Below are 72,089 nucleotides of genomic sequence, written 5' to 3' on the forward strand. Positions count from 1 at the left end.
GAAGTCCATAGTGATCCGCTCCCACTTCCATTCAGGTACCTCCGGCTGTTGTAGAAGACCGGAGGGTTTCTGGTATTCGACCTTGACCTTGGCGCAAGTAAGGCATTTACCTACGAAGGTAGCAATCTCTGCCTTCATGTTAGGCTACCAGTATAGCTTTTTAAGATCCAGATACATCTTATCTGAACCTGGGTGGACAGAATAACGAGTGTTGTGTGCCTCGGTCATGACCAAGTCTCTGAAGCCACCGTGTTTCGGTGTCCAGATCCGATCCATGAGGTATAAGGCTCCGCCACCCTTGACTTCTAAATTCTTATCCATCCCTCTTAGGGTTTCACACGCCACATTTTCAGGTTTCAAAGCGTCGAGCTGAGCCTCCTTAATTTGTGTGGACAAGTGTGAATGGATAGTTAGAGTCAAAGATTTGACTCTACGACCAGAGTATTCTTTCCGACTTAGGGCGTCGGCTACTATGTTCGCTTTACCTGGATGATAACGAATTTCACATTCGTAATCACTGAGTAGCTCGACCCACCGTCGTTGTCTCATGTTGAGCTCCTTCTGGTCGAATATATGTTGTAGGCTTTTTTGATCTGTAAAGATAGTACTTTTTGTACCATAAAGGTAGTGTCTCCAGATCTTCAGAGAAAACACAACTGCTCCTAGCTCAAGATCGTGGGTGGTGTAGTTGACCTCGTGTGTCTTTAGCTGTCTCGAAGCATAGGCGATGACCTTACCTCGTTGCATCAGAACACAACCGAGCCCTTGATTTGAAGCATCGCAACAGACAACGAAGTCTTCTAACCCTTCGGGGAGGGATAGTATTGGTGCGGTGCACAAGGCTCGCTTGAGCGTTTGGAACGCTCTCTCTTGGTTCTGTTCCCAGTCAAAGGCCACGCCCTTCTGGGTCAGTGTTGTAAGAGGTTTCGCAATGCGGGAGAAGTTCTGAATGAACCTGTGATAGTAGCCAGCGAGACCTAGAAATTGACGAATTTCTGTAGGTGTCTTCGGTGCAGACCAGTTCTCAATGGCCTTGATTTTGGAAGGGTCCACGTGAATTCCCTCTTCACTAACTACGTGGCCTAAGAATTCAACTCTTCGAATCCAAAATTCGCACTTGGAGAACTTCGCATAGAGTTTCTCCGATCGTAATGTTTCTAGGACTTGACGAAGATATTGACTATGTTCCTCCTTACTACGAGAGTAGATGAGTATGTCATCGATGAAGACGATGAAGAACTGATCCAAGTAAGGACGACACACCCTATTCATTAAATCCATGAATACCGCGGGTGTGTTAGTTAATCCGAATGGCATCACTATGAATTCGTAGTGCCCATAACGAGTTCGGAAGGCTGTCTTGGGAACATCCTCCTCTAACACTCGTAGTTGGTGGTACCCGGATCGTAGATCTATCTTCGAGAAGTAGTTGGCTCCTTGAAGTTGATCAAATAAATCGTCAATGCGGGGCAAGGGATAAAGATTTTTAATGGTAAGCTTGTTGAGTTCCCTGTAGTCGATGCACATACGAAACAATTCGTCTTTCTTCTTGACGAACAAGACCGGTGCTCCCCATGGGGAGAAGCTTGGCCTAATGAATCCCTTCTAGAGAAGTTCGTTAAGCTGACTGGAAAGTTCCTGCATCTCCGCTGGTGCCAGACGATATGGAGATTTGGCTACTGGAGTAGCCCCTGGCACTAAGTAGATTCTGAACTCGACTTGGCGTTGTGGTGGTAATACTGGAAGTTCTTCTGGAAAGATGTCAAGAAAGTCACGTACTTCTGGGATGTCCTGAATATCTTTCACTTCTTGACTCGTATCGACGATGTGTGCGAGGAATGCATGATATTCCTTTCGCAAGCACTTCTGAGCTTGTATGCACGAAATGATGCGAAGGTTCGTACTAGGTTTGTCGCCATAGATAACTAGGGTTTCGCTGTTAGGAAGGTTAAGACGAACTGCTTTTTCAAAGCACAAGATGTCGGCGCGATGAAGACTCAACCAATCCATGCCGATAATGACGTCGAAACTTTTAATTGGGATAGGCATGAGGTCTATCTTGAAAGTATGGCCATCTAAAGTTAGAGTACAACCTACGTATGTGCAGTTAGTACTTTCCGTTTTCCCGTTTGCCATTTCTACAGTGAATGATTTATCTAGTGCACGTGGTTTTTTTTTAAGCAGGTGTGCAAATTTCTGGTTTACAAAACTTTTCTCCGCTCCACTGTCGAAAAGTATGCAAGCATATGTGTTATCGAGGAGAAACATACCAGTAACTATTGTAGGATCAGCTACGGCTTCCTCGTGGCCTATGGCCATAACTCTTCCTACTCCGCCAGCTATCCCTGCCTTAAGGCAGTTCCTCTTGTAGTGGCCTACTTCGCCACAACCGTAGCAAGCTTGGCCCACACCGGCGTTAGGAACTTGAGCGGTCGGCCTTGCTGGAGTCTTGCAGAAACGGGCAGTATGCCCCCTTCTTTTGCAGTTAGTACACTGCATTTCCCGACAAGGTCCGTTGTGGTGGAAGGTGCATTTGTTGCACTTCGGAAGATTACCAACATAAGGCTTCGCTGGTAAGGGATTAGCAGGGACAACAGGAGTTATCGTGGCAGCATTGATTGTAACTAGTTTTTGTCTCTTTGAGGATTCTTGCGAAGTCCCGCTTTTCCTCTTGTTCCACCCCTTTTTCTTGTTGTTGTTGTATTTTCCCTTTTGTTGCTCGGGTGTAGAAATAGTTGGGTTCTGGTAGTTTCCGTGATCTATAAGAGATTGTGCCAGCTCTTTAGCGTTGTCATAAGTAACATTCCTTGATGCTAACACACTTTTTAGGGCTAGAAACACTTACAAAGTTGAAGATCTTGAAGAAAAGTCGGATGATACTTGAGAGAGAAATGGGTTTTGGATCTTGAAAATGTGAAAAGTGGTAAATAATGACTAAGTGTCATACTTATACCCCCTTTTAGGGTTTACGGCCGTAAACACCTTTGTTTAGGCCGTAAAATCCAAACTCTTGGAGTTTTGGGACATTATTGTTGCACAATAAACCCTAGGGCATCCTCTCTCCTGTTATCTCCTGAAGTACTAATCTTAAAACACTCAAACTTATTCCAAAAAGCTTGAAAGTTAGCAGAAACAGTTCTGACTTCTATTGAATTGAATGGTTGTACAGAATAGAAATTTCGGGTTGTCACAAAAACTAACCCTTTCGGAACGTCTAAGAGGTAATGACTCGTCAATCGGTTCAACCAGAGTTTCCTCCTCGGGTTGAGCGCCAGTGTTAGAGGTTCCTTCATCGCTCGACTCTTGAAGCTCTTCAAGATCGATTTGCCTCCCACTGTCTCCTTGGCTTATGAGTTCTCGCTCTCGGAAAATCCCTCTCCTCGCAATGAAGACAACATTGTCACTCGGTCTATAGAAGAGATATCCAAAGGATTTTTGTGGGTAGCCAATGAAAATACATCGTCTTATGAAGGAGCCTTCCCAAACCTTGATATGTGCCAACGAAGGAGCCTTCCCTATCCACATCTCGTGAGGTGTTTTGGCAACCTTCTTCGTAAGTACTAAGTTAAGGATATGGGCGGCAGTCTCTAAGGCATACCCCCAGAATGAGATAGGTAGTGAAGCACGACTCATCATGGAACGAACCATGTCTAGCAAGGTTCGATTACGCCTCTCAGCTACACCATTTAATTTTGGTGTCCTAGGTGGCGTCAATTGTGAAACTATTCCACATTCCTTGAGGTAGTCGTGGAACTCAAGACTTAGGTACTCTCCACCTCGATCAGATCGAAGCATCTTGATTTTCCTGCCCAACTGATTCTCCACTTCTTGTTTAAACTCTTTGAACTTTTCAAAGGTTTCTGACTTGTGCTTGATTAAGTAGATATACCCATATCTGCTATAATCATCTGTGAAAGTCACATAGAAGCGATTCGCATCCCTCGTGGTGGATCTAAAGGGTCCACATACATCTGTATGTATGAGATCCAATAAACCCTCACCCCTTGCACAAGTGCCAGTGAAGGGTGACTTGGTCATCTTTCCAAGTAAACAAGACTCGCACACGTCATCGTCCCTAACGTCGAATGACTCCAAGACTCCATCCTTTTGGAGTTGGACTATGTGTTTCTTGTTGACATGTCCTAGACGATAATGCCACAAGCATGCTTTATCCATACTATTGGAAGAATCCACACACAACACATAATTTCCTAAATTGTCTACAACCATCACAGTTTCATATATTCCATTACAAGGCAATGCTTCAAAATATAAAACATTATAAAAATAAGCGTAAATAGAACCCTTTTCATTATGAAATGAATATCTAAAACCTTGTTTATATAAACCATGAAATGAAATGATGTTTCTAGCCATATCTGGCGAATAGCAACAATTATTCAAATTTATATCTAAACCATTACTAAGCACTAAGGAATAAACTCCAATCTTGGTCACAGGCGACGATCTTCTGTTTCCCATGATCAGATTCATCCTTCCACGCTCCACATCCCTATTTCCTTTTAGTCCCTGCAAATAAGAACATATGTGAAAACGACATCATGTATCAAGAACCCAAGAAGTAGCATGTGATAAACTATTAGATTTAATTGTGTAAATACCTGCGAAAGATGGCTTGATCTTTCCATCCTTGATGGCTTGCAGATATTCTGGGCAACTTCTCTTCCAATGCCCTATCTTGTGGCAGTGGTGGCACTCTGCCTCCTTAGGGTTATAGTTGGGTTTAGCATAACCAACTTTGGTTCCACTAGAAGAGGTGCCATCTTGGAACTTTCCCTTGTGGTGGCCCCTTGAAGAGGCCTTCCTCTTCTTACCCTTCCCTTGCCCTATTGCCAAGACAGGGGCAGCAGCTGGAGTAGGAGGTGATGCAACAAATTTATCCTTGAGGTTGCTCTCAGCAGTCCTTAACAAGCCCTGAAGCTTGCTCAAGGAGACCTCTTCCTTATTCATGTGGTAGGTCATGCAGAACTGGCTATAGCAGGAAGGCAATGAGTGAAGGATAATGTTAATTTCCAGCTCTTCATCGAAGTTCACATTCAACTTCAGCAGGCGATCAACATATCTCTGCATCTTTTGTAGATGGGCAGTAAGGGACTCTCCATTGCCCATTTTGGTAGTGATCATCGAAGTGATGATCTCATACCTCTCTTGACTAGCGCTCTGGTGGTAGCGTTCCAGCAGATCCTGATGAATCTCATAGGGGTACTTGTCCTCATAGGACTTTTGAAGTTCAGCAGTCATAGTCGCGAGCATGATGCAATGGACTTTCGTGGCATCACGCTCGTGGGCCTCGTAGGCCGCGATCTCATCGACATTAGCAGTTTCGATATCAATCTCCTTTAGCTTCTCGTCGAGGACATATTCTTTATCCTCGTAGCGAGTGACCATGCGAATGTTGTGGATCTAATTACTGAAATTGGTCCCATCGAAGATCACTTTCCCACACAAGTTCATGAGTGAGAATGAACCATAGGAGTTTGACCCAGAAGCGTTGTTGTTTGCGTTCGACATCTGAAAAGGAAAAAGAACAAAGTCGATTCACTAATTCTCCACCACGAAAAACGAAAAAGAAATTAGTTCTTAAATGTATTGAAAACTCCTAGATCTTTTGAGATACATTGAACCTTTCAATGACATGTTTAAATCTCAATATGCCCCTCTCGTTTGTGACTGGGATGCCTAGGATCACAAAGTGGGTGTGAATAACCATGCAAATGTACATGGTTTCCTTATTGTTACAGTCACCTATTCGATGTGCTGGTTAACCACACACGCTCCATCGAACTATGAAAATCAATAAGTCACCCTTTGCTACCATTGCTTAGAACCCAATTAATGTGCCGGTTAACCACACGCGCTCCATTAATTCTTAGCAAGGGCACAAAGTGTAATTTCATGGAATTGCATCAATTCACTTTTGCCTAAAGTAACTAAGATTGGGAATTTTATGAAAACGTTCTAGTTACTTTATATAGACTCATTATACTTTTAATGAGAAAAGGTTTGCCCGATCCTACCCGTTCGGCAAACGACCCTCCACCAATCAAGGAAGCGGTGGGTGAGAATGGACACCCATTAAACGACCATTTTATAGGCCATAACCTTATACCCCCCCCCCCTTATAGATCGGCTTCGTGAATGAGGCCTACTAACGGTAAGACTAGCATTTAAGTTATACGTATATATATTAATCTTATAATACTATAAGTATAAGGTCGAATTTTAAAACCTGTAAAATTATAAGGTTTGAAATTTAAATGGTTCAAATTAAAACTTTTAATCACAAAACTTAAATTTCAAAACTTGAGGACAAGTTTTGAAATTTTCAAAACATAAAGGATCAAATAAAAAATAATATAAATTAACTAATTAATTTAGTGGTTATCTAAATTTGACCTAGTCAATATTACTTGCAAGACAATCTACCAATTAATTCAAATAATCAGTTATTATCACATAAGGAAATTATTATTTAACTAAATGGTAATTATCTTTTGTTTTGTCAAGGATATAGTCAAATATATCATAAAATTCGGATTTTATTGACCCAAAACGATTAAGGCAAGTATCCTCAAGCAAAAAAGAAAGAAATCCCGAAAATCACTCTGACAGACGCTTGGACTCGCCGAGTACCATCATGGACTCGCCGAGTAGCATGAACTCATCGAGTCCACAATGGGACTCGCCGAGTCTGTCAGTCAGGGACACAAAAAAACGATTTTTCATGGCAAGAACAATCAAACAATGCATCAATTCAATAGAAATCAATCTAAGCTCTAATACCACTGATGGTTTTGAGCCATAAGAACTTTCCTATGTGCACAAGCAAACCCTAATGCTTGGATCTAGGTTTCTCTAATTGAACATGCAATGTATCCAAGGCTTACAATCCTAGATCTAGAGAATACAATTGAAACATAACACATGAAATCATATCTACGTGAATACCTTAAGTTGCTTGCTTGGATCTTCATGTTCTTGGAGCTTAGAGTCACAATTGTCACTCCTCTAATGGCTTACAAACACCAACTAGCAAGAGGTTGATTTGGAGAGAGAGGAGAGGTGTAGAAATCGGCTCTAGGTTTCCCAAGGAAGCAAGGTGTTCGATTTCTCCAACCCATAGGGTCTATTTATACTATGAGCTACTAGGGTTACCTCCTTAACCCTAATTGAATAACTTTGGCCTTAAGCAATCCAAGGATCCTTCTAGAGTAAGGCTTGGACGAATTCAAGGAGCCCGTACTCCTTAATTTCGGCCACCCTATATCCCATAAGGATCCATAGCCTAAAAACTCAACTATTACAGATTTGACAATTTAAGCCCCTTTATTTAATTAACCTCTTTTTGTCACCAAAATTAATTCCTAATTAATTTATGACTAATATTAATTAAATAATATTATTATTCCTTTAATATATTATTTTCATAATATATTAATATAATAATATCTCTTCTCTCTTCATAAATCACCCTGTCAAGTTGCTATGGTGAAGGCAACCCAAAATGACCATGCACAACCGGGTCAAGTACTTACCAAATATAGTTACGGGCTTAGACACTAATCCAACATTTTGATGCGGAAGCCACCTAGTACGCTAGGCGTACGAGACGGTACATTGGGCGTACTAGTCCCAAAGTGTAAACCCTAATTAAGGGTGTGTCCTTATATAAAGGACATGATGACCTCAATTCTCGTCCCTTGAGCTTGTCCATTGAGCTTGTGTGTCCATTCGAGAGCTTGTGTGTCCATTTGTGTGTTATTAAGTGTTCTTGTGGTTTCTTTGGAGTAAAGAAGGAGCTTTGAAGAGGAAGGAGTATGAGTCCAGGCTTTGGATCTGAGCTTATCTATGGTTGGAGCTTCAGTTATAGGTATAAAGCTCAAAGCTTTCTCATCCTTTTTGATTTGTGCTTTATGTGGTCCCTTTAAGGGTTTTTCGTCCCAAAGCTTGAAGCTTTATGAGTTATTGAAACTCCAGAGCCTAATATTTGTCCCTTTGAGTGTTTTAATGGAGTGGTTTTATAAAAATGGAATCTTGGACGTCAAAACCACCCCATGCATGAGATATTAGCATTCTTGAGAATAGAGAGTGAGAGTTTTGGTGTTTGTAACTTTTTCAGCCATGCAAAGGCTTAAAGTCACAGACTTTATGGAGTATGAGCCTATAGGGAGTCCATATCTAAGATTTGAGCTAAGGTCTTAACGGATTAAGACCAAATGAGAAGGAAGAGCAAAATTGGGGCGTACGCTAAGCATAAATCCCAGTACGCGCAACGTAGGGTCAAGAATCCCCGATGCATGCATGGCGAAGGAGTACGCCCAACATAGAGGGCTTGTATGCACGGCGTACGCGCTGCCGTTGACTTTTAGGGTTTGGTCAATTTGAGGACTATTAAGGCCATGGAAGGTTAAAATGGTCTTTTATCCTTCTGTGAGTTTGTAGAAGGATTTAGTCTAGCTTCTTTGAGAGTTATTATTAATTTGAGATAATTGTCGTATGTGTTACGCGGAGGCTAGACTGGTGATCTGAGTTCGAGGTTATCCGATTTCTTACGAGTTGAGTCTTCTCACTATACTTACCTAGAGTGGTAACTTTGTGTGTGACCAGAGGGTCTTTTGTGTTTATATTGAGTATTGTGATATCCTACATTATGTCCTTGTGATTTATGTTGTGTATTATTCTGAGCTGACTGAGTTAGGACCGGAGGGTCCACCCGAGTTGTGGGACCGGAGGGTTCCACTAAGACACATTGACCGGAGGGTCTTATTTGAGTATAGCCATTAGAGGCTAATGAGTTATGTGTGGTATTCTGGGGAACTCACTAAGCTCCGTGTTTACCGTGTTATGTGTTATGTGTTTCAGGTACTTCTCAGGATCAGGGAAAGCCGCCGACTTGATTGTACACACGAGGCGGAGTTACATTCTGAGGATCCTGGATTGTGTATAAAACATTTTCTGAATATGTGTTTTTGAAAACATTATCATTTAGGGGTTTTCTGAACTATGTTATGAGAATTACGTGATTTTAAAATTGAAAATTTACGGTGTTACAAGTTGGTATCAGAGCCTTGGTTTGAGGGATTCGGATATACCTTCGGGTGTGTCGGGAATCAAACTGAGGATTTGAGAAAAAATTTCAAAGAAAAGATTTTTTCTAAAAACGAGCAAGAGTTTTAAGAGAAAATGAGTTTGAGCAGTGTGTACAATCAGCCAGAGCCCAAACGGTGATTTCCCAAAATACCTTCACTTATTTGTGCTATGAGATATTTATGAGATGTTAGGGATGAATGCTAAAGGATAGGCTCGATATTTCATATTTAGGGCTAGAGTTGCCAGATTTATGATGCCCTAGCCTAGGAATTGATGCTATTTGTTGTCGCCTTGAGTATGTGCTGAGTAGGAGTACCTAGCAGGAATCACTTAAAAAGAGTTCTGAGTCAAGGGTTAATCTAGGAGAGAGATATCTAGATAAGTATATAAGGAGTCTACTAAGAGAGTAGTCTAATATCCATGAGAGATAGGGTACTTGTGAATTGGAATCCTAGGAGGAGGACTTGGGGTGACTACAAGTTGGTGTGGAAGATAGTATTGGTCCCGTACTACTAAAAACACCGGATCTGTATGCGGCCCTAGTAAGAATCCTTAGGGTACTAAGGAGCATGTAGGGGCGGGAATCGAGTGTGAGTATGCTCGAGCGAGTCTCTGATGATTTTTGTGTTGTGTTTCAGAGACATCATGGTGGGTACACACCACAACCCCGAGAGCAGTAGTGCTGGTGACGAAGAGATCCGCAGGATAATCCACGAGGAGGTGGCCACATCTATTCGAGAGGAGATACCGGAGATGTTTGGGTCAATTAAGACCACATTGATTGACACATTCGATGAGCACCATGCTGCTCTTACTGAGGCTGCTGCTGCCGCAGCCACCGCAGCCCTAGCTGCTTCGAGACCACAGGGGGGTGACTCGTTGTTCTTCCGCGAGTTCAGCAACACGAAGCCACCCGAGTTTGATGGGACATAAGATCCGATTGGTGCTATTAGATGGATCTCCGAAATTAAGGGGTATTTTTACACTTGTTCATGCCCAGATCACCTGAGAGTCCGATTCGCACGGAACCAGCTTCTCTTGGGAACGAAGGACTGGTGGAAGTTTGTGACTGCCAGCTTTACTCCTACACATCATGCTGCAGTGATATGGGAGAGGTTCACACAGTTGTTCCGAGACGAGTATGTTCCCCAGGTGGAGAGGGAACGGTTGGCCCAAGAGTTTCTGTCTCTCAAGTAGAATACATAAACTGTCACTGAGATTTCGAGGATGTTCCATGAGAGGGCGCCCTTTTTCCCTGAGCACGTTTCTACCGAGCAGGCACGTGTGAGATGATATCTGAGCATACTGAGGATGGATATACGCGAGTTCGTGGCGAACTCGTCATACCGGATATTGGCTGAGCTTCAGACCAATGCTAGGCGGAGTGAGATCGAGCTTGAGTTGCAGGCCAGGGAGGAGGGAGAGTCCTAGGGGAGAGACCGGAGACCTGTACAGTCGTAGCCGGTGACGAAGCGGGCTAAGCCCGCTGATGCGAGAATTGGGGCCGGAAGGGCCACACTTGTAGCAAGTGCGACAAGAGTCACGAGGGATCTTGTCGGGCGGGGATTTGCTACAAATGTGGCAAAGAGGGCCACATGGCGAAGGATTGCCCCAAGGGGTTTGCAGTTTGCTTTCACTGCAACCAGACCGACCATCGGAAGGCCGAGTGCCCGTAGCTTGTTCAAGGATCAGCCCAGTGTTCTAATCCTACCACTTTGCGTGCTACTGATAGTCGGCTGGCGAAGGCCGAGGTTCCGAGGGCTCGTGCGAGATCTTTTCAGCTGACAGCGGAGGAGGTCTGCGCTGTATCTGATGTGGTGGCTGGTACATATTTCCTTATTTATTTTATTTTGAGATTTTTTGTGCTTATTATGTGTTGTATTTAGGTACTTTTCTTGTGAGTTTTGTACTTTCTTTGGTGTTATTTGTCTCGAGTGTGAGTCGATCCTTCGTCTCTTTAGCTTTTAGTCGTCACATCAGTATCCGACGTGAGGCATTGAGTCGACCTCTGAGGGTTTCTATTGCCGACGAGCATGCGGTTTTCGCTACTGATGTATTCTGAGGATGTGTGTTAGATATTTTTGGTGTCGAGTTCCCGATAGATCTGGTGCCGATAGCGATGGGTGATGTTTGTGTTATCCTGGGCATGGATTGGTTGAGCCGTTTTGGAGTTGAGATCGAATGCGAGGGTTAGTTGGTGAATATACGAGACCCTAGTGGGGAGTTCTTACAGTATATGGCGAGGGTACCAGATCTGAATTATCCTTCTGCTCTGCTGCCAGGGCGAGGCATAGTTTACAGCAGGGTTGTATGGTTTTCTTGGCGTACGTGATGGATACGCGGGTCGTTTCAGAGATGTCGAGTTCTATATCCGAGTTTCCGATAGTGTGCGATTTCCCAGATGTTTTTCCCGAGGAGTTTTCAGGTGTGCCTCCCGAGAGGCAGGCGCAGTTCCGGATGGATTTGGTTCCAGGTGCGGCGCCTATTGCCAAGGCACCTTATCGCCTTGCGCTGCCAGAGATGCAGGAGTTATCCTCACAGCTCCAGGAGCTACTGGGGAAGGGGTTCATCAGAACGAGTAGCTCACCGTGGGGAGCTCCGATCCTTTTTGTCAAGAAAAAGGATGGTTCACACCGGATGTTCATTGATTACTGAGAGTTGAACAAACTGACGGTCAAGAACCGTTATCCACTTCCGAGGATCGACGATTTATTTGATCGGTTGCAGGGAGCATCTTGTTTTTCCAAGATTGATTTGAGGTCTGGATATCATCAGATGAGAGTTTGCGAAGAGGATATCCAGAAGACGGCCTTCAGAACTCGTTATGGGCATTACGAGTTTATGGTGATGCCTTTTTGGCTCACCAACGCACCAACGGCGTTCATGGATCTCATGAACCGGGTGTGCACGCCCTTGTTGGATCAATCAGTGATCGTGTTCATCGATAACATTCTAGTGTACTTGAGGTCCAGAGAGCAGCACGAGGAGCATCTGCGAGAGATTCTTGGAGTATTGAGGGCTGAGAGGCTTTATGACAAATTCTCCAAGTGTGATTTTTGGTTACGAGAGGTCCAGTTCTTGGGGCATCTTGTTAATTAGAATGGGATATTGGTCGACCCAGCCAAGATTGAGACAGTTATGAGATGGGAGGTGTAACACTAGTCAAAATAGGTCAATAGACAATCACATGTGATTATACCAATCATGTAATGTGATTTTGTTAAACTAGTAATTTGATAAGAGTGATATGTAGTTCATGATAAATTCTAATATATATATGAACTTTCTTTATGATACAACTCAAAGTATACGTCCATACGATTCCAAAAATATAGAGAATGTCTGAATCTGACATCGCATGAAGAAGTTATGATAAACCGAACACTATAAATCTCTATAATAAGAGGAATTTAAAGTAGACTTAGAATTAGTTATTAGAGTCTAAAACAGAGTTGTAGTACTTGTAAATACCTACGCGTGCATATAAAGAACGTCAAAAATGAAGTTCGTATGTGAAAGTTACGACCTTCTGAAGATCCAGCTGTCAGAAACCCTAATCTGACTGAGTTCACGACGTGAGCACAGAACTCACGACGTGAGGAGTTATTTATCCACATCTAGGGGTCTAGAAGGTGTGTGACGAGGCTGCGAGGGGATAAGGTCCAAACTCACGACGTGAGCAAAGATATCCCATGAAGTGATGAGTCAAATGGCCACCTTCCGAAGCTAGGGAAGCAAATGGCAAGTCTACGGGGATAAGATCCTAAGTTACGACGTGGGCCTTATAAAACCCACGACGTGGGGGTCCAAAGTCCCTATTATAAATAGCAGGTCCGACTTCAGCCATTCTTACACCTAAACTTCTTTCTCCTCTCTCCTTTGCTGAGGCCATCTTGCATCACGAGCCCCGACGACCTTGTACGCTGACCATTTGTACTTAGATTACATAAAATCACGCCTCTAGGGTGAGTTTCACGGCCCCACTTTCTAATATTTCGGGACAAAACGCATGCTAAATATTATATATACGTTATTATTATGTCTATATGATAGTATATAGTTATATTAGCCGGTTATAGTTGTTCTAAACATAATATTTTGAATATATACAACTATTATCAACCTGTCGGCATGTTAATTTACTAATGTAGATCTTGAGTTATACTTAGGATTCTATATATATATATATATATATATATATATATATATATATATATATATATATATATTGTGTGCGATATTGTTCCGAAGTTATATTCGGAAGTTCTATATGTTAAGTTATAAAGTATGTTGCTATTATTGGGTTTATGTCAAGATAAAACTTGGTATGTTATATGTTGTTATTATTAGTTTTATGTCAAGATAAAACTTAGTATGTTATATATTGTTATTAATAGTTTTATGTCAAGATAAAACTAGGAACGTTATATGTTGTTATTACTGGTTTTAGGTCAAGATAAAACCTGGTTTTACTTCAAGATATAGTTGTTATACAGCCTCAATGTTATGAAGTTAGGAGTAATGTTTAAAAGCATAGTCTAGTAACTTAGCGTTTTAGACATGAAAATGCTTTTGTTGTTAGAGCTATAGGAAGCCGTCGAAGTCTACATGAGTAATTGTATTGATCAACTAAGATTGGGGATCTTAGCAGAAATCCTCTGAACTGTAACCGTTAATCCCGTGTGAGAAAGGAAGTCGAGTATAATTAGTATACGGGTTGACCACCCCACTTGTGACTGTTAGCTACAGTCAACCAAAAGTGAGTGATGAACTATCCTTTTACTTGTTATTGTTCCGGCGTCGATGAAGCGTACAATGTTGTTCTCATGGTAAATCATGAGTGTGTTTGTTTCTCATGGTAAATCATGAGTGTGTTTTATCAGAGGTATTATGTCATAGCAGCGGTTACAGGCTCATGGTAGCAAATTGTTAGAAGCATTATACTTTGTCGTATACAAGTATTAATGTTAAGTATAATTTTCCCCCTACTTATACCTTAGGTTTAAGGAATGTTTAGGTATAACACTTAATTGATAAGTAAACTATTATACCTAATATACCTACTAAATGTTGGAGAGTCAAAATGATACTTTCAAACTATACTTTTGAACGTGGAAAAATGTATTATTTTAGGGACTCAAAACCTGTGGACTCACCAACTTTATGTTGACGTATTTTAAAATGTATGTGTTTTTAGGAACTTGAAAAGCAGGTATGTATTCGAACAGAAGAAGTTTTACTATTACCTTTCTGTTCATTAAGAACTATGCCATTGTCGGATATTATGTAATAGGTTCTAGAAAAACAGTTATGTAACTTTCAATTCTCAATAAAGGTATGTATTTTCTTAGTACTGTTCAATGTATGTTATATAACTGTGATACGAAGAATGACGTTACACTACCCGGTGTTTCTGCCGATGGCTGGGGGTGTGACAGAAATTGGTATCAGAGCTATTAACTATAGTGAACTAGTACTTTCTTAGGAAAGCACGACAATAGTTTAGGGCTTACTCTATTAGGTTTAGGTATATCCCTTAGCCTACAATAAAAAGTATTATTAATTATTCTACTGAAGGACTACTTACGGGAGCGGTGTCAAGGATAGACATGTCGATTTGGGTTGTTGGATTCCAGAACAGCTATATGCTAAAATGATCCTGCCCTTTCGACTATCCTGACTGGCCGGAGCCTTATCAGTTAGACCTGAAGTAACAAGCAATAGTTAAAACGTGAATACAATAAATAAGAATATAGAGTCATATATAAAGACTCAGACCCGCGATGAGAATACACCTTAATACCCGGAATGTTTTTGATCTCATGGATTTAGATCAAATATTCCAACTAAAGTTTATATGTGTGTATATCCTATCACAATTAGGTGTAGGTGCGCAACTACATTTTATTATAATCAGATCATATGAAATATTTAATTTGGGAGTAATATTTGATAGACTAAAACTCTTGGTGATCCAAAACGTATAGGAATTCGACATGGCACATTCACGAAAATGGATAATCATCGAGGATACGGATGAAGAAGAGGAAGTTTCATTCCCCATGATGGTAGGCGATCCTTACTACCCTATAAATCCAACCACCTTTCATCCAATACCTTCTGACGATGGAGCACCTTTACCCTCCAACGAATGGGAAGAGAGTGAACCAATGGAAGAAAGCGAATCCATGGAGGAGACAGAGTCGGTGGCATCATCTTTACCACCACTGAACACTCTTTACCGTAAAGTTCCAGGAGGAGTAAAAATGAAACACACGATATGTAAATCCATACCGATATGGCAAAAGATTAAGAAGAGTCAGAAGGCGACATCTTCAGGAAGTCATAGAGTTCAAGATGAACCTGCACGGATCGCACAAACCGTTGATAGGTGGGTAGCGGAAGAAAGAGCTGCTAAGATGTATGAGACTGGTCAATCATCTCGACCACATCTCCCACATTCTTCTGAAGATAACACTTTATCTCAATTGTTTGAGAAAAGTGTGAAAATTGAAGATAAGATGGAAATTGTAGAAGGAAGGGCTACTCATCTCTCTGGAAGAGTACGAAGGCTAGAAGAACAAAGGACGCGAGATTAGGAATCGGTGATGGATGTCCATCATCGTATAAATTTCGCCTATAACGACATGATTACTCACGATGCAAGGATCACAGAGTTAGAACTCTACAATCAAACCTCAAGAAATGAAGAACGCACGGGAAGTCTTGAGCAGAGAACTCAAGCACTTGAGGAGCAAGTGGTTAATGTCACTGACGTGCTAGGTCATCATTTAGGTTTCTGGTACATAAGCTAAAACTAGTGGTTGTGTAAATAGAGAAATTAGACTAGTTAAGGCAAAAAGAGGAAAGTTTATAGCAAGGATGTAGAAAACCTTGCAAATTTTGCAATGTTTATAGAAACTTTTCTCTTATAAACCTAAATAAACTAATGTAAGCGCTGGAAATAATATGAAGTATATATTACAGTAATCATTGTATCGTCCATTATGTTTTACACTTTGAAGAATAATTGAAGTATTTAGTACTCGTGTATTAAATAATTAACAAAAATCATAAAAATTCTTATTATTTTAGGAACTAAAACAAAATGCCTAGAAGGAGTAATCGGCTAAACCCTAACCGACCATCAGCACCACAACAACCACCAGAACCAAACCCCCCAATAGGTACAAGACAACTGGAAGAAATCATAGCTCAAAGAATTGCTGCAGCTCTATCTAATGTCACAAGATATGGAGTTAGAAATGAAGGCCATGTAGGGACCGCTAGATCGTGTACCTACAAAGATTTTATGAATTGCAGACCAAAAAGCTTTCATGGAAATAAAGGGGTAGTTAATTTGACGAGCTGGATAGAAAAAATAGAGTTCGTCTTTCAAATAAGCTTATGTCCAGATGATTGTAAAGTAAAATTTGCAGCATGTACTTTCGCTGATGCAGCACTCACATGGTGGAACAACCTTGTGAATACAATGGGAATTGATACTGCAAATTCCATGAAATGGGAGGAGCTAAAAATGATGTTAGTGGAAGAGTATTGTCCTATGGAGGAGATACATAAACTGGAACAAGAGTTGTGGACCCTAACCATGAAGGGTTCAAAAATAAAAGCTTATACCGCTAGATTTAATGATCTTATAGTAATGTGTCCAGCACTTGTAAACCCTGAATATAAGAAAATTGAGCGATATATCTGGGGTTTAGCATCACAAATTAAAGGCATGGTGATCGCATCAAAGCCTACAACTTATGACAGCACCAAGAGAATAGCTCATCAGCTAACCCTCATAGAGATCCAAGGAACAGAAGTGGTCTCAAAGGCTGAGTCTCCCAAATTTGGGACAAACAAGCGCAAGTTTAATAGGAAGAATCCCAAACAATCATCTGAGAAAAGACAAGAAGTGGCAACCAATTATCCAGCCACGACAGCAGTACCTACGCAACCAAAATCTTCATGGTGCAATCAGTGCAACTGTCATCATCCAGGTGACTGTTTTGTCTGCACGAAGTGCAAGAAAAAGGGGCATACTGCTAGTTACTGCAGGAGCGCAACACCTGCAATAGTTAATCAGGGAACAAATACTGGGGCAGGCCATGGTGAAGGAAGAAAGTACTATGAGTGTGGGGAGGTTGGACACATCAAGAAAGAATGTCCAAAGTTAAGGAGTCAAGGAGGCATAGGACGTAGCAGGGCGTTTGTGATCGGAAGCAGAGAGGCTATCCAGGACCCTTCGGTCGTATCTGGTACCTTTCTTATAGATAATTTATATGCTACTATACTCTTCGACTCTGGATCAGATCAAAGTTTTATAACTCCGATGTTTAGAAAAGTGTTAAGTCATAAGTCTAGCAGATTAAAAGAAATCTAAGAAGTAGAAATCGCTAACGGTCAAACTGAGAAAACACATGAAATCCTAGAAAACTGTCTGTTAACTCTTAATAACTACCTTTTTCACGTCAACCTCATGCCAATGCCTATCGGTATTTTTGATGTCATAATTGGCATGGATTGGTTATCTTCACACCGCGCCAAAATTCTACGTCATGAGAAAGTCATACGACTACCCTTACCAAACGGCGAAGCCCTGATTATCTATCGTGATAAATCTGGGAAGAACCTCAAAGTCATATCTTGTACTAAAACCCAAAAATATATACATAAGAAATGTAGCGCATTTTTAGCCCACATTGTAGATAGGAAGAGAAAGACAAAAGAATTCAAGGACATACCTCAAGTATGTGATTTCCCTGATGTGTTTCCTGAAGATCCACCTGGAATACCTCCCGTCCGACAAGTCGAGTTTTGAATCGACTTAATTCCAGGAGCAGCACCATTAGCGAAATATCCTTATCGGTTGGCTCCATCTGAAATGCAAGAATTGTCTAGCCAACTACAAGAACTTCTTGACAAAGGCTTTATCCGACCAAGTTTTTCACCTTGGGGAGCACCAATCTTGTTTGTCAAGATGAAGGACGAATCCTTTCGAATGTGTATTGATTATCGGGAGCTGAACAAGCTAACGATCAAGAATCGTTATCCGCTTCCGAGAATTGATGATCTACTCGATCAACTGCAAGGATCCAGCTACTACTCAAAGATAGATCTCAGATCAGGATACCATCAACTCAGAGTACAAGAAGACGACATTCTAGAAACAACATTTAGAACTCATTATGGTCATTATGAGTTCTTAGTTATGTCTTTTGGATTGACCAATGCCCCAGCAGTGTTTATGGATCTCATGAATCGTGTTTGCAAACCATACCTAGATAAATTCGTGATCGTATTTATCGATGATATATTGATATATTCACGAACCAAGGAAGAACATGGTCAACACCTACAAATAATCTTGGAGCTACTAAGCAAAGAAAAGTTATACGCTAAATTGTCCAAATGTGAGTTTGGGATTAGAGAAGTACAATTTTTTGGTCATGTACTTAGCAACGAAGGAATTCATGTTGACCCATCCAAAGTTGCAGAAATCAGGAATTGTGAAGCACCAAAGACGCCAACAGAGGTGTGTCAATTCCTAGGACTTGCTGTCTATTACCGTAGATTCATAGAGAATTTCTCCAAAATAGCCAAGCCGCTTACAACACTAACCCAGAAGGATACAAAGTTCAACTGGGAAGACAAACAAGAAGCTGCTTTTCAGAAAATGAAGCAAAATGTTGTGTAGTGCACCAATCCTATCCCTTCCAGATGGAACAGAAGATTTTGTTGTATACTGCGACGCATCAAATCAAGGATTGGGATGTGTATTGATGCAAAGAGGAAAAGTTATCGCCTATGCATCACGACAACTTAAGGTGCATGAGAATAATTACACTACCCATGATCTTGAATTGGGAGCTGTAATTTTTGCACTAAAATTTTGGAGACATTACTTATACGGTACTAAGTGTACTATTATTACCGACCACAAGAGGCTCTAGCACATCTTCAACCAAAAAGATCTTAATATGAGACAACGAAGATGGGTCGAGTTGTTGAATGATTACGAATGTGAGATTCGTTATCATCGCAGAAAGGCAAATGTGGTAGCAGATGCCTTGAGGCGAAAAGAATATATTAAAACCCGACGGGTACGAGCATTAACTATAACTATCCCTTCTAACTTTAACGCACAAATAAGAGAAGCTCAACTTAAGGCTCCAAAAGAAGAAAACATCAAGAACGAAGCATTGCGAGGAATGGAAAAGTAACTTATACAAAGAGATGACGAAACGCGACACTTTATGAACCAAATTTGGACGCGTAAGTTTGGTGGAGTCAGGGACTTGGTCTTAGAAGAAGCTCACAAGTCCAGATATTCTGTACATCCAGGCTCTAACAAAATGTACTTAGATTTAAAAGTACATTATTGGTGGCCAAACATTAAGGCAAAAATTGCTACTTATGTGAGCAAATGTTTGACTCTTTCTAGAGTAAAGGCAGAACATCAAAAACCTTCAGGTTTACTTCAACAACCGGAAATACCTGAATGGAAATGGGAGCAAATATCAATGGACTTCATCACTAAGTTACCTAAAATTCCTAGTGGGTTCGACACTATTTGGGTAATAGTCGATAGGTTGACTAAGTCCGCCCATTTCTTACCAATTAAGGAGAACGACAAGATGGAGAAGCTGACTAGAGTTTATCTTAAGGAAATTGTCAGATTGCATGGAGTTCCAAATTCTATTATTTCTGACCGAGATAGTAGATTCACTTCATGATTTTGGTAATCTCTACAAAAATCCTTAGGAACACGTCTAGATATGAGTACAGCTTACCATCCACAGACTGATGGTCAGAGTGAGAGAACCATTCAGACTTTAGAAGATATGCTCCGAGCCTGTGTAATAGACTTTGGAAATGCGTGGGATACTCATTTACCGTTAATTGAGTTTTCCTACAACAATAGTCATCACACCAGCATCAAGGCTGCACCGTTTGAGGCTCTTTATCGGCGAAAATGTCGTTCCCCAGTATGTTGGGCAGAAGTTGGAGATACACAGATGGCCAGAGAACGTATAGGCAATACCTTACGTAATGGACCAGAAATAATCCACGAGGCAACTGAAAAGATCGTGCAAATTAAGGATCGATTAAAGGTTGCGCGTGATCGTCAAAAGAGCTATGCTGACGTAAGACGTAAGCCTTTAAAATTCCAAGTTGGAGATAAAGTAATGTTGAAGGTCTCTCCTTGGAAAGGCATAATTCGATTCGGAAAACGAGGCAAACTAAACCCACGGTATATAGGACCTTTTGAAATTCTAGCAAGAATTGGTTCTATCGCATACCAACTTAAGTTGCCTCAAAAGCTAAGTAATGTGCACGATGTTTTTCACGTATCAAATCTCAAAAGATGTCTTTCCGATGACACTCTTTTTATACCTCTCGAAGAGATACAAGTCAATACGAAACTCAACTTTGTAGAAGAACCTGTTGAGATCATGGATCGAGAAGTCAAATGATTAAAGCAAAGTCGTATTCCCATAGTGAAAGTTCGATGGAACTCTTTACAAGGACCTGAATTTACTTGGGAACGTGAAGATCAGATGAAGGAAAAATACCCCCAACTGTTTGACGAAACCCCATCCATAAGATAAATTTCAGGACGAAATTATTCTAACGGGGGGAGAATGTAACACTAGTCAAAATAGGTCAATAGACAATCACATGTGATTATACCAGTCATGTAATGTGATTTTGTTAAACTAGTAATATGATAAGAGTGATATGTAGTTCATGATAAATTCTAATATAAATATGAACTTTCTTTATGATACAACTCAAAGTATACATCCATACGATTCCAAAAATATAGAAAATGTCTGAATCTGACTTTGCATGAAGAAGTTATAATAAACCGAACAATATAAATCTATATAATAAGAGCAATTTAAAATAGACTTAGAATTAGTTATTAGAGTCTAAAAGAGAGTTGTAGTACTTGTAAATACCTACGCGTGCATATAAAGAACGTCAAAAACGGAGTTCGTATGTGAAAGTTACGACCTTTCGAAGATTCAGCTGTCAAAAACCCTAATCTGACTGAGTTCATGACGTGAGGAGTTATTTATCCACATCTCGCAATCTAGAAGGTGTGTGACGAGGCTGCAAGGGGATAAGGTCCAAACTCACGATGTGATCAAAGATATCCCACGACGTGATGAGTCACATGGCCACCTTCCGAAGCTAGGGACGCAAATGGCAAGTCTACGGGGATAAGATCCTAAGTCACGACGTGGGCCTTATAAAACCCACGACGTGGGGGTCCAAAATGCCTACTATAAATAGCAGGTCCGACTTCAGCCATTCTTCCACCTAAACTTCTTTCTCCTCTCTCCTTTGCTGAGGCCATCTTGCATCCCGAGCCCCGACGACCTTGTACGCTGACCGTTTCTGCTTAGATTACATAAAATCACGCTACTAGGGTGAGTTTCACGGCCCCACTTTCTAATATTTCGGGGGAAAATGCATGTGAAATATTATATATACGTTATTATTATGTCTATATGATAGTATATAGTTATATTAGCCGGGTATAGTTGTTCTAAATATAATATTTTGAATATATACAACTATTATCAACCTGTCGGCATGTTAATTTACTAATGTAGATCTTGAGTTATACTTAGGATTCTATATATATGTTGTGTGCAATATAGTTCCGAAGTTATATTCGGAAGTTCTATATGTTAAGTTATAAAGTATCTTGCTATTATTGGTTTTATGTCAAGATAAAACTTGGTACGTTATATGTTGTTATTGTTAGTTTTATGTCAACATAAAACTTAGTATGTTATATATTGTTATTGATAGTTTTAGGTCAAGATAAAACTAGGAACGTTATATGTTGTTATTATTGGTTTTAGGTCAAGATAAAACCTGGTTTTACTTCAAGATATAGTTGTTATACTGCCTAAATGTTATGAAGTTAGGAGTAATGTTTAAAAGCATAGTCTAGTAAGTTAGGGTTTTAGACATGAAAATGCTTTTGTTGTTAGAGTTATAGGAAGTCGTCGAAGTCTACATGAGTAATTCTATTCATCAACTAAGATTGGGGATCTTAGCGGAAATCCTCTGAACTGTAACCGTTAATCCCATGTTAACGAGGATGTCGAGTATAGTTAGTATACGGGTTGACCACCCCACTTGTGACTGTTAGCTACAGTCAACCAAAAGCAAGTGATGAACTATCCTTTTACTTGTTATTGTTCCGTCGTCGATGAAGCGTACGGTGTGTTCTCATGGTAAATCATGAGTGTGTTTGTTTCTCATGGTAAATCATGAGTGTGTTTTATCAGAGGTATTATGTCTTGGCAGCGGTTACAGGCTCATGGTAGCAAATTGTTAGAAGCATTATACTTTGTCGTATGCAAGTATTAATGTTAAGTATAAGTTCCCCCTACTTATACATTAGGTTTAAGGAATGTTTAGGTATAACACTTAATTGATAAGTAAACTATTATACCTAATATACCTACTAAATGTTGGAGAGTCAAAATGATACTTTCAAACTATACTTTTGAACGTGGAAAAATGTATTATTTCATGGCGTCAAAACCTATGGACTCACCAACTTTATGTTGACGTATTTTAAAATGCATGCGTTTTCAGGAACTTGAAAAGCAGGTATGTAATCGAACAGAAGAAGTTTTACTATTACCTTTTTGTTCATTAAGAAGTATGCCATAGTCAGATATTATGTAATACGTTCTAGAAAAACAGCTATGTAACTTTCAATTATCAATAAAGGTATGTATTTTCTTAGTACTGTTCAATGTATGTTATATAACTGTGATACGAAGAATGACGTTACACTAACCGGTGTTTCCGCCAAAGCTGGGGGTGTGACAGGAGGTGCCGAGATCCACGTCTAAGATCACGAGTTTTCTGGGTCTGGCCGGCGACTATCAGAGGTTTATCATAGATTTCCCCAAAGATTGTTGTTCCTCTTACCGGACTGACCCGGAAGGGTGTTACTTTTACTTGGGATCTCGAGCAGGAGGCCTCATTTGAGACTCTTTGCCAGAGATTTTGCGAAGCCCCAGTGATAACCCTTCTTCAGGGAGTAGAGGATTTCATAGTTTATTGTGATGCCTCTATATCAGGGATGGGAGCGGTGTTGATGCAGAGGGGACACGTGATTGCATATGCATCGAGGCATTTGAAGCCTCGTGAAACGAGGTATCCCACCCATGATTTGGAGTTGGGGCGGTGGTGTTCGCCCTCAAGATCTGGCGCCACTATATGTATGGAGTCTGGTGCACCATATACAAGGACCACAATAGTCTGAAGTACCTCATGGATCAGCCCAACCTGAATATGAGACAGAGGAGGTGGTTGGATGTGGTGAAAGACTACGACTGCGAGATCTTATATCACCCATGCAAGGCTAATGTGGTAGCCGATGCCTTGAGTCGCAGATCAGAGAGTGCTCCGATCCGAGATGTGTGTATGAGGATGACAGTGAAGACTCCAGTCTTTGATACCATTCGAGAGGCCCAGGTGGAGGCCGTGAGACCAGAGAACCGCAAGAGGGAGCGGTGATTGGGCAGGTTTCTGAGTTTGAGACGGATGGTCGTGGGCTTATGACTTTCCATGGGCGGATTTGGGTGCCCTATACATGTGGAGCTCGGCGTATACTGATGTAGGAGGCGTAAAGATCAAGATTCCTGATCCATCAAGGAGCCACTAAGATGTATTTGGATCTGAAGAGAGATTACTGGTAGTCCTGTATGAAGAGGGATGTGGCATGGGTAGTTGAGAGGTGCTTGACTTGTCGTCAGGTTAAGGCGGAGCACCAGCGTCCACATGGCCCGTTACAACCTCTAGAGATTCCCCAGTGGAAGTGGGAGCAGATTTCCATGGATATTATCACCAAATTACCGAGGACCACGCGAGGTGTCGACGCGATATGGGTGATTGTGGACCGGTTGACGAAGGTTACTGATAGTACAGAGTGAGAGCTCTTCCGCAGAGAAGTTGGCCGAGATTTATATGAGAGAGGTGGTGGCTCGGCATGGAGTGCCGACATCGATAGTATCATATCGGGATTTGCATTTTTACTTCCAGGTTCTGGAAGAGGTTTCATGAGGAGTTAGGTAACCGATTGCACTTCAGTACCGCATACCACCCACAGACTGACGGGCAGAGTGAGCGGATGATTCAGACACTGGAGGACATGCTGCGTGCATGTGTTATGGACTTCGAAGGAAGTTGGGACACTTATTTTCCCTTGGCTGAGTTTTCATATAACAACAACCATCATTCCAGTATTCGCATGCCTCCCTTTGAGCTCTTATATGGGAGGAGGTGTCGGACTCCCATCTGTTGGGGGAGATAGGGCAGAGGGTGATGGGTAGCACTGAGATAGTGCTCAATACGACTGAGCAGATTCAGTAGGTCAGACAGAGGTTACTGATAGTACAGATTCGCCAGAAGAGTTATGCAGACCGACGACGATCCGAGCTTGAGTTCTAGATTAGAGATTTTGTCCTCTTGAAGGTATCCCCATGGAAAGGGGTGATCCGATTCAGGAAGCGGGGAAAGTTGGGTCCCATATATATTTGTCCTTTCAGAGTGACTGCCAGAGTGAGAAAGGTAGCTTATCGGTTGGAGCTACTTGCAGAGTTGAGCCAGATACATAACACCTTTCACGTGTCTCAATTGAGGAAGTGTGTAGCCGATGAGACGGCAGTGGTACCGTTAGAGGACATTCAGTTTGATGCGATCCTGAATTACATCGAGAGGCCGATAGCGATCTTAGATAGGAAGGTAAAGGTCTTGAGGAATAAAGAGGTGCCCTTGGTTCAAGTCCAGTGGAAACATCGGAAGCTGTCCGAGTGGACTTGGGAGCTGGAGTCCGAGATACGCGAGCAGTACCCTGAGTTATTTCCAGAAGATGGCTTCGAGGGCGAAGTCTGATTCTAGTGGGGGAGAATTGTAACATCCCTAAATCAGGTACCTCATCAATCCTTGTTCTTTTGGTAATTGTCAAGTTTGGCCCTTTATTAGAGAAAAGGTGGTAAGTGAGTACGCGGGGTGTACGCGTGTGTATACTCGGCGTACTCATGTTCGTGTTTTTGACGCGGAAGCCACCTAGTACGTTGGGCGTACTAGGCCCAGAGTGAAAAACCTAATTAAGGGTGTGTCCCTATATAAAGAACATGATGGCCTCATTTATGGCCACCATTCCTAGACCTCAACCCTCTCAAACCCTAATTTCTTGTCACTTGAGCTTGTGTGTCCATTTGTGAGCTATTAATTGTTCTTCTAGTTTCTTTGCAGTGAAGAAGGAGCTTTGAAGAGGAAGGAGTAGGAGTCCAGGCTTTGGATCTGAGCCTATCTGTGGTTGGAGCTTCAGTTAGAGGTATAAAGCTCAAAGCTTTCTCATCTTTTTTGATTTATGCTTTATGTGGTCCACTTTAGGGTTTTTGGTCCCAAAGCTTGAAGCTTTATAAGTTGTTGAAACTCCAGAGCCTAATATATGTCCCTTTGAGTGTTTTCATGGAGTGGTTTCATAAAAATGGAGTCTTGGACGTCAAAACCACCCCATGCATGAGATATGAGCATTCTTGAGAATAAAGAGTGAGAGTTTTGGTGTTTGTGACTTTTTCAGCCATGCAAACGCTTAAAGTCATAAACTTTATGGAGTATGAGCCTTTAGGGACTCCAGATCTGAGATTTGAACTAAGGTCTTAACGGATTAAGACCAAATGAGTAGCAAGAGAAAAACTGGGGCGTACGCTGAGCGTAATCCCAGTACGTGTAGTGTACGGTCGAGAATCCCTGATGTATGCATGGCGAAGAAGTACGCCCAGCGTAGAGGGCTTATACGCGCGGCATACGCGCTGCCATTGACTTTTAGTTGACCTTTAGGGTTTGGTCAATTTAAGGACTATTAAGGCCATGGAAGGGTAAAATGGTCTTTTATCCTTCTGTGAGTTTGTAGAAGGGTTTAGTCTAGCTTCTTTGAGAGTCGTTATTAATTAGAGATAATTATCGTATGTGTTAATCGGAGGCTAGACCGATGATTGGAGTTCGAGGTTATCTAATTTCTTACGAGGTGAGTCTTCTCACTATACTTACCTAGAGTGGTAACCTTATGTGTGACCGTAGGGTCTTTTGTGTTTATATTGAGTATTGTGATATCCGGCATTATGTCTTTGTGATTTATGTTGTGTATTATTCTGAGCCTACTGAGTTAGGACCTGAGGGTCCACCCGAGTTGTGGGACCGGAGAGTTCCACTGAGACACATTGATCGGAGGGTGTGACAACCCTAAATTTCTAGCTTGTATAAACGTTCAAATCTATCAATGTTAGACTTGTGTTGCTATCTTTTAGCACTGTTTAGGGTCTATTCTGAGTATTCTGAGACTAGTGCATCAAAGGAATCAGTATTTGAAAGTGTGAGTTTAAGTTCTAGACTACCTAGAAACAATAAACCTCCTCAAAAAGGAGTTTACGGTCAAGACTTTAGAGCTTACGGTCATGGTGACCGTAAACTCCTCCCTACATGTATAATGATTGATCATTTCAACCATTCTTTTCACTTCTCAAGCCTTAGAAATCATTCTCTCTCAAGTATCATGCGACTTTTCTCTTAGATCTTCAAGATTGTAATTATCTCTTCCCTTGATTAGTGGATATCCTTCTATATCTAGTGATTATACATGATTTCATCCATGAAATCTCTTCATTTTGATAGATCTTCAATAAACACCAAGAACACATACTAGTGTTCTTGGATCTTAATCACCATTTCAAGCCTCTATATCGTAAGTACTCCCTCCCTAGCTTGTTATCTAGTTGAAATACCTGATTAGAGCCTTGAAAACCATCATTGTGCAAAGATTTGATGAGTTTACGATTGGATCTCCTTAGACCGTGAACTCCATGACCGTAAGGTCATTAGACCGTAAACACATAGGACCATAAACACATAGGACCGTAAACCCTATGACCGTAAACACATAGGACCGTAAACCACTTTGACCATAAACTCTTATGGTCATGCCACATGGACCGTAAACTCAATACGGTGGCCATAGACCCTAGTTATGGAATCATATGTAATTGTATCCCTTAAATCTTAGAGTTTCCTAGTCTATAAGGGTGTTACCCTTCTTAATTAGTTGTTTAGAAACTAATTACATACACATATATGCCATTATATGTCATTTAGGACCCGTTGTGTATCGGTAGTTCATTCGTGGAACTTCTCATCCTTACGCGCGTATTCGTTTGAATCACCCACATCAGGTGAGTTCATACCCCATAATGAATCTTTTAACTGTTTTAAATGCTTTTAAGGGGGGGAATACAAGTTGAACACAATGATAATTGTGTAAATAATTGTTATAAACATCTTTCAAAAGACTGCTTATGTCATTTATAAGTGATCAAAACATTTCAAAAACTCTTTTAAAGTTATGTTACTTTATAGTTTAACAAAACTCCATTTTTAAAGTACAAGCATAACTTAGTAGTAAAATGAGTCTTTTCAATAACAGTTCAAGTAGTTTACTAGTAAACTATAAGGGGTATAGTTTAGGGGTTCAGTTCATACTATAACGAGAACATATTAAGATACTATAACAAGAGACGATACTAAGATACTATAACAAGAGAAGATACTAAGATACTATAACAAGAGAAGATACTAAGATACTATAACAAGAGAAAATACTAACATACTATTACAAGAGAAGATACTAAGATACTATAACAAGAGAAGCTACTAAGATACTATAACAGAACGAACATACTAAGATGCTATAGCATGGAACAACTACAGGATCTAACTATGCCAATGAATCACTAACTCATTGTTCTAAACAAAAGGTGATAGTTATATTGGGTATACATGATCACATAACCTTAATGTGGATTACACGGCCTAGCAAATGGGTTGCGGAAGTCGCGTTTGGTTCCCAGAATCTCTTGACAGGGAGAACGTATAGTATGGGTACTAGCCTTCACATTATGACCTTGATAAAACAGACATGTTTTAAGGTAACCAGTACTGCAGGTCGTCAATTCAAAAGACCCCTGTGTACTTACATTTTCCCATTACTTTCATATTGTGGCAGTTCCACTTGAAAGTTAATTCAAACTATTTTAGAGTTAAGATAGTTATAAACTAGGGAAAACTTACATTTTACAAACGACAATCAGAACAGTCGCTTCTAGTACATTCAATAGAAAGGGACCATAATGCTAATCTTATGATTCCTTAATGTATACATCAAGGGATATATATAAATAGGATCTGACAGGTAATAGGATGTGTGTTTTCCGCTTCATTTCCTGTTCCTTGTTTGGTTGTGGGCTTAGAGCAGATCCACCCAACCTATATAAATCATATGTAATTAAATACATATAATCATATGTGATTATATGTATTTAATCACATGTAATTTATGTGACTAAATACATATAACCACATATGATTTATGTGATCATATGAATTTAATCACAAATGGTGGTGTTAGTTGTAGTAGTGGGTGGTGGTGACAGGTGGTGGTGGTGGTGGTGGGTGGTAGCGGTGGTGATGAGTTGTGGCGGCGTGTTGTGATGTTTGGTGGTGGTGGTGGTGATGGTGGTGGTGGGTGGGTGGTAGCGAGTGATGGTGATAGTGATGGTTGGTGGTTTTGGTTAGGTGGTGGGTCAGGGTAGTGGTGGCAGATGATAGTTACGAGTGGTGGAGGTGGATGGTGGTGATGGGTGATGGTGGTAGGTAGTAATGGGTGGTGGCAGATAGTGGTAGCGGTGGTGGTAGCGGTGGTGGTGGCGGGTGGTAGTGATGGTGGTGGGTGGGTGGTGGTATGTGATGGTTGGTGGTTGTGGTGGGCATTGGGAGTGGGTAGTGGTGATGATGGGTGGTAGAGGTGGTGGTGGTGGTGGGTGGTGTTGGTTGGGTGGTGGTAGGTAGTTATCATGGTGCTAGGTGATGATGGTGGTGGTGAGTGCTGGTATTGATGAGTGGTGGGTGGAAGTAGTGGTGATGGGTGGTGGTGGTTGGTGGTGGTTGCGGGTTGTGGTCATGAGTGATTGAGATGGGTGGGGTGGTGCTGATGGGTGGTTGAGGTGGGTGGTGATGGCAGGTTGTGGTGTTGGTTGTGTGGTAGTATGTGGTGATGGTGGTGGTGGGTGCTAGTTTTTATGGGTGATGGGTGGGGGTGGTTTTCGGTGATGGTGAGTGGTGGTGGAGGCAGGTGGTGGTGAAGAGTGGTGGGTGATGGGTGGTGGTGGTGGGTGGTGTTTGGTGGTGGTGGTGATGGGTGGTGGAGGTGGTGGTTGGTGGTAGGTGGTGTTGGTTGGGTGACGAATGGTGTTGATTAGTGAGTTTTTTAATTGTTTGTAACTATGTTTTGATTTATATGAATATTATTTTATAATTTTAATTAAAAAAATTATTTAGTCAAATAATATAGATTTATGTAATTTTGTCAAATAGATAAGTGTACGGTCACAAAGCCGTCTCCTTAAGAATGTAAACCAAAAACAAATATTGGAAAACACATTTGACTAAAGTTCGTACTCAAGAATCAAGATATTACTGCATGATCAAGGAAGACATGTACCAGCAGTGTAAGGACATGCAGCTAACATAAACTATTTACCCTCACAATTGTTAGTTATTTATGTTCACTCTTTGATCATAAAATAAAATAAAAATTATCGGAAAACCACCCAAAGGCCGATTTACTAATCTTTATTCGTATTAAAATCCAATTAAGGAAGGACATGTCATCTTATAGACTGAAAACAAGATCCAGGGAAAATATTAAAAAAGAAAAAGAAATTAAAAATGGAAGGATTCTGGCCGTTAAATCTAACAACATCTAGAGGAAATTAGTTTATTATGATTTGCATATCTTTTTCATATTTTCTTAACAATATATACCATAGTGCAATTTAATAGATATCCAACTGAATATGCTTTTGAAAATTATGATAGTATTGCAAGTTAACTAGTTCTAAAATAATTAATTTTTTTTAAAACAAAATCTAGATGAAAGGGAGGTTATTTAATTTTTTAAAAACGGTCGGAATATATTAGAAACTCTAACAAAAAACTATGAGGTTTTACCGTCGAAACCATATATATATATATATATATATATATATATATATATATATATATATATATATATATATATATAGGTGAGATCGGTTGAAAACTCATATTTTCTCGAAAACCCGAAAACTAAAAGTGGAGCGTTAGATCAAAACTCATTCATTAAGGGCATGATCGTAATCTTATCAATCTCATTTGATGGTTAATTTTTTGTGTTATTGCAAATATTAATAGAAATGTCTAAAAAATTACAAAATAAATCAAATTTTCGGACTTTTTTAAAAATAGTATTTTTCAAATTTTTTTTTAAAGTACAGATTTTTTAATTTTTTATATAAAACAAGAATTTTGGAAAAAAAAATTGGAAAAATTTTTTTTTTAAAAAAAAACTACAATTTTTTTTATAAAACATTTAAAAATAAATAAAACTAAAAAAAAAAAGTGGAAAATTGAAAAAATACTATAATTTTTTAACCAAAAAAATCAACATTTTGGGTACATTTATGCATATTTTTACAAACACATATATGCATATTTCATATACTATAATATTTGTAAGGAAATCATAAGAAAACTCATTTTATTACTAATCTATAGACACAATACAATAAGTATTTTAATCGATACAATATAAAATATAAAAAACAAAAAAATGCTACAAAATTTCAAAGTATTTTCACGTCTTCGTGTCAAAATTCCATAATTTCTTCAATTTATCATTTTTACCTCTTCAATATTCACCACAATTTTTCCAAATTTACAAGAAAATTAAAAAAAAAATTGATTGATGCAATTCATATGTGAATTACATGTGAATCACATGTAATTCATATGTGAATTACATGTGATTTACATGTGAATCACATGTAATTCATATGTGAATTACATGTGAATCACAAGTAATTCATATATAAATTACATGTGATTCATATGTGAATAACATGTGATTTACATGTGAATCACATGTGATTCATATGTGAATTACATGTGATTTACATGTGAATCACATTTGATTCATATGTGAATTACATGTGATTTACATGGATATCACATGTGATTCATATGTGATTTACATGTGAATCAAATTTAATTCATATATGATTTACATGTGAATCAAATGTAGTTCATATGTGATTTACATGTGAATAACATGTAATTCATATGTGAATCACAAGTGAACTACAATATGAAATAAATGAAGCTATTCTATGTTGCACGGTTGCAGATATGGGTGATCGTATTTGAAATGTTTCATCCAACATATTTTATATTTTTTAAAGCCAATGCTAACCATGGTTTCATTACTCCATCATAGTGTACAATTGTTCCCTCCTCGATACTTCCTGCTTGGTTCTAGAATGATACCCCAATCCATGAACATGCCATTTTCGCTCCAATCCATTGTCTGGTTGTAAAATGTCAGCCAACCTAACAGTTTTTAAGGCTTTGAACCCCCGCCAGCTGTCCCATAAAGAACCATAATCTTTTTGCATCCAATTTGAACCCCATTTTGTATAACGACTGTTGTCTTGAACAGTTTTATGCCAACGAACATCATTTGTTAAATCAGATTCTTTGCTATTCTTGCGACGTTTTCTTTGACCTCTTGTATATGCATTTGTGTTCCTATAAAAGAAATGAACAGATTTCCATCTTTTGTAGCACCTATCAAAATACAAGATAAGCAAAGTCAAAGTTAAAGTCAAACAATGGTCTTGTCTTGTTAATGTCAATGTCAATGATAAAAGATTATTCACAAACCAGGAAGATTTTCTAGGTGTTTGTAGCATATTCCTTCGTCTACATCAATTGTGGGGATGAATTCATCAATGAATTGGTGTGGCTTTTTGTTTCCTAATCCATATTTGGCTGCAAGATGATCTAGAAGCTCAACATCAGTTGGTTCAAATTTTACACCAAGAGGAAACCCAAGCTACTTAACTGACACCTGCAAATTGAAATGTATATAAGGTGAAGTTTCCAGTTGTTTATACTATGAGAATTTGGAAGGAATCATTCTTACATTGTTGTTATCAATCTTGTAATGGCATTGTGCGCATTCCCTGTTTGCTCCACCGTCTTTGACTTGATGGACTAAAGGAAGACTAGAAGTTGTTACATTCCTTGCAATACTTCTACCATCAACAAGCCAACTTCTACGGTATATTCAAAGGGTAAATTACATTAGTGGGCAAGAAACTTAACTTTTGTTGAAAAGGAATACTAGTACAATAACCAGTGATCATCTTTCTTTAAAGATTGTGGAAAATGGGTAATGATGAAAGAATATCAATAAGGCAAGGGCCTGTGATATTACATTTTCACTTATCCTTGGTATCCATTGATTAGATTAAGAATGCATAAAATTACAACACATAGGAATCATTTTCCTAAGCAGATAAGAGATCATAATCAATAAATATGCATCAAAAGTTCAAAACCCTTTATTTACAGATTGATTGTGCCTAGTTTCATATTTGTTTCATATCATAAAAAGAAACCACTTCACGCATAAAGCTTAAGTTACATAAATGCATCTTATCTTATGAGCCGAATGATTTCATAAAGTACTCCTTTTTTGTTCTAGAAATAGAGTAACCTAATGCTCGCATAAAAGTAGATGTAGCCATGTAGGCTGATACCCAAATTCAAACATACACACACACACATTCTCCATCTATATTTCATATCCAGATACTTAAAAAAGAAAGAGAAAATTACGATATAATTGAAAAATCAGAAACATTACCATTTTAGAATTAGGAATATCACTGAGAACAGAACAGAGAGCTACGACAGATGCTTTGTACTGGAGACGAACTTCATCAAGAGCTCCATCGCTGTTTAAGATAGTATTTGAAATGTTGATTATGTTGACTTAGAATCCTAACACGAGATTGAAATCACGTAGAAGAAAACAATTGCAAACCCTAAGTTTTTGGAATTTACTGCAACTGAAACTGAACAGGTGAGGGCGTGAGGCGACGACAGGTTGAGAGATTTTTCTGGCAGAGGTGAGACGATGATGTAGGTTTGGAGGAGGCGATGGTGGTGATGTTTTTTTAGGTGAGATCGGCGGAGTTGATTGTGATCGTGCGAGTTTTAGAGAGATATGTCCACCGGAAAGGTCCAGTAGTCGGTGTTAGTTTCATGGAATCTGATTGATTTATTCCCTGAATGGGGTCATTTTTTGTTATCCCTAAAATATCCTCTGTGACATTTTATTACTATACCCCCGCCATTCTATTGATCTATTTATTTACAAAAATGACACAATACATCTTGGCCATTATTTGTTTTGATCTAACGATACTCTTTTAGTTCTCCGGTTCTCGGGCAACTTTGAGTTCTCAAATGATCCTTCCTCTCTGTCTATATATATATATAGGTTCGGTTGAGATTACAAATAAAATAGAGATCTTGAGTGTAACATCCTGTTTCGGATCGTCCGTGATTAGGGTTCGTGGACTGCAACCCGGGCATGAGGAAGTCTCGGGGGTTGCAACGAGTTGCTGGGAGCGTAGGGCAGCTCGTCACCTTTCCGTGGATATGAGGTTCATTGGAAACTGAGTTATATCAAGGAAGCAATGGAAGTTTGAAGTTATAGCAGAATAAGTCCCTTATTTGAGAAAAGTGGCAGCTGAGTACGCTGGGCGTACGTGTGTGTACGCGTAGCGTACTCATGTGCGTGATTTTTAAGCGGAGCCACCTAGTACGCCGGGCGTACTAGGCACAAAAGGAAAACCCTAATTGAGGGGAGTGTCCCTATAAAAAGAATGATATGGCCTCATTCCTGGCCACCATCCTCAGTCAGTAAATCCTCTCAAACCCGAATCCTTGTTCCTGAGCTTGTATGTGACCATTGTGAGCTTATAAGTGTTCTTGTGGGATTTTTGGAGTGAAAAAGGAGCATGGATGAGAATAGAGTTGGAGTCCAGGCTTTGGATCTGAGCTTTTCTATGGTTGGAGCATCATTTGAAGGTATAAAGCTCAAAGCTTTCCCATCCTTTTTGTTTTGAGCATGATATGTTTCATTTTAGGGTTTTTGGTCCCAAAGCTTGAGGTTTTATGAGTTGTTGCACTCCAGAACCTAATTTATGTCCTTTTAAGTGTTTCTAGTGGAGAGGATCCATAAAAATGAGCTCTTGAACGTGAGAATCAACCTATGCATGAGATATGAGCATTTTGAGTTAAGAGAGTAAGAGTTTTGTGTGTTTGTGACTTTATCAGCCATGCAAAGGCTTAAAGTCACTGACTTTATGGAGTAAGAGCCAGTATGGAGACCAGATCTGGGATTTAAGTTAATATCTTAATGGGTTAAGACCAAATGAGTAGAAAGAGTGAATCTGGGAAGTACGATGAGCGTAATTCTAGTACGCCCCACGTACTGCCCGAGTGTCCCCGATGGCCAATCTAGATTCGTGAGTACACTGAGCGTACCAAGGGAGGTATGCCCCGCGTAACCTCACTGTGGAGTTTTGGGCTAAGTCTCATTTTGGGCCTTGAGTGTTGGGCTAGTTGCAATAGATTTTTGGACCACAAAAATATATTCATGTGCTTTGGGTCCTTCAGTTGGGCTTTCCATTTATATTTGAGAGTTGGGCCTCGGGAGAGCCCATTTATTATTGGGCCTTGATGGGCCCAATGGGTTTTAGGTCATTGATGAGCTAGTTAGTGGGGCTACCTTTAGACCTAATGAGTGAGAGTCTGCACTTAGTTCCTAATTGGGTTAATTGTGGGTTTTGGCTCAGAGATAGAGGCTGGTGCGTAGCAGCAGCGTTTATAGGAGTTGTTCTTCATCCGAGGTGAGTCTTCTCACTATACTTACCTTGAGTTGTATATATGTGTGACCGGAGGGTCTTATGTGTATATATTGTGTATTGAGATATCCTGCATCATGTCTTTGTGATTTATGATGTGTGTTATGTTGAGCTATATTGAGTTAGGACCGAAGGGTCCACCCGAGTTATGGGACCGGAGGGTCCCACTGAGACACATTGACCAGAGGGTCTTATCTGAGTTATAGCCATGAGAGGCTAATGAGATATGTGTGGTATTTTGGGGAACTCGCTAAGCTTCGTGCTTACTGTGTTATGTGTTTCTGGTTCCTTTCAGGATCACGGGAAGGGCCGACTTGATTGTACACACCAGAGAAAGAGTTATGATTTGAGGATCCTGGGTTTTATTCAACAATTGATTATGTGTTTGGATAATTTGACATATTGGGGATTTTTGTTAAATATGTTAATAAGATTTATGTGAAATTAAAACGAAAAATTAGTTTGAAAATTTACGTTGTTACAAGTTTGTATCAGAGCCTTGGTTTGAGGGATTCGGATGCACCTCCGGGTGTGTTTGGACTCAAACTGAGGATTTGAGAAAAAATTTCAAAAGAGAAATTTTTTTCTAAAATAAGAAAGAGTTTTAGAGAAAACAAGTTGGAGCCATGTGTACAATAAGCCAGAGCCTGAACGGTGATTTCCCAAAATACCCTTACTTTTGTGTTATGAGATATTTATGAGATACTTTATGAGATATTATGCATGCTATAGGGTAGGCAAGGTATTTTATATTTTAGGACTAGAGTGGCCTGATTTGTGATGCCTTAGCCTAGGAGTTTCTGCTATTTGTGATGTGCTTTTGAGTATGAGTTGAGTAAGAGTATTTAGCAGGGATCACCTTTAGAGAGTCCTGAGTTGAGTGATAATCTAGGAGAGATACCTAGATGAGCATTGGAGGAGCCTATTGATGGAGTAGTTAGATACCTGCGAGAGGTAGGGTTGCGTGAGTGCGGTGATACATTTTGAGTGTGAGTAGAGCAAGTGGAGTTGTAACCTAGAGTGGTTTACGTGTTGGTGGAGATTATTCGATGCACAAATGCTGCTTGCTTTGTGCTTTGTGGAACTCTTCATGATGGGAGTCAACTACTAAGTGAATGCGACGATATTCAGGAGGTAGATGGCTGGCATCATAAGGAGTTCTTCAACAGCTGATGGCAGAGGAGAGTGAGAACCTAGGAAGAGCCTATGGAAGTGACTTGAGCCAGATGAGTACGCTGATAAAGGAGGATATTCGCTGGAGGGCGAACAGGTGTAACGGGATTGGTGATCGAAAAGGTTGAGCAACTACTTAGCAAATCTGGGATGATCTGTGTGGAAAGTATGGGTAGATGTGGCAGGTAGTATGGGCCTGTACTACTGAAAGCAGAGGATCCATACTCGAAACAGGGAAAATACCAGAGGTTCTAAGCAGCAGATTGAAAAGAGAATATGGTTCGAGTACCATGATTCATAGCAGATTGAGAAGAGATAACATGGTTCGAGTACCATGATTCGCAACAGATTTAGAAGAGATAACATGGTTCGAGCACCATGATTCGTAGCGGATAGTACTTCTGACTTTACCAGTTATCCCGTTGTGCTTGTTTAGACTGAGGACGGATATGATAGAGTGGGGGGCCAGAGGGCCATGTTGAACGAGTTTCAGTGGGACATACCTAGAGAGGGAAATCGAGTTAGTGCTGAGAGATTTTCATTGGTGAGATGCTAGTTGGAGTCGCAAGACTCAGGGATTAGTAGAGATGAGACTTTATGGAGAGTTGCGGCCTGAGTTGAGTAATTGGTTGATAGTTGATATGTCACTTTCTGTGACAAGAGTTGTGTTGTTCCCGTTTCCTGAGGAAAGAAAAAGAGATATCGATTTTCCGGTTTCGTAGTTAAACCCCGTGGGGTAGCATAGGGTTGCAACCTTTTCACCAGAGTATTTGAGCAATATGTTTGCTGGGAGGTATTTCTTATACCATGAGAGAGTTAGTAGTAGAGACTGAGATGAGGGCAATGAGATGCCTTAGTCGAGTCAGGCATACTTTTAGCACCAGTTTCAAGTGATCAAGAGGAGTATACTGGGGCGGTGGCCCTCGTTTTCTACGTTGTGTATCGACTATGAGAGTGAGGTCTCTTGCTTTATGATGATTCCCGTGATGGGAAGGTTGTCGAGGAATCAAAAACGAGATGCGTGATTGTGCATTATTTCCGGATTGAGAGTCATCACTAATTCAGAACAGTTGGGGTATTCGACAGTGTGTCGGTTTGAGGCTTCGAGATGACTAGAGGCAGTCACGTCGGGGAATTCTAAGATTTTTGTCTGAGTTACGGGATACTTGGAGTTATTTGGTCATTATCCGGAAGATCATTGACTGCTGTGTTGTACATTCTATGAGACGAAATTTGTACATCTGGCGAGCCAGTCTCTGGGGTCGACTGTGGTATGTCAATTGGTGATGGTTTGAGCCCTGAGTGGGGGAGAACTAGGTATTTTATTTAGAGGATCAGATATTTGTTTGAGAGATGTTAGAGAATTGGCTATGGATATCTGCAGTACGGACACCTGAGACTTGGGTTATATGTTGATGAGGTAAGGTGCAGAGCGAGATAATGCATGTTGTATGAGTTCAGAAGAAGATAAGGTTCAGATTTCCGCCAAGGTGTTCTCAGTCATTGGCGATTCCTCCATGCCTCGAATTGGGAAATGAGGTATTTCGAGGATTTCGAGTTGTGTGAGTGGAAGATCAGTGGTCGAGGTAAGAAATTATGAGGTTCTGAGAGGGTATGTTGCGGTATCCGAGTATGGTGCTGTGAGTGGAAGATCTTTGGATGAGACAAGACATCGTGAGGTTCTGTGATGGCATACCGGGGTATCTGAGTATGACGCCCTAGACTTTTGGGATTACTTTAGACTTGAGTTTGTGAGATGGAAAGTGGAGTACCATGTCGCTATTGTTGCAGTGGAAACCTTCAGCTAATTGTCATCAAACGGGATTATCCAAGAATGTGAATTGCAGCAAGAGAAAGTGTTTTTCACGACGGTTGTCGTCAGGAGTAGCGATGCTTAACATGGGTGGGTGAGTGTACCTACCTATGTTGGACCGTGGAGTATTTGATAGTGGACTCAGTGTAGTGACTATTTGAGGATGAGAATATGGGGTAATAAGAGAGTAAACAGATCCGGGTGGGACTAATCACTTGGGATTGTCAGGGAAGACCGTGTGGAGAGCTCAGGTAGAGTAAGAGAGAGTATCGTGTGATTGCGGAGAGCCGTAGAATACGTGAGTTAGAGAGAGAGTATTGTGTGACTGAGGAGAGCCATAGCATACGTGAGTTAGAGAGAGAGTATCATGTGATTCCGGAGAGCCGTAGCATACATGTGTTAGAGAGAGAGTATCGTGTGACTGCGGAGAGCCGTACCATACGTGAGTTAGAGAGAGAGTATCGTGTGACTGCGGAGAGCCGTAGCATACGTGAGTAAGAGAGAGAGTATCGTGTGACTACGGAGAGCCGTAGCATACGTGAGTTAGTAAGAGAGAATCGTGTGACTGCGGAGAGCCGTAGCATACGTGAGTTAGAGAGAGAGCGAATATCGTGTAACTGCGGAGAGCCGTAACATACGTGAGTTAGAGAGACAGTATCGTGTGACTACGGAGAGCCGTAGCATACATGAGTTAGAGAGAGTATCGTGTGACGGCGGAGAGCCGTAGCATACGTGGGTTAGAGAGAGAGAGTATCGTGTGATTCCGGAGAGCTGTAGCATACATGTGTCAGGGAGAGTATCGTAAGACTGCAGGGAGCCGTAGCATTCATGAGTCAGCAAAAGAGAGAAAGAGTATCGTAAGACTGTGGGGAGCCATAGAATTAGTGTGTGAGAGAGAGAGAGAGAGAGAAAGAGACAGAGAGAATATTGCAAGAATGTCGGGGGCCGTAGCATTTGCCAGACAATGAGAGAGTGCCATTGGACTACGGGGAGCCGTAGCACTTGTTAGTAAGTGAGAGAAAGTATTGTATAATTGCGGGGAGTCGCAGCCTTATTAGTCAGGGTATGACGTAGAGCGGCTCTTAGGCATATGTAGCCTTACCAGAAGAGTCTGTCAGAACCTGGGGGCCGAACCAAGGGCGAGACTGGGAACTCGGTAGTTGTCGAAAATCGTTGTGTTTTGAGTTAAAGAGGGGTTGTCGCGAATCAGACGGATCAAGGTGTAATTCATGCGTCGAATCGTGGAACATGTGTCATGAGTTGAGTGCTATATTGGGACGAGTGGTTCTAATTCTGTGTCGGAACACACTCTACTGGGTGAGTTTTGTTCTATCTGTGAGGAGAATGAGCAGTTTGAGACTTCAGGTGGATCTCATTCTGAGAGATATACGTTTCCGTCTGATGTGTTAGACTTGAGTGAGATAGTTTATTGGTTTGGGAAGGACCACGAGACATACAGAACTAGTAAGTAGTAGACGACAGAGGTCGGAAGTGAGGTGACTTAAGGAGAGGATTGTAGTGTTCGCTTGAGGTAAAGCGAACTTCGTGACTTCACGTGTCACATGAAGGGCTGAGATAGATAGTGTGAAAGGGAGTTATTAAGAATAAATGGTTGGACGAGAAATGAGTAGCCTTGGAGGTCCAACCGTTGGGTCGGGAGTTGACCTGGTGTTCAGTGTCGGAAGGAACATTTGAGAGCAACTGGGGCTTATGATTATGGGAGTTTGAGGATCATTCCTTCAGAAGATTTCTGATATCTTCTCAGGCGGTGGGTCCTTGGTGGGATATGACCTTTCCATTCCTTTTAAGTTATGACCAGGGTCGATTAGAGAAAAATAGTTGGTAGAGCGCGCCTAGACTTTCTTATTCGAAGAGCGATTAACATGATCATATTCTGTGAGGGTGGTCTGGCAGGGAGATGGACCACTAGAGTTTTCATGTTCTGAAGAGACCGGACGAATACCGTAGTGGCAGAAGAGTCTGTCTATTTTTGGGATTGGGAGTTCTTATTGGGTTCGATCTATGTGTTGATAAGGAGCGATTTCGAGTGGAAATCAAATTCAAGTGGGGGAGAGTTGTAACATCCTGTTTCGTATCGTTCGTGATTAGGGTTCGTGGACTGAAACTCGTGCATGAGGAAGTCTCAGGGTTGCGACGAGTTGCTGGGAGCGTAGGGCATCTCGTCACCTTTCCATGGATATGAGGTTCATTGGAAACAGAGTTATATCAAAGAAGCAATGGAAGTTTGAAGTTATGGCAGAATAAGTCCCTTATTTGAGAAAAGTGGCAGCTGAGTACGCTGGGTGTACGTGTGTGTACGCTTAGCGTACTCATGTGCTTGATTTTTAAGCGGAGCCACCTAGTATGTTGGGCGTACCAGAGGGTACGCTAGGCATACTAGGCACAGAAGGAAAACCGTAATTGAGGGGAGTTTCCCTATATAAAGAATGAGATGGCTTCATTCCTGGCTACCATCCTCAGTCAGTAAACCGTCTCAAACCCTAATCCTCGTTCTTAACCTTGTGTGTGACCATTGTGAGCTTATAAGTGTTCTTGTGGGATTTTTGGAGTGAAGAAGGAGCATGGATGAGAATAGAGTTGGAGTCCAGGCTTTGGATCTGAGCTTTTCTATGGTTATAGCATCATTTGAAGGTATAAAGCTCAAAGCTTTCCCTTCCTTTTTGTTTTGAGCATGATATGGTCCATTTTAGGGTTTTTGGTCCCAAATCTTGAGGTTTTATGAGTTGTTGCACTCCAGAACCTAATTTATGTGCATTTAAGTGTTTCTAATGGAGAGTATTTTGAGTAAAGAGAGTAAGAGTTTTGTGTGTTTGTGACCTTATCAGCCATGCAAAGGCTTAAAATCACTGACTTTATGGAGTAAGAGCCATTATGGAGTCCAGATCTGCGATTTGAGTTAATGTCTTAAAAGGTTAACACCAAATGAGTAGAAAGAGTGAATCTGGGAAGTACGCTGAGCGTAATTCCAGTACGCCCTGCGTACTGCCCGAGTGTCCCCGATGGCCAATCTGGATCCGTGAGTACGTTGAGCGTACAAAGGGAGCTACACCCCATGTAACCTCATTGTGGACTTTTGGGCTAAGTCTCATTTTGTGCCTTGAGTGTTGGGCCTCGAGTTTGGGCTTGTTGCAATAAAGTTTTGGACCAGAGAAATATATTCATGACCTTTGGGTCCTTGAGTTGGGCTTGCCATTTAGATTTGAGAGTTGGGCCTCGGGAGAGCCCATTTATTATTGGGCCTTGGTGGGCCCAATGGGTTTTAAGTCATTGATGAGCTGGTTAGTGGGGCTACCTTTAGACCTAATTAGTGAGAGTCTGGACTTAGTTCGTAATTAGGTTAATTGTGGGTTTTGGCTCAGAGATAGAGGTCGGTGCGTAGCAGCAGCGTTTATAGGAGATGTTCATCATTCGAGGTGAGTCTTCTCACTATACTTACCTTGAGTGGTATTTATGTTTGACCGGAGGGTCTTATGTGTATATACTGTGTACTGAGATATCCTGAATTATGTCTTTATGATTTATGCTGTGTGTATGCTGAGCTTTATTGAGTTAGGACCGGAGGGTCCACCCGAGTTGTAGGACCGGAGGGTCCCACTAAGACACATTGACCGGATGGTCTTATCTAAATTATAGCCATGAGAGGCTAATGAGATATGTGTGGTATTTTGGGGAACTCACTAAGCTTCGTGCTTACCGTATTATGTGTTATGTGTTTCAGGGTCCTTTCAGGATCGCGGGAAGGCGTCGGCTTGATTGTACACACGAGAGAAAGAGTTATGATTTGAGGATCCTGGGTTTTATTCAACAATTGATTATGTGTTTGGATAATTTGACAAATTGGGGATTTTAGTTAAATGTGTTAATGAGATTTATGTGAAATTAAAACGAAAAATTTCTTTGAAAATTTACATTGTTACATTGAGATTCAACCTCAACCACGTATTTCACATTTGTCGCTCTAACCCTCCAGCGTACCGGCGCGGCAGGCCTTGTATATTTATAAATGATTATACAACGCCGCCCCTTCCTTTCTCCTCCGCCACCATCCCCACCACCATAACCGCCACCGCCACCACCACTACCACAACCTCTGACACCAGCCGACCCCACCACTGTCACATCCGTTACTTATACCACTACCACCTCTGTCACCACCACATCTTCTGCCACCAACTATCATAATCATTCATGATTAGTCAATCTCTAAACAAACATATATGTATAATCATTTCTGATTAGACATATACATATAAACATGTATAATCTTATATGATTATACCTCTCTACCATATAATCATTTATGTGTAGGCATACCCCGTTGGTGCCTTGTAACGCTAAATTTCACATTTCTCAAAATAACATTTATAAGTTGTTCAAAACACAAGACAACAAAATGTTTAACAATATCCCAGAATCCTCAAAATAACATTTCTCAAAATAACATTTGTAACGCTAAATTTCACATTTCTCAAAATAACATTTATAAGTTGTTCAAAACACAAGACAACAAAATGTTTAACAATATCCCAGAATCCTCAAAAACAAAATCTCCAGCTGGTGTGTACCATCATGCCGATGCCTTCCCGCAATCTTGAGAGGTACCTGAAACACATTTCACACAACCTTGTAAGCACGAAGCTTGGTGAGTTCCCCAGAATACAAAACGCAAATAATTATCCTCTCACGGCTATATCTCGATAAGGACCCTCTGGTCCATGTATCTCAGTGAGGACCCTATAGTCTCACAACTCGGGTTGGATCCTCCGGTCCAAACCAAATAAGCACAGAATAATATACAACATAAATCACAAAGACAGATGAATGATATCGCATAACTCAGTATAAGCATATAAGTCCCTTCAGTCACACAGTATTGCCACTCAGGCAAATATAGTGAGAAAGACTCACCTCGCAGAGTAAAGCAATATATCCCACACTCGAACTGCTGGTCTAGACTCCGCCTACACATATCACAATCATCTCTACTTAACAATTACATAAAATGTTAAGCTAACTCCTCTACTAAGTCTCCAAAAAGGGTGAAAGACCATTTTACCCCTCCATGTTCTCCAAAGTCCACAACTTGACCCAACCCTAAAATTCAACGGAAGTGAACACTCAAGTCAACAGTCCATGTTGACTCAACTCGTTGAGTGCTGCTCATGAACTCGTCGAGTCCTCAGTACTCAAAAATCATGAAAAACCGAGTCAACTCGCCGAGTTGCCAACCAACTCGTCGAGTCCATTTAGAGTCCAGAAGACCGGGGAAAAACCCTAACCACTCGTCGAGTTGTCCCATCAACGCGTCGAGTTCACTCTGAATCCAGAAACGGGGAAAACCCAACTCAACTCGTCGAGTTCTTCAGCCCTTTCTCATTAATCTCATTCCAGTCAATTCCACTGCTCCAAACTCCAGATCCAACTTCCTAGGATGAAGTTACAACGTAAAGTTTCTAACTTTACGATGATGCAAGGCCTCACAAGGCTAAATCACCCAAAACTAAGCTCGAGAAGGGGTTTAGGACATGAAGACGGGTCAATGCTTCATAAAGCTTGAGGGTTTAGGCCTAAAGGGCCTAGTAGTGTCCAGATCTGAGACTCATACCGTCTGGGCTAGCTTAACTCGAGAATGGCCCGCATTTTGCACCAAAAATCCCATATACTCACATAAGAAGAGATATAAGGAATGGAAAGCCAAGGTAAAGACTTTTTACCTCCCACTGGATGCCAACATGATGTTGATACTGGATCTACAAGCTTTCACTCGTTCCAAGCCTCTAAGTCCTCAAGCCATTTTCAAGGAATGCACCAAAAACACACTTTTGGCCTCACACACACACACTTAGCTCTCTAGGGTTACTCTCTGGACACTTTTGGCCTCACACACACACACTTTTGGCCTCACACACACACACGTCCTTTATATAGGCTGCACGCCTGAGAAATTAGGATTTCATCACACAGCCTCAACTCGTCGAGTCCATCCCTCCAACTCGACGAGTAGGCTTCCTAACCTACGCGTCCTGATCAACTCCTACATGACGAGTTGGGGCTAACCAACTCGTCGAGTATTCCCTTCAACATGTACTAAATCCTCAAGTTCCACATCTAGGAATCGGGGTGTTACAATTCTCCCGCACTTGAATTAGATTTTGCTTTCAAAATCACTCTTTATCAATACATCGATTGAAACAAATAACCCGAGAAGAACCACCGGAAAATCTCATATCATACAACGATCTCCTTCCCAAGACATCCAAACTGAACGGAACTCCTAACCCAAAAAGGACGGACCTCTTTTCTGTTGCAGTATCAGATCAGACTCTCCAGAACTCGGAACCGTAGTGGTCTATCTCCCGGGAAGACCGCCCATGCAGAATATCACCATGACAATCGCTCATCGAATCTCAGACTGATAAAACACTCCCAACTCTGATTATCTCATCGCGACTGATAGGGACAAGTCTTTAACTATAATTGGCTATTGATTACTCATGTCAGACACACTAGTTGATCCAGATCGTAATTCAAAAAGGAACGGAGGGGTCACATCTCATCAAGGACCAACCACCGGTACTGCTATTAGAATCATTCTGAAGAATGAATCTCAATACTCAGCTTCTCAGACAATAGAATAATGACCATGCCCGGTCGGAAATATCCCCTGATATCCATAACCATAAGGCCTAACTTCCCTTCATACGTTCCTTCCAACACTAAGTACCAGGTCAGCTCCCGACCCAAAATTTGAACCTCCAAGGCTACCCTAGTGAATTGTTTTTACTTGCCTTCTTAAATTCGCGATAAGATTACGGTATCCCTCTTTTTAGTTGTGAATTGTTATTTTGGATCTTAGCCTTATATATTATTTCTGGGTTAAAATATTAATGATTATTGACATCTAACTAAAACTACTTTTTTTCTCTATAGATGTCTACTTCTGGTGATGCTTCTGCTTCTCAAAACTCTACCCACAACTTCTTGATACTCTCGACGTGTCCAAGGTGACATTGGATGGAACCAACTACAATGATTTGATGCACAACACCAAGAGGGCTCTTCGATACGAGGGCAAATAGTATATCCTTGAGAAAGAACTCGTTGAGATCGATAAGGCCACTGCTATTCCTGAAGAAATAGCCTCCTACAAGAAACACTATGACGACGAGACTAAGGTTGCTTGCATCATGTTTGCCACCATGATTCCTGAGTTGCAAAAGTTATATGAGGACTATTGGCAATACGAGATGAACTTGGATCTTGTTGAAAAGTTTCGCAAGAGAGCTCGTCAAGAAAAGTATGAGGTCGTCAAATCCTTAAGGGCTTGCAAATTGAAGGAAGGAGAGTCTGTCTGCAACCACGTGAAAAGAATGCAAAGATACGTGGAACGCCTTCACAGGCTGAATGTGAATTTTGATGAGGAGTTGGCCATAGACATGGTCCATTACTCTTTTCTATCTTGTTATGATCAGTTCATCTTTGATTATCATTTGAACAACACAGAAACTACATTGGCCCAAATCCACAACCCGTTGCGAACGACTGAATTAGGAGTGAAGAAGAATAAAGCTCCTACCTCTACTAATGCTCCTATCCTTGCCATTGGTAAAAACAAATAAAAGAAAAGGCAGGGTGTTCCTAAGCAGAATTAGAAGGGCAATGCCCATCATGGATTGTCATGCAATGGCCCAAAAGCGAAGCCCAGTTCTGACATTCCTTTTGTTAGTGATCCCAAAGAGGCCATTTGCTTCTATTGTAATGATAAGGGCCATTGGAAACGAAGCTACCCCAAGTACTTGCAGTACATCAAAGATGGAAAAGTGAAGTCATTGTCAGCAAGTATTGACACTATTCAAACTAATAGCTCACAACCTACTCGTTCTTGGGTCCTTGATACGATGGGATTTTCACATTTGTTCTGATTTTCAAGGACTAAGAGAAAGTGAAGATATTGAGCATGGAAGGATGAATCGAATCATGGGGAATAGGAGATATTCTCCTGTTTCCGAGATTGTAACTTATAGTCTTATGCTTAGTAGTGATGTTAGATTAGATTTAGTTAACTGTTGTTATTCGTCAGAAATAACGTGAAACATTATTTCTTTTCATGCACTTTTTAGAAAAGGTTTTTTATATTCGTTTAATGATATGAATGGATCAATTTTGGTTTATAAAAATGGCATTTTTATGTTTGAAGCTTTACCTTATGATGGTGTGTATGAAACTGTGATTTGTGTTGATAAGTTAGGTAATAGTGTATTTTATACTGATTTGTCTAATGGCTTAGACAACACATGCTTGTGGCATTGTCGTCGTGGGCACATTAATAAGAAACGTATCGCCCACCTCCAAAAGGATGGAGTTTTGGAATTATTTGACTTAAGGCTAGATGATGAATGCGAATCTTGTATTTTGGGCATGATGCCAAAATCACCTTTCATTGGATCTGATGAAAGAGGTGAGGTTTGTTGGATCTCAGGCACACATATGTGTGTGGATCCTTCAAATCTACCACAAGGGATTCTAATCGATTTTATGTGACATTACAGATGATTATAGCTGATATGTTTATATCTACTTGATCAAGCATAAGTTCGAAACCTTTGAAAAGTTCAAAGAGTCTAACCATGAAGTTGAGAATCAATTAGGTAGGAAGATAATGATACTCAGGTCTGATCGAGGCAGAGAGTATCTTAGTATCGAGTTCCACGACTATCTCAAGGAATGTGGAATTGTTTCATAATTGACTCCTCCTACGAGACCATGCGACAACCCAGAATTTCCATCTTGTACTATTATCCAAATCATGCAAAGTCAGACTCGTTTCTGTCACTTCTAGCCTTGTTTTGAGTCATTTGGGTGTTCTAAACCTAGTAGCTTCAAGTTAGAAGGTTGGATTTGAGTCCCGCAAGCTCACCCGACACAAAAAATGGCCAAACACTCCAACTGGAGGAGTGTACGGCTGTACACTTGGGTGTGTGGCCGCACACCCTTCCTCCGGCAGCACACTCTCGTCTGGCAGCACACTAATGCCTTTAAGATAGAGTCTTGGCCTTCATTCAATCCTTTTCACCCTCCTAAGGCAAGAACTCGTTTTCTCTCAAGTAACTCCCGATTTTTCAGCTAGATCTTCAAGTGGTAAGTGTTCTATCCTTTGATTTGTTGATTCCTTACTCCATCTAGTGTAAATCACTGATTTCATCCATGAAATCACTCCATTTTAGTAAATCTTCAAGTGTTCTTCAATTTCACCAAGAACACCTACTAAGTTCTTGGGCTCCAAACACCCCTATATGCTTCTACATTGTAAGTACCCTACTCCTACATGTGTTTAGCTATATTGGAGCCTTAGTAAATGTCCAGAACTCGATCTTCAAGGAGTGTGCGGCCGCACACATTCATGTGGCCGTACACCCCTTATTTTAGTGCTTTAAGGCCTCAAACTCAACTAGTATGCTAGCAAACGATTAAACACACTTAAGGGATACAAGATATAACCTTGAAAACATGTTTTTGACCATTTTCCCTAGGAGTGTGCGGCCGCACACTCCCTGACCGCACACACCTGGCCGCACACCCAATGGGCAGCACAGCAGGTGGCCGCACACGACCCTGTACGGCCGTACACCCACTTCAGAAGACTTTTGATGCTTCTAACACTTTAATCTAAGATTGTTCTAAGTCCTAGAGTGTTTTCCTTTCATGATTAGTGGTATATAGACTAATTATATTCATATTTATGCCAATATATGGTCATTAGGATCCGTTGTGCACAAGTCTTCACTTGACAATTAGCATCCTATCCCATCCGTTCATCCGAACCACTCACTATAGGTGAGTTCATACCCCTTAATCAACCTTTGAAATGATTTTAAATGCTTTTATGGGGGGGGGGAATACAAGTTGAAGCATTCTAGTTATTGCATTAATCATATGTGATTAATAACAGGAACAAACAGGAAGATTTTCTATTACTTTCAAATTGTTATCAAACTTATGGATTTCAAACACTTCAAAACATTTTATTAAACTCTTTTAAATGCTAAATCCTTTATCAAACTCTTTTAAACTTACATTATTGTCAAACTCATATCTATACCGATATATTTATATAAGTAAGGTTTGAAGGACTTAGGACTGATAGCTCACTTTATTTCCTGTTCCTTGTTTGGTTGTGGACTTAGGGTATCTTGTTATTTCTCCGAATGCCGTTGAAACCTTAATTATATATCGTATATATGTGTTAGGATATAAAAGCTTTCACTTCAGTTCAGTACCTTTGGGTAGCAAAGGCATACATACAACATCACTAGTTAACTATAATAGGTCAGTACATTTACGAGTCATTACATACATACTATAATGAGAAAAAATACATACTATACACTATATAAGAGAACATACTATACACTATACAAGAGGATATACAATATACTAGTGCAGAGAAAACATTACTTAACTATGACATACTATACAAACATTTGAATACGATAATTACAATGTGACATACTACTTCTCGATACGACACTACATTGTTGTATCACTTTGTAACCAGAGTCTCCTGGAGGGAGAGCGGGCATTGTGTGTATAGATCTATACGGGACAGACACTCCTACACCCCGACTGCTAGCTACAGTCCCAGCCGACAAGGCCAAGGGGTGACAGAGTGTTACCTCACTACATATGACACTAGAGGGTCATTAGTTATTCAGTCGTCGATCAACATGGTTACATACGAGTTCACATTTAAACCTTTAATTAACCGACTAAGAATAAAAGGAAAACAGACTCCCAGAGGTGTTGTCACACCCCAAAACCAAGAACGGCGGAAACGTTCTGGGGCGGAGGACGTCATGTAAAGTATCCCAACAATGTAAAGTAGTAAACAAGCAACAACATCATCCATTGCATTAATAGTAAAATTTTAATACATGTGAGTTCTTTCATAGTATACAACATGATAATAAGAAATCAGAAATAAAAGAATAGTCTTAACTGCTCCGTCTTCTCAAAACCTGGTTATCGTACCTGTCTACTTGTGACCTGAGAATACAAGTTATTTTGGAAGCGAGTATCAGCTTTAAAGCTGGTGAGAACATAAGTATTTTAGTGTCATTGATTTGTAAAACTGAAAAGAAAAGACTTGAAATTGTTATATGAAAACTTGGTATAAGTATGAAAAACCCTAGAAAATCCCATATTTCCTACTAGTATAAAAAGCAGTCTTCTACTGAGACCCGACTGTTTTGAACATTTGCGCCTCTGTAAAAATGGAGGTTTTCCCCTAGTATAACTATTATTATCTAAATATAGCTATACATAAACGTGTAGGTGATAAAATCACAAAGTAACTGTAATAGGGAAAATAATATTTTACCTCAGCAGTGACACCGTTGACTATAAAGTGGATAAAACATAGACTCAATAAATGAAGCATAGACTCCAGGTGGTATCGAATGAATGACACGCCTCGAAAAGTCTAAATTGGCCTTTAATTCTTAAATGGATAAATAAAGGATTTGAATGTGAACTCGTATGTAACCATGCTGATCGACGCTGAATAATTGATGACCCTCCAGGTCATATATAGTGAGGTGACATTTTGGCACCCCTGGGCCTTATCGGCTCGGACTGTAGCTAGCAGTCGGGATGTGGGAGTGTCTGTCCCGTATAGATCTATACACATAATGCCCGCTCTCCCTCTAGGAGACTCTGGTTACAAGGTGATACCACAATGAAGTGTCGTATCGAGAAGTAGTGTGGCACATTCTATTTATAGTATTTAAATATTTGTATAGACTCATGAATGAACTGACTCTTATGTGATTCCTCGTACTACAAATAGTAAATAGTATCTCCTAACTACACCCTTAATAGTTACTAGTAATATATGTATATGAATAATGGAAGGATGCCTTTGCTACCCAAAGGTACTGAACTGACTGATAGATTTTTTATGTCTATATATGTATACATAATATATAACTAATATTTAGACGACCTTCAGACAAATAACAGGATACCCTAAGTCCACAACCAAACAAGGAACATGAAATAAGGCGAGTTAGCAGTCCTAAGTCCTTTAAACATTACTTATATAACTATACATATAGAGGCATGCAATTGATAATATAAAAGTTTAAAAGAAGTTTTGTAGAACATTAGGAAAGTTTAATAAGAAGAATTGATGACTTGATGTCAATTTATAAAACGATTTAAAAGCAGTTTGTTTGATATAAACAGTTTTAAGTATAAGAAATCCCTTATTTGGAACATAGTTTGAGTACATGAAAACCTTTGCTTGAAACTTAGTCATAACAGAATTTGAAAGGAAAGATGTAGTTTGCTTGGTAAAACATCTAAAAGTGTAGTAACTCCATAGTTTGATAGTTATTAATCACATGTGATTGATATGATAACTATCATGATTCAACTTGTATCCCCTCATAAAAGCATTTAAAAACATTTAAAAGGTTAATTAAGGGGGTATGAACTCACGTGCAGTGAGTAACTTGAATGAAAGATCGATATAGGATCGTCGGGTGTCAATTGGAGTCTTGAGCACAAACGAACCCTATTTTACATGTAATAACACATATATGAAATTCCTTAGGGTATATAACCACTAATAGGCACATGGGCACGCCTTAGGGACATGGAAATACTTAGAATTAGTGTAGGCCAGAGTGTGCGGCCACCAATGAGTGTAGGGTCTTAGATTTGAGTGTAAGGTCACCAAACTCAATTTTTATGTGTGTGTGGCCAGGTGTGCGGCCAGAGTGTGCCGCCAGGCCTGTGTGCTACCGTACACTCCCATAGGAATGTGTCCAAATCGATTTTCCAAGACTTTGTGATGATCCTAAGAAGGTGTTTTGGCCATTGCTTAGCCGGATTGAGAGTTTGTTGCTATTTTGGACCCTTAAAAGGGTGTGTGCAGTCACACTTGGTGTGTGCAGCCAAGTGTGTGCGGCCATGGTGTGTGCGGTCGCACACTCCTAGCAAAAATGGTCCAAAATGTGTTTCTAAGTTCGTATCTTGTTCCCCTAAGTGTCCTTGATCATGTGCTAGAATGCTACTTGAGTTTGAGGCCTTAAAGCACCAAAATAGGGGGTGTACGGCCACATGAAGGTGTGCGGCCGCACACTCCTTTCAGATCGAGTTTTGGGGCTTTTAACAAGGCTCTAATATATCTAAACACATGTAGGAGTAGGGTACTTACAGTGTAGAAGCGTATGGGGCTGTTTGGAGCCCAAGAACTTAGTAGGTGTTCTTGGTGTTCTTGAAGAACACTTGAAGATTCACTAGAATGAGCTGATTTCATGGAGGAAATCAGTGATTTACACTAGATGGAGTAAGGAATCTATAAATCAAAGGCCAAAAACACTTACTACTTGGAGATCTAGGTGAAAAATTGGGATCCACTTGAGAGAAAACGAGTTCTTGACTAAGAGGGTGTAAAAGGGTGAAATGAAGGCCAAGACCCTTTCTTATAGGTATGTGAGTGCTGCCAGATGAGTGTGCTGTTGAAGAAGGGTTGTGCGGTCGGCTGTGTGCGGCTGGCTGGCCGCACACTCGGGTGTGCGGCCGCACACACCTTGCTGGGTGTGTTTGGCTCGATTTTTGTGATGCTACACACGTTCCCACCCCTCCTAAGACTCATATCAAGATTATACTACGCCTCAAGTACCCATATAGACCCAAAACTTTATTACAAAATAGCAAAATGAGGCTATCTTTGATAAAAATGAAGAATTGTACGAGTTATAAATTTCGGCTTGTTACATCATCCCCCCGTTAGAGGGAATTTCGTCCCGAAATTAGAGTTCAAGCAACTAAGTTATTACAAATAACTAAGTAAAAAGATGAGGGCATTTCAGCTTAAACTGATCATCGTGCTCCCAAGTGAATTCCGGTCCTCGCTTGGCGTTCCAGCGAACCTTCACAATTGGGATACGGCTTTGCTTGGTTCGTTTGCCCTCTCGGTCCATGATTTCTACTGGTTCTGCCACGAAGTTGAGGCTCTCGTTGATCTCGATCTCGTCGAGTGAAATTACAAGAGTCTCGTCGGATAGGCACTTTTTCAAGTTCGAGACGTGGAAGGTAAGATGTATGTTACTGAGTTCGCGGGATAAGTTAAGTTTGTAAGCTACAGGGCCGATTCTGGCGAGAATCTCGAGAAGCCCTACGTAACTTTTCTGTCGGTCACTAGAGGTTTTTAATCGTCCACTAATCTGAACGATTTCTCTAATGATGCCCTCTTACTCTAGATCGTGAATTTCATAGCTAGCTTTGAGGGTTTCTAACCGATGGGAGGCTTAGGTAATGATCTTACCTCGTTACATCAAAATGCGACTGAGCCCTGGATTTGGAAGTGTCTACTTGAATTCCCTCTTCACTAACAATGTGACACAGGAATTTGACTCTTCGAATCCAAACTCGCGTTTAACAGAATTTCTCTTAGAGCTCCTCTGATCGAAATGTTTCCAAGATCTGTTGACGATGTTGACTATGCTTCTCCTTACTACGAGAGTAGATAAGTATATCACCGATGAAGACGATGATGAACTGATCCTAGTGAGGACGACACACCTTAACCATTAAATCTATGAATACTGCGGTGTGTTTGTTAATCCGAACGGCATCACTACCAATTTGTAGTGCCCATAACGAGTTCGGAAGGCTGTCTTCGGAACATCCTCCCCTAGCACTCGTAGTCGGCGATACCCGGATCTTGGATTGGCTTTTGAAAAGAGGATCGTCCTTTTACAGTCGATCAAATAATTCGTCTATGATAGGCAAAAGGGTACTGATTTTTGATGGTTAGCTTTTTGAGCTTCCTATACTTGATGTATATATGAAAGTGATCAGTCTTTCTTTTTGACGAACCAGACCGGAGTTCCCCAGGGTGAGAAGCTTGGTCTTATAAAGCTGTTGCTGAGCAGTTCGTTAAGTTGATCGGACAGTTCTTGCCTCAATGCAGGTGCTAGACGATAGGGTGGTTTGGCTACTAGGGTAGCCCCTGGAACTAAGTCGATCCTAAGTTCGATTTGACGTTGCGGAGGTAAATCCTGGGAGTTTTCTGTTCTATATAAATCTATTGTCTCGATAGGTGAGAAGGCATTTGATTGGATTCTAAGTTTATCCATATGGCAGTACGATCACTCGTAGTTTCGGGCAGTCTCCGTCCTAAAGTTCACATCATAAGTCATATTTGGTTCATCACTCACGGCTTCGTGTATACGAGTCGTATATAATTAAGACTGAAAAAGGAAGTCTAATAAATGATTCTTCTTTAAGCTCACATGCAAACAAGGAAAAGAAGTTAAAGCGGAACCATTAATTCTAAGCCTGTAGAATCTTAATTATATACCACCCTTGCGTATACCTTCTCCAGTGATAGGTCAACTGTATGGGTCTATGGGTTGAACTTGACGTACTGTACGAGTCATACTCCGGGGAGGTTTGCTGCGATGTCTTCGGGAAGGATACGAAACATAAGATGCTCTCCACATGAGTACCTCGGAGTTCTGAAATGATAGCTTCGCTAGAAAGGCGATTTTTGGAGAAAAGAATTTATACGTGAGACTGGTATTGTGAGGGTCGGATTTGCTCAAGTTATATGAAAATGTCGGACTACTCGGAATAAGAGGCATTAGACTTAGTTTAAAAAGGTATTTCAAACTAACCACAACGGTGCAACTTTTAACAGAGTTACAGTACTTTAGTCTACTATATGACTACTACTGCGAATAAGGTATACTACAAAAGCACGTATACGCAGCACGAGAGTCCCTTTACTTGCGGGATCTCGCAAAAGACAAGACTCGAGTTGCACTAGTGTTTAATAGTTTATAAGTCTATTATAACGAAACGTCCTAGTACTTTAACGTGGGTCCGGAGTAGTCTCTCCTGCGGCTGTGATCCTTAGTATCTTCCCGTCCGCGCCAGAATTCTCTGTTATTGGACAATCCTTCTGGAGATGTCCAATCTCACCATATAAATGACATATCTAGCTTGTACCAGCATTAGTGGTGGAAGTGAAGTGTCGGGTCGGAGTTAGGAGGACACAGTTGTTTTCGTTGATCTTCCTTTTTGGACAATTCCTGTAATAGTGTCCTGCCTCACCACAACTATAGCAAACTTGGCTAGCTCCGGTGGTAGAGGTGGTTCTATAGAAACGAGCAATGTGTCCCGTTTTGTTGCAATTGATGCATTGCAATACCCGGCAAGCTCCATTATGATGGTAGTTACACTTGTTACACTTTGGGAGTGTTCCCTCATATCGCTTGACCGGTGTTGAGGTGGCAGGGGTCGCCACTGGTTTCTGTTGCATGGCAAGCCTTTGGAATCGCTTGCGTTCCTTTTGAGCTTGACGCTTTCGTTTCTTAAACTCTGAGTTGTGGCTTTGGGTGTTTGCAACGGTTATCATTTGCTGACTTCCCGGGTGTTTACAACAATTTGAATTATCACCACCTTTTTCAGCCTTGCTTTCGTTACTAGTGTTGAGGTGTGCAAGGACAGCTGTCACGACAGTTGATACCGCTGCTTGGAAGGTAGCGGTGTCGATATGAAGGATAGGGGTTTCGTTGCTCGGGTGGTTATTTCAGGATGACGACATGATTCTGTTATACAAAGGAAAATGAGTTCGTGAGTGAGTATGGTTGAACCTAGACGTATTTCGACCATTCATGTAAAGAGTAGGAGTAAGTTCTCGAGGGTTTGACCTACATCCCTATGATGCAGTCCTAGTAAAGAGTAGAAGTAGGTTCATGGAATGGTTATAAGATGATTGCTATCCAACCTTCAACAAGAATTGGAAGTGATCCCTGAGCTAAATTACCATAGCTCAATAACTTGACTAGAGTGCGTTTCAGATAGAATTCTAACGATAGTAGGATTAAAGTATTTGAACAAAAGTTGACACAGAAATTAGCCGACTGTCCATATCGTTAATAATTATGATGTAATAAGTTTGGGAAAATTGACCTTGTAGTAGGTCTTACATCATATCTGGAGTAGAAAAGTTTTGACAGCATGAAGACTTAACTAAATGTACTCGTGGCATTGGGGTAGTTACATATAAAAGTGCTACCTAGGGCATAGACAGGAAGACGATTCCTTATAACAAGGAAGGGAAGATAAGGCATCTATTACTGGTGACGGTCATCCCTCTGGTGAACCCTTAGTTCAGCCAGTTGACATTCCATATCTAGCAGGTGTCTTTCGTACACCCTCTGGTGTACTCGGAGCTCTATGACTTCGGCTCGAGTTTCAGCTAGTGCCTGCAGTAGCGTCTCATGGTCTCCCCTAGATCTCTCGCGAGCATCTTCCAGACGAATGGTGCGGAGGGAATGCATTCTTGCATTGGTGTCAACTTCGGTGATTCGATGGAGCGTTGTCCTGCCCTGAATCTCGTTTCGGGCAACACTGCGGACCGGAATTGGCAGAACCCTGTCCGCTGAACTCCCCTCGCTCAGGTTATAGAAGCTTCGGTCACCGTTAAACGGTATAGGTTGATCTTTCTCTTCGCCCCATGTTTCCAAACATTCCACCCACGGAGGCGTCGGGCCTTGAAAAGTCGGACGAGGGTTAGGATTTGGGACATGAGCCACTGGGGGTAGGTTCTCAACTTCAGGCTCGGAGTCAGAACCATCTGCAAAGCCTTCAGCCTGGTGATCATCCACAGGGATTGGGTGATCATTTTCTGGCTCAGCTTCAAACCCTCCTCCATTACCTTGGTTAAGGAAGTACAAGTTGCAGTGGGGATGGAATCCATCCATATTATCTACGCGAGAAATGGGATATAAGGAATGAACACATAAGTAATTTATAGTAACACAAAATACCCCTATAGTATTTTAGGTTTATGTTTTGTTCTAAGGTTTTCAATGTGGTAGTGTTGGTAAGTTTTTAGACTTGTTGAAACCTCACAACCATACTTAGGCACATACTAGTCAATCCTTGGATAATATAGTTGATCAGGCTATATCTTCCCATATTTGACTATATGTCTCTAAGTCTACTTGTGCTGCCCAACAATCGTAATACTTTTGTTCTGTCCTAGTGACACTGATTTTAGTATGAATGCAGGCATGAATACTTAGTTAAATATTTTATTATTTAAAAGTATAAACTCTTGGTCAGAGTATTTTAATCCCATTGTATTTATAGTCTGTATATCTTTTATGGGTTGATATACTCGATTCACTATAAACAATGCTCTAATACCAATCTGTCACACCCCAAAACCAAGAACGGCGAAACGTTCTGGGGCGGAGGACGTCATGTAAAGTATCACAACAATGTAAAGTAGTAAACAAGCAACAACATCATCCATTGCATTAATAGTAACATTTTAATACATGTGAGTTCTTTCATAGTATACAACATGATAATAAGAAATCATAAATAAAAGAATAGTCTTAACCGCTCCGTCTTCTCAAAACCTGGTTATCGTACCTGTCTACTGGTGACCTGAGAATACAAGTTATTTTGGAAGCGAGTATCAGCCTTAAAGCTGGTGAGAACATAAGTATTTTAGTGTCATTGATTTGTAAAACTGAAAAGAAAAGACTTGAAATTGTTATATGAAAACTTGGTATAAGTATGAAAAACCCTAGAAAATCCCATATTTCTTACTAGTATAAAAAGCAGTCTTCTACTAAGACCCGACTGTTTTGAAGATTTGCGCCTCTGTAAAAATGGAGGTTTTTCCCCTAGTATAACTATTATTATCTAAATATAGCTATACATAAACGTGTAGGTGATAAAATCACAAAGTAACTGTAACAGGGAAAATAATATTTTACCTCAGCGGTGACACTGCTGACTATAAAGTGGATAAAACATAGACTCAATAAATGAAGTGTAGACTCCAGGTGGTATCAAATGAAGGACACACCTCGAAAAGTCTAAATTGGCCTTTAATTCTTAATTGGATAAATAAAGGATTTGAATATGAACTCGTATGTAACCATGCTGATCGACGCTGAATAATTGATGACCCTCCAGGTCATATATAGTGAGGTGACATTTTGGCACCCCTGGGCCTTATCGGCTTGGACTGTAGCTAGCAGACGAGATGTGGGAGTGTCTGTCCCGTATAGATCTATACACATAATTCCCGTTCTCCCTCCAGGAGAATCTGGTTACAAGGTGATACCACAATGAAGTGTCGTATCGAGAAGTAGTATGTCACATTCTATTTATAGTATTTAAATATTTGTATAGACTCATGAATGAACTGACTCTTGTGTGATTCCTCGTACTAGAAATAGTAAATAGTATCTCCTAACTATACCCTTAATAGTTACTAGTAATATATGTATATGAATAATGGGAGGATGCCTTTGCTACCCAAAGGTACTGAACTGACTGATAGAATTTTTATGTCTATATATGTATACATAATATATAACTAATATTTAGATGACCTTCGGACAACTAACAGGATACCCTAAGTCCACAACCAAACAAGGAACAGGAAATAAGGCGGGTTAGCAGTCCTAAGTCCTTTAAACATTACTTATATAACTATACATATAGAGGCATGCAATTGATAATATCAAAGTTTAAAAGAAGTTTTGTAGAACATTAGGAAAGTTTAATAAGAAGAATTGATGACTTGATGTCAATTTATAAAACGATTTAAAAGCATTTTGTTTGATATAAACAATTTAAAGTATAAGAAATGCTTTATTTGGAACACAGTTTGAGTACATGAAAACCTTTGCTTGAAACTTAGTCATAACAGAATTTGAAAGGAAAGATGTAGTTTGCTTGGTAAAACATCTAAAAGTGTAGTAACTCCATAGTTTGATAGTTATTAATCACATGTGATTGATATGATAACTATCATGATTCAACTTGTATCCCCCCATAAAAGCATTTCAAAACATTTAAAAGGTTAATTAAGGGGGTATGAACTCACCTGTAGTGAGTAACTTGAATGAAAGATCGATATAGGATCGTCGGGTGTCAATTGGAGTCTTGAGCATTAACGAACCCTATTTTACATGTAATAACACGTATATGAAATTACTTAGGGTATATAACCACTAATAGGCACATGGGCATGCCTTAGGGACATGGAAATACTTAGAATTAGGTGTTACAAACACCTATGGAAGTCCCTACATGAGTGTAGGGTCTTAGATTTGAGTGTAAGGTCACCAAACACAATTTTTATGTGTGTGCGGCCAGGTGTGCGGCTAGAGTGTGTGGCCAGGACTTAGTGCGGCCGTACACTCCCATAGGAATGTGTCCAAATCGATTTTCCAAGACTTTGTGATGATCCTAAGAAGGTGTTTTGGCCATTGCTTAGCCAGATTGAGAGTTTGTTGCTATTTTGGACCCTTAAAAGGGTGTGTGCGGCCAAGTGCGTGCGGCCATGGTGTGTGCGGTCGCACACTCCTAGCAAAAATGGTCCAAAACGTGTTTCTAAGTTCGTATCTTATTCCCCTATGTGTCCTTGATCATTTGCTAGAATGCTACTTGAGTTTGAGGCCTTAAAGCACCAAAATAAGGGGTGTACGACCACATGAACGTGTGCAGCCGCACACTCCTGTCAAATCGAGTTTTGGGGCTTTTAACAAGGCTTTAATATATCTAAACACATGTAGGAGTAGGGTACTTACAGTGTAGAAGCGTATGGGGCTGTTTGGAGCCCAAGAACTTAGTAGGTGTTCTTGGTGTTGTTGGTGTTCTTGAAGAACACTTGAAGATTCACTAGAATGAGCTGATTTCATGGACGAAATCAGTGATTTACACTACATGGAGTAAGGAATCTATAAATCAAAGGCCAAAAACACTTACTACTTGGAGATCTAGGTGAAAAATTGGGGATCCACTTGAGAGAAAACGAGTTCTTGACTAAGATGGTGTAAAAGGGTGAAATGAAGGCCAAGACTCTTTCTTATATGTATGTAAGTGCTGCCAGACGAGTGTGCTGCCAAAGAAGGGGTGTGCGGTCGGCTGTGTGCGGCTGGCTGGCCGCACACTCGGGTGTGCGGCCGCACACACCTTGATGGGTGTGTTTGGCTCGATTTTTGTGATGCTACACACATTCCCACCCCTCCTAAGACTCATATCAAGATTATACTACGCCTCAAGTACCCATATAGACCGAAAACATTATTACAAAATTGCAAAATGAGGCTATCTTTGATAAAAATGAAGAATTGTACGAGTTAGAAATTTCGGGTTGTTACAGGTGTATTGTACATTTTATACTACCTGGAGTCTGTATTTTTATCACTTTATAGCCAGCAGTGACACTGCTGAGGTAAAACATTATTTTCCCCTATTACATTTATTTGTAATCATCTCACATAAACGATGACTTAAACTATATTTTTATAATGATAGTCTCACTGGGAAAAACTCTTACATTTACAAAAGAACAAACATACAAATGGTCGGGTCTTGGTAGAAGACTACATTTCAGTAGAAAATATAGGATTTTCTAGGGAATTCAACAATTTCCAAACATTTGCAGACAATTACGAACATTTACACTACGTTGTTATAAACATTTTCATACAAGCAATGACACTAAATACTTATGAACTCACCAGCGTAATGCTGATAAACTCTTTCAAAATAACTTGTATTCTTAGGTCATCAGTAGACAGGTACCGATGAAGCTTTTGAGAAGATGGAGCACATTCAAGATTCATCTTTTATTTTGATCATTCATTTTGGTGTCTTACAAACTATACAGAACACGCTTGTATTAAAATTATTATATTAATGCAATGGATGTTGTTGCTTGTCTTTACTATTATGCATTGTTATGATACTGTACATGAAGTCCTCCACCCCATAACGTTTTCGCCATTCCGGTTTTGGGGTGTGACAAACCACAACTTCATGGTGTGGCTGAGAGGCGTAATCCGACCTTTTTAGACACGGTTCATCCCATTTATTTGTGGGAAAGTTCTTTCGTTAGCACAAATCAAGGTATAGGGTTGTGAAGATTTTTTTAGACGTGAGATTGATGAAAATCAAGAACCAAGAAGTGAGAGATGTATTATCATTAGATACCCACAAAAGTCTTTTGGATATTTGTTCTACAAACCTAGTGAGAACGTGGTCTTTGTAGCACAAAATGGAGTCTTTCGCAAGAGAGATCTCATATGAAAAGACGACTGTGGGAGTACCATTGACCTAGAAGAGATTCAAGAGTTAACCAATGAAGGAACCTAAGAAAATAGTAGCACTCAACCAGAGGATGAGACTCATGTTGAACCTTTTGATAGTTCATTACCACTTCGCCGATCTAGTAGAGTTATCATGCCACATGCATTCTATGATTTCCATAGAACGCCATATGGTGACACGTTTATCAGTGATGGTACATTGGCAAATTTGGATGAGCCAGCTAACTACAAGGAAGTGATGGTGGGCCCTCAAGCTGCCAAATGGTAAGAGGAAATGGATAGCGAGATCAAGTCCATGTATGATAACCAAGTTTGGAATTTGGTTGATCAAGAACCTGGTCGAAAGACAGTTAGTTGCAAATGGATCTTCAAGAAGAAGACCGACATGGATGGAAAGGTACACACTTTCAAGGCACGACTGGTTGCGAAAGGCTTTACTTAAACCCCAGGGAATAACTATGATGAGACTTTCTCACCAGTGGTCAAGATAACGTCTATTAGGATAATGCTCGCCACAGCTGCCTTTCATGATTATGAAATATGGCAGATAGATGTAAACCTCGCTTTTCTTAATGAGAAGTTGGATAAGGATGTTACATGAGTCATCCATAGGGTATTGTAGATTCAAAGTTTCCTAATATAATGTGTAAGCTTGAGAAATCTATTTATGGAGGGAAACAAGCGTCTCGCAGCAGGAATCTTTGCTTCCATGAGAAAGTCAAAGAGTTTGGTTTCTCTAGAAGTGAAAATGAGTCTTGTGTGTATGTCAAGGCCAGTGGGAGTATAGTAACCTTTCTAGTATTGTATGTTGATGACATAATCCTTATAGGAAATGACATTCAAACATTGCAATAAGTAAAGTCTTTGCTTGGAAAGTGTTTTGTTATAAAGGATCTAGGAGAGGCAACCTATATTCTTGGGATAAGAATCTTATGGTATAGAAAGAAAAGACTAATTGGTGTTAGCCAAAGTACATACTTTCATAAGGTACTAAATTTTGTACAAAAAATTCTAAGAAATGAGAGTTACCTATTCAGAGTAATGTCAAGTTGAGTAAGACTCAAAGCCCTATTACATATGACGAAATAGAAGAAATGAGTCGAGTACCATATGCTTCGGCTGTAGGATCGATCATGTACGCTATGACATGTACTCGCCCTGATGTGTTTTACTTTAAGAATGGTTAGTCACTTTCAAGGATATCCTGGCGGAGCTCAATGGATAGTAGTGAAGAACATTTTCAAGTATTCGTGAAGGCAAAGGATCTAGTTCTAGTTATTGGTGGCAGTGATATGTTGAGTGTAAGTGGGTATAATGACACCAACTTTCAAACAGATAGAGTCAGTCTTCAATCTCAATCTGGCTGGGTGTTTCTGTTAAATGGAGGAGCAGTCACTTGGAATAGTTCCAAGCATGACACGATGGATGATTCAACTTGTGAATATGAGTACATAGCAGCGAGTGAAGCATCAAAGGAATCATCTTAGGTAAAGAATTTCATCGGTGATCTCGGACTAGTTCCGACCATTCAGGAGCCAATAGAACTTTCATGTGATGATGAAGGAGCAGTTGCTTTGACCAAAGAACCGAGAGATCATGGTAAATCAAGACATATTGACAGAAAGTACCATTATATTAAACATAGAGTTGAAGCAGTTTATCTCGTAGTAAAGAGACTTTCGTCAGAAGAGAATCCTACAGATCCTTTCACAAAGGCTCTGACTAGGGTTAAACATAGTCAACATGCTAGGATCATTGGTTTGAGAGATGATATTAGTTTTAGTACTTAGATGATTAGTTTGAAACTTATAACATAATAAATGTAATTGATTTTTGTGATTGAATAATAGAGATTATTTATAAGTTTGTTTACTGCCTTTGTCCATTATTTATTCTTGTGTTTCATTTTTCATGTTTTACTTTCTAAATAGTTTTATTATTCAAAACTCCACAGTCGTTCATAATTTAGGAAGAAAGTAGTGAATGAAGACTGTCATGAATTTAATTGTAGATTGCCTATGGAGTTTTGAGTATTGGATGAACCTACGCTCATAGAGTTGCTTCATGGATTATATCATGGGTAATTCTGAGAGGATAATATCTTATATTCTTAAAGCTGAGATATATGAGTTGTAATTTCCAAATCGGTTGTACATTAGTATTGCAAAACCACATATGTATCTTGGTGTAATTAAAAATAGTGTCATGTATGATTTGGTGAGTAAACGATACAAGAATATGAGTCAAAGTTTATTCTTTTTCTTTCCCTAATGGGAAAACCGATATTTTTTGGCACCTCGGTGATTTGGTGTTGACTTATAGTGTTGGCCCAGCCATGACTAAATTGATGTGTTCAATTAGAAGTCTTACGACGTCATCATAAATAACAAAATCGGGAAACAAAATTTTGGACAATGAAAATTATTCTAATCCATGTCTCGTGTTCATACGATATCTTGTAGAATGGAGGAATATTTAATCACTTATCTTAGGACTAATGTCTGATCAGATCAGAGACTGGAGTTTCTTTTGGAAGCACTCTTTGTTGATAATTTAAAAGTTATACTGAAAATTCTAAATATAGACTTATTAAAGTGGGAGACTGTTGGATTAGGTGTCTAAGCCAATAACTAAATTGGTATATACTTGAGTTATCAATAAAGTCCTTTTAGGTTCCCCTCAAACCAGATAATTGAAAAGGATGACTTTTAAAGAAAGAGACTGATTTATTGATTTATTATATGATTAATAAATAGCAATAAATGATTTATTAATATATTATGAGGATAATATATTAATTAGAAATAGTATTATTTAATTAAGAATTAATCAGACATTAATTAAAATTAACTTTGGGATTAATTGAATTAATTAAAAGTAGAAGGGCCTAAGTTGTAATTGATCAATAGTTGAACAAGAAGGTGTTCCAGAAGCTTCCACCCTTAGAAGATTTTATAAGGGGTTTAGGAGCTTCTACAATGTGCCTTGAAGATAAATAGGAAACCAAATAATTACCTGATTTGAGAAATTACTATTTTAATCAAGTAGGGGTTATCTACGGTTTTCTTATCAACTATAAATAGGGCCTTGAACCCTCTATATTATGGACACTCCTTTTCCAAAGTGCATATCTGAAATTTGCCTTCTCTTCTCCTCTTTCTTAAAGTTTCCTAGCTGCTAGAGTTTGGGTGTGAACCATATTAGGCACGAGATTTCTGGTGCTTGCTTCCAAGAGAAACTGAAAAGGTATGTAATCCCTAACTTGTTTATGATTTTCCAAAATAGGTAGGGTTTATAGGGTTCTTGTTGTTCAATATAATGTTACTTCAATACTGTTATGACATATATTTAATAGGTTGCATGTACCCTTAGGTATATCAGGATTTATGCACGTTATTGCATATAAACCCCATCAGTATTACACCCAACATTGCTTCAGAACATCAATAATGTTGAAGTTCAAAGAAAGTGTGCTGTGTGATTAACTTTTTCTAAAAGAAACTTAACATTCGAAATGCTACAGTTAATTTTTATGTTTAGAAGAATTCAAACTTTTCAATTTTAATGTCTTTATATCAAAAGAATGTTACAAAGCAATTTCAAATCAGACTACTTTTGATTCTTGTTCAAAATCACATGTCTTTAGATAATGATGTTTTGGAGTCTGCTTGTTCAGATAAATACCATATTCATATGGATATGTAACATCCCAATTTTCAAGTCCAAAATTTTTTTTTTTTTACTTAATTGACTCATAAAAACATTCATAAGAAAATACTGTGAAAACACATCATCTCATAAAACCATGCATCATGTCTGAAAACCCGAGTCATAAAATAATAACATATCAGAGTACAATCCCAGAAAACTCCATGCGGAAATCATGTGTGTGTGTGTGATGCGATGCTACGCCACCGGCTCCTTCCCCTTAGACGAAGAGGTACCTGAAATCAAAACCGAAACCGTAAGCACAAAGCTTAGTGAGTTCCCCCATCATACCGCATACCATACAATATCCTCGGTATCTTTCAACCGATAATCTTCGTCGGTATCTTTCAACCGGTACTCATCATCGGTATCTTTCAACCGGTAATCATCATCGGTATCTTTCAACCGGTAATCATCATCGATATCTTTCAACCGATAATCATCGTCGGTATCTTTCAACCGGTAACTGTCATCGGTATCTTTCAACCGATAACTGGGGACTATTCCACCCCCTACCACTAGCATACAACAAGATATAAACATACAGTCAGGCATCTCCGGGTACTGACCTACCCTTTGGTCCTAAGGACCGCTATCAGGGAAACCAATCCCTATCATACACGTAACATATCATACAGATAAAACTCATGACCAAAGCATGTAACCAGACCAAGATAAAACTCATACAGATAAAACTCATGACCTAATCCGTACTGACTGCTGCGCGCAGTCAATCACTGCCCCACTGGGGCTCAGCCAATCCATACCAATAATAACCTTGTTCCCCCGCAAAGGTATGGGAACCAAGTTCACCAGGTAACGTTCCTGGAACAGCCTCAAAACACAATCACGGTAGACCTCTGACGTTCGTACCGACCGGTTGTCTGCAATCTCGTCCTCTAGAAGACAATCCAACATGCCCGAAGACTCCGAAAACTTCTTGCTAAGCGCAAGAGAGACAAACGATCGGGTAGCACGCGAATCACACAATACCTGAACTGGAATACCGTTCACATGGAACGATCCTAACCAGAGCGCATACATAACATATCAACATCACAGCAGCATATCATAAAAGTATAAACAAGAAGTCATACCCGTCACCACATCGGGTGCAGCGCGTGCCTCCTCGGCTGTCAGCTGAAACGCTCGGCTCCGAACCACTGGAGCCTCCAACTTGGCCTTCCGGCCATCCACAACCCGTGCTGTCGCTGGAGTCGGTGCCACTGCCGGCGCCGCTGCTGCTGTCAATCTAGGGCAATTGGCCTTTTTATGGCCCTTTTGATTGCAATGAAAGCAAATCAGGTCTGATATCTGAATCGCAGGAGCAGGGGCAGTAAAATCTCTGCCAAAATGCCCAACCTTGCCACACTTATAGCAGCCTGAACCCGGCCCAGTGCGACAAGCTCCCTCATGTGACCGACCGCATTTCCCACAGCAGTCCCGCCCTGACTGGCCTTTCAGCCTACCATCGGATCCCTTGGGCTTCTTCCCCGAAGCCCCCGTCGTCAGCCCCTCCGATGCCTTCCTCTTCCGGATGTGCTCCACATCAATCTCCCTCTCCCTAGCCCTGACAATCATGGAGTCCAGGGTAGGGCAAGCTGAAAAACTGACATGCTCCCGAATATCAGCTCGTAGCATGTCATGGTAACGGGTCCTCCTCATATCCTCATCACCCGCATTCTGGGGCACCAATAATGCCCTCTCCCGGAACATGGCGGTGATCTCCGCCACTGTCTCCGTAGTCTGTCTCATGTCTAGGAACTCCCTGGCCAACTGCTGAAGCTCCACCGCAGGTGCGAACTCAGCCCTGAACCGGGTCACAAAATCTGATCAGGTCATAGCCTCAACAGCCGAGGCTCCCAATGAGTCACCAACAAACTCCCACCAATCTCTAGCTCTGTCTCTCAAACACCCTGCTGCATATCTCAACTTCGACCCCTCGGGGCAGAAGTTGGTCAGCTGCGCAGACTCGATGTCTGCGATCCATCTCCTAGCAGCAATGGGGTCTTTCACCTGGTAGAAATCCGGCGCACCACTCCCACAGAAGTCCTTAAAGGACAGTGTGCGCGTACTCGTCTGGCTAGACGCCATATCACACCTGAATGCCCGAATGCGATCCTGATGGGTTTTTGAGCATTCTAACACTCCTATGGTGTACATGCAACCCTAGAAACCTTGGATCTATGTTTGACTATGATACATGCAAATAATTATTTTTCCAAGGTTCTTATCCTATCTAGCATGGCATGGGGAACTTGAATCAAATAATGCTAGTAGAATTACTTACCTTGTAGTCGTAGTTGATTGCTTGGAGTTTTAGAGCCTAGCACCAATAGTGTGGATGCCTCGAATGGAAATCACAAATCACCACAAACTTGGAACTTTGAGAGAATAGTAATCACCTTCTTGAAATCGGCCCTCTTACTTTACTCACCACAACTCGTGTGATTTCAAGAACCAAAGCCTCCTTTATATGTGTGGTGGATTAGGGTTACATTCATGTAAACCCCAATACCCATGTCTTTTCATTTCCATGAGATCCATGGGTTAAAGCTCCATGGAGTATCCATGGACTTTCCATGCAAGCCTAGCCCATTCCAAATAATCATTAGCACACACTATATAAATACAAGAGCCCATATTTAATTAGTCATACTTTTGATCTCTAAATTAATTGTAGATTAATTATATATCAATACTAACTAAATAATATGATTTTATATTAATATATTAGGACTTATAATATATTAATAAATCATAACTTATACTATTCTCAAACGATTATCCATAAATTGTTCTGGTGAAGTGCAACCCAAATGGACCATGCCGGGTCGGGTCAAGTACATACCAAATATAGTTATGGACTTAGACACTATATCCAACAGTCTCCCACTTGGATAAGTCTAATAACTATAGTTGCAAGTATGACTTCAGGAACCGATCAGCAATCGTAGCTCTTTAAACTCTGTTGAACTATGAAGCGCCATTTTAGATAAGTGATCATATAATCCTCTGTTCTAGATATCAGCCAGACAAATACATGGAACATGGTCTTGCTTATTGTCCAACATTTGTTTCCCGATTTCCTATTTGTATGACATAAAACTTAACTGAACACATCAATTTAGTTCTGACCGGGCCCGGTACATAGGTTAAAACAAAATCATCGAGGGGCCCAGATATCGCTTCTAATACTAGAAGGAACATATAAACTTCGACTCATATGTTTGCTCTACTACTTGTTGAATTACACACAAAAGCACGGTTTATGACATCGAGTTACCAATGTGTTTTCGTGCAATCAATGCATAACCAACTCATAGGCAACAAATCATATCTCTAGGTTTGAAGACTTATATGATATTACCGTCTCACGATCACTCGAGATAAATTCCATGAAGTGATACAAGTGAGCGTGGGTTGAATCCAATACTCAGAACTTATGAGCACTCATGAGTGTTGTAGCCCCGCTTTGTCTAACATCTTAGACCTCTACAAGCCAACCCATGACAGTCTTGATTCATATCTACTTCCAACATATGACCGACTGTGGAGAGTTTGAATAATAAGATATAAACCATAACATAATTATTCTGGAAGTCAAAACATGCAAAAAGAAATAATAGTAAACGATTGACAAGAGATAGCAACACTTTACTCATAAATAACAGCTTTTATTTATCATCAAATGTCAATTACATTTTACAAATTTCAAGATTATCTAACTACTAAAACTAATATCATCCTTCATCCCTATGCTCCGAACATGCTGGAGATGCTTAGCCCGAGTCAATCCCTTCGTGAGGGGATATGCTGGGTTCTCATCCGATGATACCCTCTTTTCCACTAGGATTCCTTCTTCTATTCGATGTCTAATGAAGTGATATTTTCTGTCAATGTGTCTGGATCTCCCATGATCTCTTGGTTCCTTGGCTAAGGCAACCGCACTATTGCTGTCACAGAAAATCTCCATTGGCTCCTTTATAGCTGGTACAACTCCAAGGTCTCCGATGAAGTTCTTTAGCCATATAGCCTCCTTTGCTGCCTTGCTTACTGCTATATACTCTGATTCACAAGTGGAATCAGCCACTGTGTCCTGCTTGGAACTTTTCCAAGTAATTGCCCCTCCGTTTAGAGTAGAGACCCAGCCCGACTAAGAGCGGAAATTATCCCTGTCAGTCTGAAAGCTAGCATCACTGTACCCTACAACTCTCAAGTCCTCACTGCCACCGAGGGTAAGGACCCAGTCCTTAGTCCTCCGTAGGTACTTGAGGATATTTTTTACCGCAGTCCAGTGTGCCTTGCCAGGGTTCGCCTGATACCTGCTAACCATGCTCAAAGCAAAGGCTACATCAGGTCGAGTACACGTCATAGCATACATGATCGATCCTAGAGCTGAAGCATAAGGTATTCGACTCATTTCTTCTATCTCAGCCTCAGTACTAGAGCTTTGTGTCTTACTCAATCTGGCGTTACTCTGGATGAGTAACTCTCCTTTCTTGGAGTTATGCATGTTGAACCTTTTCAACACTTTGTCCACATAGGTGATTTAACTAAGTCCAATTAGTCTTTACTCCTGTTTCTCAAAATCCTTATCCCTAGGATATAGGCAGCTTCTCCAAGGTCCTTCATAGCGAAACACTTCCCAAGCCAGGACTTTACTTCCTGCAGGGTTGGGATGTCATTTCCTATGAGTAGTATGTCATCCACATACAGTACCAAAAATCTGACTATACTCCCACTAGCCTTGATATAGACACAAGATTCTTCTTCACTCCTTGAAAAGCCAAATTCTTTGACTTTCTCATCAAAGCAAAGATTCCATCTGCGAGGTGCCTGTTTTAATCCATAAATGGATTTCTCGAGCTTACACACTCTACTGGGGTACTCTGTACTGACCAAACCCTCTGGCTGAACCATGTAAACATCTCCAGCCAAGTTTCCATTAAGGAAAGCGGTTTTGACATCCATTTGCTATATTTCATAATCATGAAATGCAGCAATGGCTAACAGAACCCTAATAGACTTAATCTTCGCCACTGGTGAAAAGGTCTCATCATAATCAACTCCCGGAGTTTGAGAATAACCCTTTGCAACCAGTCGTGCCTTATAAGTGTGTACATTACCATCCATGTCCGTCTTCTTCTTGAAGATCCATTTGCACCCAACTATCTTACGATCAGGTACATTGTCAACTAAGTTCCAAACTTGATTGTCATACATGGACTGTATCTCGCTATCCATAGCCTCTTTCCATTTAGCAGCCTCAGGGCCTGCCATGGCTTCCGTGTAGCTGTTAGGCTCATCCAGATTTACCAGTGTGTTATCACTGATAAGTGTCTCACCTTCTGCAGTAATATGAAAACCATAATAATGCTCAGGTGCATTCCTAACTCTGGTGGAACGCCTCAGAGGTATAGATTCTTCAGTCGGCTCAACAAGAGTTTTCTCCTCAGGTTGAGGGCTAGGGTTTGAGGTTCCTTCACCACTTGACTCTTGAATTTCCTCAAGGTCAATTTGCCTCCCACTGTCTCCTTGGCTCATGAATTCTCTCTCTCGAAAGAATCCTCTTCTTGCTACAAAGACCAGATTATCACTGGGTCTGTAGAAGATGTAACCAAAGGATTTCTGTGGGTAGCCGATGAAAATACACCTTTCGCTTTGGGGTTCGAGCTTATCGTGAGTCTCGCGTCTCAAGAAAGCCTCGCAACCCCAAATCTTTATGTGGTCTAGATTGGGAACTTTTCCAGTCCACACCTCGTGAGGTGTTTTGGCAACCTTCTTTGTAGGGACTAGTCTAAGGATATGGGCCGCAGTCTCTAAGGCATACCCCCAAAATGAGATTGGTAGTGAAGCTCGACTCATCATGGAATGAACCATGTCCAACAAGGTCCGATTGCGCCTCTCAGCTACACCATTCAACTGTGGTGTCCTAGGAGGTGTCAATTGTGAGACAATCCCAAATTCCTTAAGATAGTCAAGGAACTCAGTACTAAGATACTCACCACCACGATCGGATCGAAGCATCTTAATGTTCCTACACAACTGATTCTCCACTTCTTGCTTAAACTCTTTGAATTTCTCAAAGGTTTCTGACTTATGCTTGATTAGGTAGACATATCCATATCTACTAAAATCATCAGTAAAAGTCACATAGAACCGATTAGCATCTCTTGTGGCGGTTCTGAAGGGTCCACACACATCCGTGTGTATGAGGTCCAACAAACCTTCACCCCTAGCACAAGTGCCAGTAAAAGGTGACTTTGTCATTTTACCAAGCAAACAAGATTCACAACTATCATCTGACTTTAGGTCAAATGACTCCAAGACTCCATCCTTTTGGAGTTGGCCTATGCGTTTCTTGCTTACATGTCCAAGACGACAATGCCATAAGGATGCTTTATCTAAGCTAGTGGAAGAGTTAATACACAATACATTATTTCCTAGATTATCTACAACAGATACAGTTCCATACACGTGATCACAAGGTAATGCTTTACAATAAAGCACATTATTAAAGAAAGCATCAATACTACCATTATTATTATCAAAATAAAAGGTAAAACCTTGTTTATACAATGCATGAAAGGAAATAACATTTCTTGCCATTTATGGCGAATAATAATATTTATTCAAATCTAATGTAAACCCACTATTTAGCACTAAGGAATAAACTCCTATCTTGGTGACAGGTGAATCTTTCCTGTTTCCCATGATCAAGTTTATCTTTCCCTGCTCCACATTCTCACTTCTTTTTAGTCCCTCTAAATCACAACATATGTGAATACCACAACCTGTATCAAGGACCCAAGACTTAGAATGAGGTGAGTTATTAGACAATATAGTGTATATACCTGCATGGTTGGGTTTTACTTTCCCATCCTTCAAATCTTGCTGGTACTTTGGACAGTTTCGCTTCCAGTGCGACTTTTCATGGCAATAGAAGCATTCAGCCTCATTAGGGTTACCAGAAGGAGTGACAAAACCTTTCTTGGTTTTGCTTGAAGAGGAGCCTTCAAGGGTCTTACCCTTGGTACCCTTAGAAGGGTTCTTTCTCTTCTTCCCGTTGCCATGCCCGATTGCCAAGACATTGGCCGTAGTTGGAGTAGGAGTAGGAGTAGTAACAACCGACTAACCCTTTAGACCACTTTCGGCGGTCTTCAAGAGTCCTTGAAGTTTGTTGAGGGTGACTTCTTCCTTGTTCATGTGATATGTCATGCGGAATTGATCATAACACGATGGCAAGGAGTGCAAAATGATGTCTATTGCTAACTCCTCAGGGAAGATCACATTCAACTTCAGTAAACGGTCCACATACCTTTGCATTTTCTGCATGTGGCCCATGATGGGTTCACCATCCTTCATTCGGGTTGTTATCATGGAGGAGATTATTTCATATCGCTCTTGACGAGCACTTTGATGGTAGCGGTCCATCAAGTCCTGGTGCATCTCAAAAGGATAATAGTCCTCATAGGACTTTTGGAGCTTGGCTGTCATGGTGGCCATCATGATGCATGCCACTTTTGTAGCATCTCTTTCATGTACCTCATATTCAGCAAGCTCTTCAGGAGTAGCAGTTGGCTCGGGTACCTTCAGCTCCTTGTCGAGAACATATTCTTTATTCTCATACCGAGTGACCATCCTGATGTTTCTGATCCAATCTGTAAAGTTGGACCCATCAAATATAACTCTCCCACAAAGATTCATGAGAGAGAAGGAGCTACTAGGGTTTGAGCCAGAAGCATTGCTATTGGAAGACATCTGAAAAGAAGAGGGAATAGATTAGATTAGATATAGAGATAGTCCTTAACAAAACACCCATATGTAATATTAAGGCTAGGACCCAACATAATATTTTATAACTTAGAAGAGGGATGTCGTAATCTAAGCTATAAGATATTTGAAGGTAGGTGAATGACGATTCACCAATTTCCACCATGAAAAACAAAATATTTAATTAGGTTTTAATTGGTTTAGAAACTCCTAGATTCTTTGAGATTCATTGAACTTTCTTCAATTGCATGTTTCAATCTCGAGTGTGCCCTTCAAGTTTTGTGACTGGGATGCCGAGGATCACAAAACAAGGTGTGAAGTAACCATGCAAATTACTTGGTACCCTTAATGTATTACCCCTCAATCGATGTGCCGGTTAACCACACACGCTCCATCGATACTATG

General features: G+C 40.4%; 1 pseudogene; it reads right to left on the minus strand.

The window, feature by feature from the left end:
- Positions 1 to 31,522: 31,522 nt before the first annotated feature.
- Positions 31,523 to 32,843, minus strand: LOC145164275 (SUPPRESSOR OF GAMMA RESPONSE 1-like; annotated as a pseudogene).
- Positions 32,844 to 72,089: the final 39,246 nt, after the last annotated feature.

The sequence above is a fragment of the Lactuca virosa genome, chromosome 3, assembly GCF_052849685.1.
Source record: "Lactuca virosa cultivar CGN04683 chromosome 3, Lactuca_virosa_CGN04683_v6, whole genome shotgun sequence".
NCBI classification, from domain to species: Eukaryota; Viridiplantae; Streptophyta; class Magnoliopsida; order Asterales; family Asteraceae; genus Lactuca; species Lactuca virosa.